Below are 71,318 nucleotides of genomic sequence, written 5' to 3'. Positions count from 1 at the left end.
CTGCAAAATTGAGGTGTGACCACGTTGCGTTTTGCGCCGTTTCCTGTTGCGGGCACTAGGCCGACCCACACAAGAGAGGTACCATTTTTCTCGTAGGACTTTGGGGAACGCGGGGTGGGTGGAAATTTGTGGATCCACGCAGATTCAAGAACTTTCCATCCCAGAAATGTGGGGAAAATGTGTTTTTTTTGTCATTTTTTTACGTTTGCAAGGGATTCTGGGTAACAGACCATGGTGGGAGGCAGTCAAGTCACCCCATCCTGGATTCCCCTGGGTGTCTAGTTTTCAAAAATGTATAGGTTTGCTAGGTTTCCCTAGGTGCCGGCAGGGCTAGGGTTCAAAAACTACAGCTAGTCACTTTGCCAAAAAGGGGTCATTTTTCACTGCAAAATGGAGGTGTGACCATGTTGCGTTTTGCACCGTTTCCTGTCGCGGGCACTAGGCCAACCCGCACAAGTGAGGTACCATTTTTCTCGTAGGACTTTGGGGAACGCGGGGTGGGTGGAAATTTGTGGATCCACGCAGATTCCAGAACTTTCCATCCCAGAAATGTGGGGAAAATGTGTTTTTTTTGTCATTTTTTTACGTTTGCAGGGGATTCTGGGTAACAGACCATGGTGGGAGGCAGTCAAGTCACCCCATCCTGGATTCCCCTGGGTGTCTAGTTTTCAAAAATGTATAGGTTTGCTAGGTTTCCCTAGGTGCCGGCAGGGCTAGGGTTCAAAAACTACAGCTAGTCACTTTGCGAAAAAGTGGTCATTTTTCACTGCAAAATGGAGGTGTGACCACGATGCCTTTTGCGCCGTTTCCTGTCGCGGGCACTAGGCCGACCCGCACAAGTGAGGTACCATTTTTCTCGTAGGACTTTGGGGAACGCGGGGTGGGTGGAAATTTGTGGATCCACGCAGATTCCAGAACTTTCCATCCCAGAAATGTGGGGAAAATGTGTTTTTTTTGTCATTTTTTTACGTTTGCAAGGGATTCTGGGTAACAGACCATGGTGGGAGGCAGTCAAGTCACCCCATCCTGGATTCCCCTGGGTGTCTAGTTTTCAAAAAGTATAGGTTTGCTAGGTTTCCCTAGGTGCCGGCAGGGCTAGGGTTAAAAAACTACAGCTAGTCACTTTGCCAAAAAAGGGTCATTTTTCACTGCAAAATTGAGGTGTGACCACGTTGCGTTTTTTGCCGTTTCCTGTCGCGGGCACTAGGCCGACCCGCACAAGTGAGGTACCATTTTTCTTGTAGGACTTTGGGGAACGCGGGTGGGTGGAAATTTGTGGATCCACGCAGATTCCAGAACTTTCCATCCCAGAAATGTGGGGAAAATGTGTTTTTTTTTGTCATTGTTTTACGTTTGCAAGGGATTCTGGGTAACTGACCATGGTGGGAGGCAGTCAAGTCACCCCATCCTGGATTCCCCTGGGTGTCTAGTTTTTAAAAATGTATAGGTTTGCTAGGTTTCCCTAGGTGCCGGCAGGGCTAGGGTTCAAAAACTACAGCTAGTCACTTTGCCAAAAAAGGGTCATTTTTCACTGCAAAATTGAGGTGTGACCACGTTGCGTTTTGCGCCGTTTCCTGTCGCGGGCACTAGGCCGACCCGCACAAGTGATGTACCATTTTTCTCGTAGGACTTTGGGGAACGCGGGGTGGGTGGAAATTTGTGGATCCACGCAGATTCCAGAACTTTCCATCCCAGAAATGTGGGGAAAATGTGTTTTTTTTGTCATTTTTTTATGTTTGCAAGGGATTCTGGGTAACAGACCATGGTGGGTGGCAGTCAAGTCACCCCATCCTGGATTCCCCTGGGTGTCTAGTGTTCAAAAATGTATAGGTTTGCTAGGTTTACCTAGGTGCCGGCAGGGCTAGGGTTCAAAAACTACAGCTAGTCACTTTGCCAAAAAGGGGTCATTTTAAACTGCAAAATTGAGGTGTGACCACGTTGCGTTTTGCGCCGTTTCCTGTCGCGGGCACTAGGCCGACCCCCACAAGTGAGGTACCCTTTTTCTCGTAGGACTTTGGGGAACGCGGGGTGGGTGGAAATTTGTGGATCCACGCAGATTCCGGAACTTTCCATCCCAGAAATGTGGGGAAAATGTGTTTTTTTTGTCATTTTTTTACATTTGCAAGGGATTCTGGGTAACAGACCATGGTGGGAGGCAGTCAAGTCACCCCATCCTGGATTCCCCTGGGTGTCTAGTTTTCAAAAATGTATAGGTTTGCTAGGTTTCCCTAGGTGCCGGCAGGGCTAGGGTTCAAAAACTACAGCTAGTCACTTTGCCAAAAAAGGGTCATTTTTCACTGCAAAATGGAGGTGTGACCACGTTGCGTTTTGCGCCGTTTCCTGTCGCGGGCACTAGGCCGACCCGCACAAGTGAGGTACCATTTTTCTCGTAGGACTTTGGGGAACGTGGGGTGGGTGGAAATTTGTGGATCCACGCAGATTCCAGAACTTTCCATCCCAGAAATGTGGGGAAAATGTGTTTTTTTTGTCATTTTTTTACGTTTGCAAGGGATTCTGGGTAACAGACCATGGTGGGTGGCAGTCAAGTCACCCATCCTGGATTCCCCTGGGTGTCTAGTTTTCAAAAATGTATAGGTTTGCTAGGTTTCCCTAGGTGCCGGCAGGGCTAGGGTTCAAAAACTACAGTTAGTCACTTTGCCAAAAAGGGGTCATTTTTCACTGCAAAATTGTGGTGTGACCACGTTGCGTTTTGCGCCGTTTCCTGTCGCGGGCACTAGGCCGACCCGCACAAGTGAGGTACCATTTTTCTCGTAGGACTTTGGGGAACGCGGGGTGGGTGGAAATTTGTGGATCCACGCAGATTCCAGAACTTTCCATCCCAGAAATGTGGGGAAAATGTGTTTTTTTTGTCATTTTTTTACGTTTGCAAGGGATTCTGGGTAACAGACCATGGTGGGAGGCAGTCAAGTCACCCGATCCTGGATTCCCCTGGGTGTCTAGTTTTCAAAAATGTATAGGTTTGCTAGGTTTCCCTAGGTGCCGGCAGGGCTAGGGTTCAAAAACTACAGCTAGTCACTTTGCCAAAAAGGGGTCATTTTTCACTGCAAAATTGAGGTGTGACCAAGTTGCGTTTTGCGCCGTTTCCTGTCGCGGGCACTAGGCCGACCCGCACAAGTGAGGTACCATTTTTCTCGTAGGACTTTGGGGAACGCGGGGTGGGTGGAAATTTGTGGATCCACGCAGATTCCAGAACTTTCCATCCCAGAAATGTGGGGAAAATGTGTTTTTTTTGTCATTTTTTTACGTTTGCAAGAGATTCTGGGTAACAGACCATGGTGGGAGGCAGTCAAGTCACCCCATCCTGGATTCCCCTGGGTGTCTAGTTTTCAAAAATGTATAGGTTTGCTAGCTTTCCCTAGGTGCCGGCAGGGCTAGGGTTCAAAAACTACAGCTAGTCACTTTGCCAAAAAGGGGTCATTTTTCACTGCAAAATAGAGGTGTGACCACGTTGCCTTTTGCGCCGTTTCCTGTCGCGGGCACTAGGCCGACCCGCACAAGTGAGGTACCATTTTTCTCGTAGGACTTTGGGGAACGCGGGGTGGGTGGAAATTTGTGGATCCACGCAGATTCCAGAACTTTCCATCCCAGAAATGTGGGGAAAATGTGGTTTTTTTGTCATTTTTTTACGTTTTCAAGGGATTCTGGGTAACAGACCATGGTGGGAGGCAGTCAAGTCACCCCATCCTGGATTCCCCTGGGTGTCTAGTTTTCAAAAATGTATAGGTTTGCTAGGTTTCCCTTGGTGCCGGCAGGGCTAGGGTTAAAAAACTACAGCTAGTCACTTTGCCAAAAAAGGGTCATTTTTCACTGCAAAATTAAGGTGTGACCACGTTGCGTTTTTTGCCGTTTCCTGTCGCGGGCACTAGGCCGACCCGCACAAGTGAGGTACCATTTTTCTTGTAGGACTTTGGGGAACGCGGGGTGGGTGGAAATTTGTGGATCCACGCAGATTCCAGAACTTTCCATCCCAGAAATGTGGGGAAAATGTGTTTTTTTTGTCATTGTTTTACGTTTGCAAGGGATTCTGGGTAACTGACCATGGTGGGAGGCAGTCAAGTCACCCCATCCTGGATTCCCCTGGGTGTCTAGTTTTCAAAAATGTATAGGTTTGCTAGGTTTCCCTAGGTGCCGGCAGGGCTAGGGTTCAAAAACTACAGCTAGTCACTTTGCCAAAAAGGGGTCATTTTTCACTGCAAAATTGTGGTGTGACCACGTTGCGTTTTGCGCCGTTTCCTGTCGCGGGCACTAGGCCGACCCACACAAGTGAGGTACCATTTTTCTCGTAGGACTTTGGGGAACGCGGGGTGGGTGGAAATTTGTGGATCCACGCAGATTCCAGAACTTTCCATCCCAGAAATGTGGGGAAAATGTGTTTTTTTTGTCATTTTTTTACGTTTGCAAGGGATTCTGGGTAACAGACCATGGTGGGAGGCAGTCAAGTCACCCCATCCTGGATTCCCCTGGGTGTCTAGTTTTCAAAAATGTATAGGTTTGCTAGGTTTCCTTAGGTGCCGGCAGGGCTAGGGTTCAAAAAGTACAGCTAGTCACTTTGCCAAAAAAGGGTCATTTTTCACTGCAAAATTGAGGTGTGACCACGTTGCGTTTTGCGCCGTTTCCTGTCGCGGGCACTAGGCCGACCCGCACAAGTGAGGTACCATTTTTCTCGTAGGACTTTGGGGAACGCGGGGTGGGTGGAAATTTGTGGATCCACGCAGATTCCAGAACTTTCCATCCCAGAAATGTGGGGAAAATGTGTTTTTTTTGTCATTTTTTGACGTTTGCAAGGGATTCTGGGTAACAGACCATGGTGGGAGGCAGTCAAGTCAACCCATCCTGGATTTCCCTGGGTGTCTAGTTTTCAAAAATGTATAGGTTTGCTAGGTTTCCCTAGGTGCCGGCAGGGCTAGGGTTCAAAAACTACAGCTAGTCACTTTGCCAAAAAGGGGTCATTTTTCACTGCAAAATGGAGGTGTGACCACGTTGCGTTTTGCGCCGTTTCCTGTCGCGGGCACTAGGCCCACCCGCACAAGTGAGGTACCATTTTTCTCATAGGACTTTGGGGAACGCGGGGTGGGTGGAAATTTGTGGATCCACGCAGATTCCAGAACTTTCCATCCCAGAAATGTGGGGAAAATGTGTTTTTTTTGTCATTTTTTTACGTTTGCAAGGGATTCTGGGTAACTGACCATGGTGGGAGGCAGTCAAGTCACCCCATCCTGGATTCCCCTGGGTGTCTAGTTTTCAAAAATGTATAGGTTTGCTAGGTTTCCCTAGGTGCCGGCAGGGCTAGGGTTCAAAAACTACAGTTAGTCACTTTGCCAAAAAGGGGTCATTTTTCACTGCAAAATTGTGGTGTGACCACGTTGCGTTTTGCGCCGTTTCCTGTCGCGGGCACTAGGCCGACCCGCACAAGTGAGGTACCATTTTTCTCGTAGGACTTTGGGGAACGCGGGGTGGGTGGAAATTTGTGGATCCACGCAGATTCCAGAACTTTCCATCCCAGAAATGTGGGGAAAATGTGTTTTTTTTGTCATTTTTTTACGTTTGCAAGGGATTCTGGGTAACCGACCATGGTGGGAGGCAGTCAAGTCACCCCATCCTGGATTCCCCTGGGTGTCTAGTTTTTAAAAATGTATAGGTTTGCTAGGTTTCCCTAGGTGCCGGCAGGGCTAGGGTTCAAAAACTACAGCTAGTCACTTTGCCTAAAAAGGGTCATTTTTCACTGCAAAATTGAGGTGTGACCACGTTGCGTTTTGCGCCGTTTCCTGTTGCGGGCACTAGGCCGACCCACACAAGAGAGGTACCATTTTTCTCGTAGGACTTTGGGGAACGCGGGGTGGGTGGAAATTTGTGGATCCACGCAGATTCAAGAACTTTCCATCCCAGAAATGTGGGGAAAATGCGTTTTTTTTGTCATTTATTTACGTTTGCAAGGGATTCTGGGTAACAGACCATGGTGGGAGGCAGTCAAGTCACCCCATCCTGGATTCCCCTGGGTGTCTAGTTTTCAAAAATGTATAGGTTTGCTAGGTTTCCCTAGGTGCCGGCAGGGCTAGGGTTCAAAAACTACAGCTAGTCACTTTGCCAAAAAGGGGTCATTTTTCACTGCAAAATGGAGGTGTGACCATGTTGCGTTTTGCGCCGCTTCCTGTCGCGGGCACTAGGCCAACCCGCACATGTGAGGTACCATTTTTCTCGTAGGACTTTGGGGAACGCGGGGTGGGTGGAAATTTGTGGATCCACGCAGATTCCAGAACTTTCCATCCCAGAAATGTGGGGAAAATGTGTTTTTTTTGTCATTGTTTTACGTTTGCAAGGGATTCTGGGTAACAGACCATGGTGGGAGGCAGTCAAGTCACCCCATCCTGGATTCCCCTGGGTGTCTAGTTTTCAAAAATGTATAGGTTTGCTAGGTTTCCCTAGGTGCCGGCAGGGCTAGGGTTCAAAAACTACAGCTAGTCACTTTGCGAAAAAGTGGTCATTTTTCACTGCAAAATGGAGGTGTGACCACGATGCCTTTTGCGCCGTTTCCTGTCGCTGGCACTAGGCCGACCCGCACAAGTGAGGTACCATTTTTCTCGTAGGACTTTGGGGAACGCGGGGTGGGTGGAAATTTGTGGATCCACGCAGATTCCAGAACTTTCCATCCCAGAAATGTGGGGAAAATGTGTTTTTTTTGTCATTTTTTTACGTTTGCAAGGGATTCTGGGTAACAGACCATGGTGGGAGGCAGTCAAGTCACCCCATCCTGGATTCCCCTGGGTGTCTAGTTTTCAAAAAGTATAGGTTTGCTAGGTTTCCCTAGGTGCTGGCAGGGCTAGGGTTAAAAAACTACAGCTAGTCACTTTGCCAAAAAAGGGTCATTTTTCACTGCAAAATTGAGGTGTGACCACGTTGCGTTTTTTGCCGTTTCCTGTCGCGGGCACTAGGCCGACCCGCACAAGTGAGGTACCATTTTTCTTGTAGGACTTTGGGGAACGCGGGGTGGGTGGAAATTTGTGGATCCACGCAGATTCCAGAACTTTCCATCCCAGAAATGTGGGGAAAATGTGTTTTTTTTTGTCATTGTTTTACGTTTGCAAGGGATTCTGGGTAACTGACCATGGTGGGAGGCAGTCAAGTCACCCCATCCTGGATTCCCCTGGGTGTCTAGTTTTTAAAAATGTATAGGTTTGCTAGGTTTCCCTAGGTGCCGGCAGGGCTAGGGTTCAAAAACTACAGCTAGTCACTTTGCCAAAAAAGGGTCATTTTTCACTGCAAAATTGAGGTGTGACCACGTTGCGTTTTGCGCCGTTTCCTGTCGCGGGCACTAGGCCGACCCGCACAAGTGAGGTACCATTTTTCTCGTAGGACTTTGGGGAACGCGGGGTGGGTGGAAATTTGTGGATCCACGCAGATTCCAGAACTTTCCATCCCAGAAATGTGGGGAAAATGTGTTTTTTTTGTCATTTTTTTACGTTTGCAAGGGATTCTGGGTAACCGACCATGGTGGGAGGCAGTCAAGTCACCCCATCCTGGATTCCCCTGGGTGTCTAGTTTTCAGAAATGCGTGGGTTTGGTAGGTTTCCCTAGGTGCCGGCAGGGCTAGGGTTCAAAAACTACAGCTAGTCACTTTGCCTAAAAAGGGTCATTTTTCACTGCAAAATTGAGGTGTGACCACGTTGCGTTTTGCGCCGTTTCCTGTTGCGGGCACTAGGCCGACCCACACAAGAGAGGTACCATTTTTCTCGTAGGACTTTGGGGAACGCGGGGTGGGTGGAAATTTGTGGATCCACGCAGATTCCAGAACTTTCCATCCCAGAAATGTGGGGAAAATGTGTTTTTTTTGTCATTTTTTTACGTTTGCAAGGGATTCTGGGTAACAGACCATGGTGGGTGGCAGTCAAGTCACCCCATCCTGGATTCCCCTGGGTGTCTAGTTTTCAAAAATGTATAGGTTTGCTAGGTTTCCCTAGGTGCCGGCAGGGCAAGGGTTCAAAAACTACAGCTAGTCACTGTGCCAAAAAGGGGTCATTTTTCACTGCAAAATTGTGGTGTGACCACGTTGCGTTTTGCGCCGTTTCCTGTCGCGGGCACTAGGCCGACCCGCACAAGTGAGGTACCATTTTTCTCGTAGGACTTTGGGGAATGCGGGGTGAGTGGAAATTTGTGGATCCACGCAGATTCCAGAACTTTCCATCCCAGAAATGTGGGGAAAATGTGTTTTTTTTGTCATTTTTTTATGTTTGCAAGGGATTCTGGGTAACAGACCATGGTGGGAGGCAGTCAAGTCACCCCATCCTGGATTCCCCTGGGTGTCTAGTGTTCAAAAATGTATAGGTTTGCTAGGTTTACCTAGGTGCCGGCAGGGCTAGGATTCAAAAACTACAGCTAGTCACTTTGCCAAAAAGGGGTCATTTTAAACTGCAAAATTGAGGTGTGACCACGTTGCGTTTTGCGCCGTTTCCTGTCGCGGGCACTAGGCCGACCCGCACAAGTGAGGTACCATTTTTCTCGTAGGACTTTGGGGAACGCGGGGTGAGTGGAAATTTGTGGATCCACGCAGATTCCAGAACTTTCCATCCCAGAAATGTGGGGAAAATGTGTTTTTTTTGTCATTTTTTTATGTTTGCAAGGGATTCTGGGTAACAGACCATGGTGGGAGGCAGTCAAGTCACCCCATCCTGGATTCCCCTGGGTGTCTAGTGTTCAAAAATGTATAGGTTCGCTAGGTTTACCTAGGTGCCGGCAGGGCTAGGGTTAAAAACTACAGCTAGTCACTTTGCCAAAAAAGGGTCATTTTTCACTGCAAAATTGAGGTGTGACCACGTTGCGTTTTGCGCCGTTTCCTGTCGCGGGCACTAGGCCGACCCGCACAAGTGAGGTACCATTTTTCTCGTAGGACTTTGGGGAACGCGGGGTGGGTGGAAATTTGTGGATCCACGCAGATTCCAGAACTTTCCATCCCAGAAATGTGGGGAAAATGTGGTTTTTTTTTGTCATTTTTTTACGTTTGCAAGGGATTCTGGGTAACAGACCATGGTGGGTGGCAGTCAAGTCACCCATCCTGGATTCCCCTGGGTGTCTAGTTTTCAAAAATGTATAGGTTTGCTAGGTTTCCCTAGGTGCCGGCAGGGCTAGGGTTAAAAAACTACAGTTAGTCACTTTGCCAAAAAGGGGTCATTTTTCACTGCAAAATTGTGGTGTGACCACGTTGCGTTTTGCGCCGTTTCCTGTCGCGGGCACTAGGCCGACCCGCACAAGTGAGGTACCATTTTTCTCGTAGGACTTTGGGGAACGCGGGGTGGGTGGAAATTTGTGGATCCACGCAGATTCCAGAACTTTCCATCCCAGAAATGTGGGGAAAATGTGTTTTTTTTGTCATTTTTTTACGTTTGCAAGGGATTCTGGGTAACCGACCATGGTGGGAGGCAGTCAAGTCACCCCATCCTGGATTCCCCTGGGTGTCTAGTTTTCAGAAATGCGTGGGTTTGGTAGGTTTCCCTAGGTGCCGGCAGGGCTAGGGTTCAAAAACTACAGCTAGTCACTTTGCCTAAAAAGGGTCATTTTTCACTGCAAAATTGAGGTGTGACCACGTTGCGTTTTGCGCCGTTTCCTGTTGCGGGCACTAGGCCGACCCACACAAGAGAGGTACCATTTTTCTCGTAGGACTTTGGGGAACGCGGGGTGGGTGGAAATTTGTGGATCCACGCAGATTCAAGAACTTTCCATCCCAGAAATGTGGGGAAAATGTGTTTTTTTTGTCATTTTTTTACGTTTGCAAGGGATTCTGGGTAACAGACCACGGTGGGAGGCAGTCAAGTCACCCCATCCTGGATTCCCCTGGGTGTCTAGTTTTCAAAAATGTATAGGTTTGCTAGGTTTCCCTAGGTGCCGGCAGGGCTAGGGTTCAAAAACTACAGCTAGTCACTTTGCCAAAAAGGGGTCATTTTTCACTGCAAAATGGAGGTGTGACCATGTTGCGTTTTGCGCCGTTTCCTGTCGCGGGCACTAGGCCAACCCGCACAAGTGAGGTACCATTTTTCTCGTAGGACTTTGGGGAACGCGGGGTGGGTGGAAATTTGTGGATCCACGCAGATTCCAGAACTTTCCATCCCAGAAATGTGGGGAAAATGTGTTTTTTTTGTCATTTTTTTACGTTTGCAGGGGATTCTGGGTAACAGACCATGGTGGGAGGCAGTCAAGTCACCCCATCCTGGATTCCCCTGGGTGTCTAGTTTTCAAAAATGTATAGGTTTGCTAGGTTTCCCTAGGTGCCGGCAGGGCAAGGGTTCAAAAACTACAGCTAGTCACTGTGCCAAAAAGGGGTCATTTTTCACTGCAAAATTGTGGTGTGACCACGTTGCGTTTTGCGCCGTTTCCTGTCGCGGGCACTAGGCCGACCCGCACAAGTGAGGTACCATTTTTCTCGTAGGACTTTGGGGAACGCGGGGTGAGTGGAAATTTGTGGATCCACGCAGATTCCAGAACTTTCCATCCCAGAAATGTGGGGAAAATGTGTTTTTTTTTGTCATTTTTTTACGTTTGCAAGGGATTCTGGGTAACAGACCATGGTGGGTGGCAGTCAAGTCACCCATCCTGGATTCCCCTGGGTGTCTAGTTTTCAAAAATGTATAGGTTTGCTAGGTTTCCCTAGGTGCCGGCAGGGCTAGGGTTCAAAAACTACAGTTAGTCACTTTGCCAAAAAGGGGTCATTTTTCACTGCAAAATTGTGGTGTGACCACGTTGCGTTTTGTGCCGTTTCCTGTCGCGGGCACTAGGCCGACCCGCACAAGTGAGGTACCATTTTTCTCGTAGGACTTTGGGGAACGCGGGGTGGGTGGAAATTTGTGGATCCACGCAGATTCCAGAACTTTCCATCCCAGAAATGTGGGGAAAATGTGTTTTTTTTGTCATTTTTTTACGTTTGCAAGGGATTCTGGGTAACCGACCATGGTGGGAGGCAGTCAAGTCACCCCATCCTGGATTCCCCTGGGTGTCTAGTTTTCAGAAATGCGTGGGTTTGGTAGGTTTCCCTAGGTGCCGGCAGGGCTAGGGTTCAAAAACTACAGCTAGTCACTTTGCCTAAAAAGGGTCATTTTTCACTGCAAAATTGAGGTGTGACCACGTTGCGTTTTGCGCCGTTTCCTGTTGCGGGCACTAGGCCGACCCACACAAGAGAGGTACCATTTTTCTCGTAGGACTTTGGGGAACGCGGGGTGGGTGGAAATTTGTGGATCCACGCAGATTCAAGAACTTTCCATCCCAGAAATGTGGGGAAAATGTGTTTTTTTTGTCATTTTTTTACGTTTGCAAGGGATTCTGGGTAACAGACCATGGTGGGAGGCAGTCAAGTCACCCCATCCTGGATTCCCCTGGGTGTCTAGTTTTCAAAAATGTATAGGTTTGCTAGGTTTCCCTAGGTGCCGGCAGGGCTAGGGTTCAAAAACTACAGCTAGTCACTTTGCCAAAAAGGGGTCATTTTTCACTGCAAAATGGAGGTGTGACCATGTTGCGTTTTGCGCCGTTTCCTGTCGCGGGCACTAGGCCAACCCGCACAAGTGAGGTACCATTTTTCTCGTAGGACTTTGGGGAACGCGGGGTGGGTGGAAATTTGTGGATCCACGCAGATTCCAGAACTTTCCATCCCAGAAATGTGGGGAAAATGTGTTTTTTTTGTCATTTTTTTACGTTTGCAGGGGATTCTGGGTAACAGACCATGGTGGGAGGCAGTCAAGTCACCCCATCCTGGATTCCCCTGGGTGTCTAGTTTTCAAAAATGTATAGGTTTGCTAGGTTTCCCTAGGTGCCGGCAGGGCTAGGGTTCAAAAACTACAGCTAGTCACTTTGCGAAAAAGTGGTCATTTTTCACTGCAAAATGGAGGTGTGACCACGATGCCTTTTGCGCCGTTTCCTGTCGCGGGCACTAGGCCGACCCGCACAAGTGAGGTACCATTTTTCTCGTAGGACTTTGGGGAACGCGGGGTGGGTGGAAATTTGTGGATCCACGCAGATTCCAGAACTTTCCATCCCAGAAATGTGGGGAAAATGTGTTTTTTTTGTCATTTTTTTACGTTTGCAAGGGATTCTGGGTAACAGACCATGGTGGGAGGCAGTCAAGTCACCCCATCCTGGATTCCCCTGGGTGTCTAGTTTTCAAAAAGTATAGGTTTGCTAGGTTTCCCTAGGTGCCGGCAGGGCTAGGGTTAAAAAACTACAGCTAGTCACTTTGCCAAAAAAGGGTCATTTTTCACTGCAAAATTGAGGTGTGACCACGTTGCGTTTTTTGCCGTTTCCTGTCGCGGGCACTAGGCCGACCCGCACAAGTGAGGTACCATTTTTCTCGTAGGACTTTGGGGAACGCGGGGTGGGTGGAAATTTGTGGATCCACGCAGATTCCAGAACTTTCCATCCCAGAAATGTGGGGAAAATGTGTTTTTTTTGTCATTTTTTTACGTTTGCAAGGGATTCTGGGTAACCGACCATGGTGGGAGGCAGTCAAGTCACCCCATCCTGGATTCCCCTGGGTGTCTAGTTTTTAAAAATGTATAGGTTTGCTAGGTTTCCCTAGGTGCCGGCAGGGCTAGGGTTCAAAAACTACAGCTAGTCACTTTGCCAAAAAAGGGTCATTTTTCACTGCAAAATTGAGGTGTGACCACGTTGCGTTTTGCGCCGTTTCCTGTCGCGGGCACTAGGCCGACCCGCACAAGTGATGTACCATTTTTCTCGTAGGACTTTGGGGAACGCGGGGTGGGTGGAAATTTGTGGATCCACGCAGATTCCAGAACTTTCCATCCCAGAAATGTGGGGAAAATGTGTTTTTTTTGTCATTTTTTTATGTTTGCAAGGGATTCTGGGTAACAGACCATGGTGGGTGGCAGTCAAGTCACCCCATCCTGGATTCCCCTGGGTGTCTAGTGTTCAAAAATGTATAGGTTTGCTAGGTTTACCTAGGTGCCGGCAGGGCTAGGGTTCAAAAACTACAGCTAGTCACTTTGCCAAAAAGGGGTCATTTTAAACTGCAAAATTGAGGTGTGACCACGTTGCGTTTTGCGCCGTTTCCTGTCGCGGGCACTAGGCCGACCCCCACAAGTGAGGTACCCTTTTTCTCGTAGGACTTTGGGGAACGCGGGGTGGGTGGAAATTTGTGGATCCACGCAGATTCCGGAACTTTCCATCCCAGAAATGTGGGGAAAATGTGTTTTTTTTGTCATTTTTTTACATTTGCAAGGGATTCTGGGTAACAGACCATGGTGGGAGGCAGTCAAGTCACCCCATCCTGGATTCCCCTGGGTGTCTAGTTTTCAAAAATGTATAGGTTTGCTAGGTTTCCCTAGGTGCCGGCAGGGCTAGGGTTCAAAAACTACAGCTAGTCACTTTGCCAAAAAAGGGTCATTTTTCACTGCAAAATGGAGGTGTGACCACGTTGCGTTTTGCGCCGTTTCCTGTCGCGGGCACTAGGCCGACCCGCACAAGTGAGGTACCATTTTTCTCGTAGGACTTTGGGGAACGTGGGGTGGGTGGAAATTTGTGGATCCACGCAGATTCCAGAACTTTCCATCCCAGAAATGTGGGGAAAATGTGTTTTTTTTGTCATTTTTTTACGTTTGCAAGGGATTCTGGGTAACAGACCATGGTGGGTGGCAGTCAAGTCACCCATCCTGGATTCCCCTGGGTGTCTAGTTTTCAAAAATGTATAGGTTTGCTAGGTTTCCCTAGGTGCCGGCAGGGCTAGGGTTCAAAAACTACAGTTAGTCACTTTGCCAAAAAGGGGTCATTTTTCACTGCAAAATTGTGGTGTGACCACGTTGCGTTTTGCGCCGTTTCCTGTCGCGGGCACTAGGCCGACCCGCACAAGTGAGGTACCATTTTTCTCGTAGGACTTTGGGGAACGCGGGGTGGGTGGAAATTTGTGGATCCACGCAGATTCCAGAACTTTCCATCCCAGAAATGTGGGGAAAATGTGTTTTTTTTGTCATTTTTTTACGTTTGCAAGGGATTCTTGGTAACAGACCATGGTGGGAGGCAGTCAAGTCACCCGATCCTGGATTCCCCTGGGTGTCTAGTTTTCAAAAATGTATAGGTTTGCTAGGTTTCCCTAGGTGCCGGCAGGGCTAGGGTTCAAAAACTACAGCTAGTCACTTTGCCAAAAAGGGGTCATTTTTCACTGCAAAATTGAGGTGTGACCAAGTTGCGTTTTGCGCCGTTTCCTGTCGCGGGCACTAGGCCGACCCGCACAAGTGAGGTACCATTTTTCTCGTAGGACTTTGGGGAACGCGGGGTGGGTGGAAATTTGTGGATCCACGCAGATTCCAGAACTTTCCATCCCAGAAATGTGGGGAAAATGTGTTTTTTTTGTCATTTTTTTACGTTTGCAAGAGATTCTGGGTAACAGACCATGGTGGGAGGCAGTCAAGTCACCCCATCCTGGATTCCCCTGGGTGTCTAGTTTTCAAAAATGTATAGGTTTGCTAGCTTTCCCTAGGTGCCGGCAGGGCTAGGGTTCAAAAACTACAGCTAGTCACTTTGCCAAAAAGGGGTCATTTTTCACTGCAAAATAGAGGTGTGACCACGTTGCCTTTTGCGCCGTTTCCTGTCGCGGGCACTAGGCCTACCCGCACAAGTGAGGTACCATTTTTCTCGTAGGACTTTGGGGAACGCGGGGTGGGTGGAAATTTGTGGATCCACGCAGATTCCAGAACTTTCCATCCCAGAAATGTGGGGAAAATGTGTTTTTTTTGTCATTTTTTTACGTTTTCAAGGGATTCTGGGTAACAGACCATGGTGGGAGGCAGTCAAGTCACCCCATCCTGGATTCCCCTGGGTGTCTAGTTTTCAAAAATGTATAGGTTTGCTAGGTTTCCCTTGGTGCCGGCAGGGCTAGGGTTAAAAAACTACAGCTAGTCACTCTGCCAAAAAAGGGTCATTTTTCACTGCAAAATTGAGGTGTGACCACGTTGCGTTTTTTGCCGTTTCCTGTCGCGGGCACTAGGCCGACCCGCACAAGTGAGGTACCATTTTTCTTGTAGGACTTTGGGGAACGCGGGGTTGGTGGAAATTTGTGGATCCACGCAGATTCCAGAACTTTCCATCCCAGAAATGTGGGGAAAATGTGTTTTTTTTGTCATTGTTTTACGTTTGCAAGGGATTCTGGGTAACTGACCATGGTGGGAGGCAGTCAAGTCACCCCATCCTGGATTCCCCTGGGTGTCTAGTTTTCAAAAATGTATAGGTTTGCTAGGTTTCCCTAGGTGCCGGCAGGGCTAGGGTTCAAAAACTACAGCTAGTCACTTTGCCAAAAAGGGGTCATTTTTCACTGCAAAATTGTGGTGTGACCACGTTGCGTTTTGCGCCGTTTCCTGTCGCGGGCACTAGGCCGACCCACACAAGTGAGGTACCATTTTTCTCGTAGGACTTTGGGGAACGCGGGGTGGGTGGAAATTTGTGGATCCACGCAGATTCCAGAACTTTCCATCCCAGAAATGTGGGGAAAATGTGTTTTTTTTGTCATTTTTTTACGTTTGCAAGGGATTCTGGGTAACAGACCATGGTGGGAGGCAGTCAAGTCACCCCATCCTGGATTCCCCTGGGTGTCTAGTTTTCAAAAATGTATAGGTTTGCTAGGTTTCCTTAGGTGCCGGCAGGGCTAGGGTTCAAAAAGTACAGCTAGTCACTTTGCCAAAAAAGGGTCATTTTTCACTGCAAAATTGAGGTGTGACCACGTTGCGTTTTGCGCCGTTTCCTGTCGCGGGCACTAGGCCGACCCGCACAAGTGAGGTACCATTTTTCTCGTAGGACTTTGGGGAACGCGGGGTGGGTGGAAATTTGTGGATCCACGCAGATTCCAGAACTTTCCATCCCAGAAATGTGGGGAAAATGTGTTTTTTTTGTCATTTTTTGACGTTTGCAAGGGATTCTGGGTAACAGACCATGGTGGGAGGCAGTCAAGTCAACCCATCCTGGATTCCCCTGGGTGTCTAGTTTTCAAAAATGTATAGGTTTGCTAGATTTCCCTAGGTGCCGGCAGGGCTAGGGTTCAAAAACTACAGCTAGTCACTTTGCCAAAAAGGGGTCATTTTTCACTGCAAAATGGAGGTGTGACCACGTTGCGTTTTGCGCCGTTTCCTGTCGCGGGCACTAGGCCCACCCGCACAAGTGAGGTACCATTTTTCTCGTAGGACTTTGGGGAACGCGGGGTGGGTGGAAATTTGTGGATCCACGCAGATTCCAGAACTTTCCATCCCAGAAATGTGGGGAAAATGTGTTTTTTTTGTCATTTTTTTACGTTTGCAAGGGATTCTGGGTAACTGACCATGGTGGGAGGCAGTCAAGTCACCCCATCCTGGATTCCCCTGGGTGTCTAGTTTTCAAAAATGTATAGGTTTGCTAGGTTTCCCTAGGTGCCGGCAGGGCTAGGGTTCAAAAACTACAGCTAGTCACTTTGCCAAAAAGGGGTCATTTTTCACTGCAAAATTGAGGTGTGACCACGTTGCGTTTTGCGCCGTTTCCTGTCGCGGACACTAGGCCGACCCGCACAAGTGAGGTACCATTTTTCTCGTAGGACTTTGGGGAACGCGGGGTGGGTAGAAATTTGTGGATCCATGCAGATTCCAGAACTTTCCATCCCAGAAATGTGGGGAAAATGTGTTTTTTTTGTCATTTTTTTACGTTTGCAAGGGATTCTGGGTAACAGACCATGGTGGGAGGCAGTCAAGTCACCCATCCTGGATTCCCCTGGGTGTCTAGTTTTCAAAAATGTATAGGTTTGCTAGGTTTCCCTAGGTGCCGGCAGGGCTAGGGTTCAAAAACTACAGTTAGTCACTTTGCCAAAAAGGGGTCATTTTTCACTGCAAAATTGTGGTGTGACCACGTTGCGTTTTGCACCGTTTCCTGTCGCGGGCACTAGGCCGACCCGCACAAGTGAGGTACCATTTTTCTCGTAGGACTTTGGGGAACGCGGGGTGGGTGGAAATTTGTGGATCCACGCAGATTCCAGAACTTTCCATCCCAGAAATGTGGGGAAAATGTGTTTTTTTTGTCATTTTTTTACGTTTGCAAGGGATTCTGGGTAACCGACCATGGTGGGAGGCAGTCAAGTCACCCCATCCTGGATTCCCCTGGGTGTCTAGTTTTTAAAAATGTATAGGTTTGCTAGGTTTCCCTAGGTGCCGGCAGGGCTAGGGTTCAAAAACTACAGCTAGTCACTTTGCCTAAAAAGGGTCATTTTTCACTGCAAAATTGAGGTGTGACCACGTTGCGTTTTGCGCCGTTTCCTGTTGCGGGCACTAGGCCGACCCACACAAGAGAGGTACCATTTTTCTCGTAGGACTTTGGGGAACGCGGGGTGGGTGGAAATTTGTGGATCCACGCAGATTCAAGAACTTTCCATCCCAGAAATGTGGGGAAAATGCGTTTTTTTTGTCATTTATTTACGTTTGCAAGGGATTCTGGGTAACAGACCATGGTGGGAGGCAGTCAAGTCACCCCATCCTGGATTCCCCTGGGTGTCTAGTTTTCAAAAATGTATAGGTTTGCTAGGTTTCCCTAGGTGCCGGCAGGGCTAGGGTTCAAAAACTACAGATAGTCACTTTGCCAAAAAGGGGTCATTTTTCACTGCAAAATGGAGGTGTGACCATGTTGCGTTTTGCGCCGTTTCCTGTCGCGGGCACTAGGCCAACCCGCACATGTGAGGTACCATTTTTCTCGTAGGACTTTGGGGAACGCGGGGTGGGTGGAAATTTGTGGATCCACGCAGATTCCAGAACTTTCCATCCCAGAAATGTGGGGAAAATGTGTTTTTTTTGTCATTGTTTTACGTTTGCAAGGGATTCTGGGTAACAGACCATGGTGGGAGGCAGTCAAGTCACCCCATCCTGGATTCCCCTGGGTGTCTAGTTTTCAAAAATGTATAGGTTTGCTAGGTTTCCCTAGGTGCCGGCAGGGCTAGGGTTCAAAAACTACAGCTAGTCACTTTGCGAAAAAGTGGTCATTTTTCACTGCAAAATGGAGGTGTGACCACGATGCCTTTTGCGCCGTTTCCTGTCGCTGGCACTAGGCCGACCCGCACAAGTGAGGTACCATTTTTCTCGTAGGACTTTGGGGAACGCGGGGTGGGTGGAAATTTGTGGATCCACGCAGATTCCAGAACTTTCCATCCCAGAAATGTGGGGAAAATGTGTTTTTTTTGTCATTTTTTTACGTTTGCAAGGGATTCTGGGTAACAGACCATGGTGGGAGGCAGTCAAGTCACCCCATCCTGGATTCCCCTGGGTGTCTAGTTTTCAAAAAGTATAGGTTTGCTAGGTTTCCCTAGGTGCTGGCAGGGCTAGGGTTAAAAAACTACAGCTAGTCACTTTGCCAAAAAAGGGTCATTTTTCACTGCAAAATTGAGGTGTGACCACGTTGCGTTTTTTGCCGTTTCCTGTCGCGGGCACTAGGCCGACCCGCACAAGTGAGGTACCATTTTTCTTGTAGGACTTTGGGGAACGCGGGGTGGGTGGAAATTTGTGGATCCACGCAGATTCCAGAACTTTCCATCCCAGAAATGTGGGGAAAATGTGTTTTTTTTTGTCATTGTTTTACGTTTGCAAGGGATTCTGGGTAACTGACCATGGTGGGAGGCAGTCAAGTCACCCCATCCTGGATTCCCCTGGGTGTCTAGTTTTTAAAAATGTATAGGTTTGCTAGGTTTCCCTAGGTGCCGGCAGGGCTAGGGTTCAAAAACTACAGCTAGTCACTTTGCCAAAAAAGGGTCATTTTTCACTGCAAAATTGAGGTGTGACCACGTTGCGTTTTGCGCCGTTTCCTGTCGCGGGCACTAGGCCGACCCGCACAAGTGAGGTACCATTTTTCTCGTAGGACTTTGGGGAACGCGGGGTGGGTGGAAATTTGTGGATCCACGCAGATTCCAGAACTTTCCATCCCAGAAATGTGGGGAAAATGTGTTTTTTTTGTCATTTTTTTACGTTTGCAAGGGATTCTGGGTAACAGACCATGGTGGGTGGCAGTCAAGTCACCCCATCCTGGATTCCCCTGGGTGTCTAGTTTTCAAAAATGTATAGGTTTGCTAGGTTTCCCTAGGTGCCGGCAGGGCAAGGGTTCAAAAACTACAGCTAGTCACTGTGCCAAAAAGGGGTCATTTTTCACTGCAAAATTGTGGTGTGACCACGTTGCGTTTTGCGCCGTTTCCTGTCGCGGGCACTAGGCCGACCCGCACAAGTGAGGTACCATTTTTCTCGTAGGACTTTGGGGAACGCGGGGTGAGTGGAAATTTGTGGATCCACGCAGATTCCAGAACTTTCCATCCCAGAAATGTGGGGAAAATGTGTTTTTTTTGTCATTTTTTTATGTTTGCAAGGGATTCTGGGTAACAGACCATGGTGGGAGGCAGTCAAGTCACCCCATCCTGGATTCCCCTGGGTGTCTAGTGTTCAAAAATGTATAGGTTTGCTAGGTTTACCTAGGTGCCGGCAGGGCTAGGATTCAAAAACTACAGCTAGTCACTTTGCCAAAAAGGGGTCATTTTAAACTGCAAAATTGAGGTGTGACCACGTTGCGTTTTGCGCCGTTTCCTGTCGCGGGCACTAGGCCGACCCGCACAAGTGAGGTACCATTTTTCTCGTAGGACTTTGGGGAACGCGGGGTGGGTGGAAATTTGTGGATCCACGCAGATTCCAGAACTTTCCATCCCAGAAATGTGGGGAAAATGTGTTTTTTTGTCATTTTTTTACGTTTGCAAGGGATTCTGGGTAACAGACCATGGTGGGAGGCAGTCAAGTCACCCCATCCTGGATTCCCCTGGGTGTCTAGTTTTTAAAAATGTATAGGTTTGCTAGGTTTCCCTAGGTGCCGGCAGGGCTAGGGTTAAAAAACTACAGCTAGTCACTTTGCCAAAAAAGGGTCATTTTTCACTGCAAAATTGAGGTGTGACCACGTTGCGTTTTGCGCCGTTTCCTGTCGCGGGCACTAGGCCGACCCGCACAAGTGAGGTACCATTTTTCTCGTAGGACTTTGGGGAACGCGGGGTGGGTGGAAATTTGTGGATCCACGCAGATTCCAGAACTTTCCATCCCAGAAATGTGGGGAAAATGTGTTTTTTTTTTGTCATTTTTTTACGTTTGCAAGGGATTCTGGGTAACAGACCATGGTGGGTGGCAGTCAAGTCACCCATCCTGGATTCCCCTGGGTGTCTAGTTTTCAAAAATGTATAGGTTTGCTAGGTTTCCCTAGGTGCCGGCAGGGCTAGGGTTCAAAAACTACAGTTAGTCACTTTGCCAAAAAGGGGTCATTTTTCACTGCAAAATTGTGGTGTGACCACGTTGCGTTTTGCGCCGTTTCCTGTCGCGGGCACTAGGCCGACCCGCACAAGTGAGGTACCATTTTTCTCGTAGGACTTTGGGGAACGCGGGGTGGGTGGAAATTTGTGGATCCACGCAGATTCCAGAACTTTCCATCCCAGAAATGTGGGGAAAATGTGTTTTTTTTGTCATTTTTTTACGTTTGCAAGGGATTCTGGGTAACCGACCATGGTGGGAGGCAGTCAAGTCACCCCATCCTGGATTCCCCTGGGTGTCTAGTTTTCAGAAATGCGTGGGTTTGGTAGGTTTCCCTAGGTGCCGGCAGGGCTAGGGTTCAAAAACTACAGCTAGTCACTTTGCCTAAAAAGGGTCATTTTTCACTGCAAAATTGAGGTGTGACCACGTTGCGTTTTGCGCCGTTTCCTGTTGCGGGCACTAGGCCGACCCACACAAGAGAGGTACCATTTTTCTCGTAGGACTTTGGGGAACGCGGGGAGGGTGGAAATTTGTGGATCCACGCAGATTCAAGAACTTTCCATCCCAGAAATGTGGGGAAAATGTGTTTTTTTTGTCATTTTTTTACGTTTGCAAGGGATTCTGGGTAACAGACCATGGTGGGAGGCAGTCAAGTCACCCCATCCTGGATTCCCCTGGGTGTCTAGTTTTCAAAAATGTATAGGTTTGCTAGGTTTCCCTAGGTGCCGGCAGGGCTAGGGTTCAAAAACTACAGCTAGTCACTTTGCCAAAAAGGGGTCATTTTTCACTGCAAAATGGAGGTGTGACCATGTTGCGTTTTGCGCCGTTTCCTGTCGCGGGCACTAGGCCAACCCGCACAAGTGAGGTACCATTTTTCTCGTAGGACTTTGGGGAACGCGGGGTGGGTGGAAATTTGTGGATCCACGCAGATTCCAGAACTTTCCATCCCAGAAATGTGGGGAAAATGTGTTTTTTTTGTCATTTTTTTACGTTTGCAGGGGATTCTGGGTAACAGACCATGGTGGGAGGCAGTCAAGTCACCCCATCCTGGATTCCCCTGGGTGTCTAGTTTTCAAAAATGTATAGGTTTGCTAGGTTTCCCTAGGTGCCGGCAGGGCTAGGGTTCAAAAACTACAGCTAGTCACTTTGCGAAAAAGTGGTCATTTTTCACTGCAAAATGGAGGTGTGACCACGATGCCTTTTGCGCCGTTTCCTGTCGCGGGCACTAGGCCGACCCGCACAAGTGAGGTACCATTTTTCTCGTAGGACTTTGGGGAACGCGGGGTGGGTGGAAATTTGTGGATCCACGCAGATTCCAGAACTTTCCATCCCAGAAATGTGGGGAAAATGTGTTTTTTTTGTCATTTTTTTACGTTTGCAAGGGATTCTGGGTAACAGACCATGGTGGGAGGCAGTCAAGTCACCCCATCCTGGATTCCCCTGGGTGTCTAGTTTTCAAAAAGTATAGGTTTGCTAGGTTTCCCTAGGTGCCGGCAGGGCTAGGGTTAAAAAACTACAGCTAGTCACTTTGCCAAAAAAGGGTCATTTTTCACTGCAAAATTGAGGTGTGACCACGTTGCGTTTTTTGCCGTTTCCTGTCGCGGGCACTAGGCCGACCCGCACAAGTGAGGTACCATTTTTCTTGTAGGACTTTGGGGAACGCGGGGTGGGTGGAAATTTGTGGATCCACGCAGATTCCAGAACTTTCCATCCCAGAAATGTGGGGAAAATGTGTTTTTTTTTGTCATTGTTTTACGTTTGCAAGGGATTCTGGGTAACTGACCATGGTGGGAGGCAGTCAAGTCACCCCATCCTGGATTCCCCTGGGTGTCTAGTTTTCAAAAATGTATAGGTTTGCTAGGTTTCCCTAGGTGCCGGCAGGGCTAGGGTTCAAAAACTACAGCTAGTCACTTTGCCAAAAAGGGGTCATTTTTCACTGCAAAATTGAGGTGTGACCAAGTTGCGTTTTGCGCCGTTTCCTGTCGCGGGCACTAGGCCGACCCGCACAAGTGAGGTACCATTTTTCTCGTAGGACTTTGGGGAACGCGGGGTGGGTGGAAATTTGTGGATCCACGCAGATTCCAGAACTTTCCATCCCAGAAATGTGGGGAAAATGTGTTTTTTTTGTCATTTTTTTACGTTTGCAAGAGATTCTGGGTAACAGACCATGGTGGGAGGCAGTCAAGTCACCCCATCCTGGATTCCCCTGGGTGTCTAGTTTTCAAAAATGTATAGGTTTGCTAGCTTTCCCTAGGTGCCGGCAGGGCTAGGGTTCAAAAACTACAGCTAGTCACTTTGCCAAAAAGGGGTCATTTTTCACTGCAAAATAGAGGTGTGACCACGTTGCCTTTTGCGCCGTTTCCTGTCGCGGGCACTAGGCCGACCCGCACAAGTGAGGTACCATTTTTCTCGTAGGACTTTGGGGAACGCGGGGTGGGTGGAAATTTGTGGATCCACGCAGATTCCAGAACTTTCCATCCCAGAAATGTGGGGAAAATGTGTTTTTTTTGTCATTTTTTTACGTTTTCAAGGGATTCTGGGTAACAGACCATGGTGGGAGGCAGTCAAGTCACCCCATCCTGGATTCCCCTGGGTGTCTAGTTTTCAAAAATGTATAGGTTTGCTAGGTTTCCCTTGGTGCCGGCAGGGCTAGGGTTAAAAAACTACAGCTAGTCACTTTGCCAAAAAAGGGTCATTTTTCACTGCAAAATTGAGGTGTGACCACGTTGCGTTTTTTGCCGTTTCCTGTCGCGGGCACTAGGCCGACCCGCACAAGTGAGGTACCATTTTTCTTGTAGGACTTTGGGGAACGCGGGGTGGGTGGAAATTTGTGGATCCACGCAGATTCCAGAACTTTCCATCCCAGAAATGTGGGGAAAATGTATTTTTTTTGTCATTGTTTTACGTTTGCAAGGGATTCTGGGTAACTGACCATGGTGGGAGGCAGTCAAGTCACCCCATCCTGGATTCCCCTGGGTGTCTAGTTTTCAAAAATGTATAGGTTTGCTAGGTTTCCCTAGGTGCCGGCAGGGCTAGGGTTCAAAAACTACAGCTAGTCACTTTGCCAAAAAGGGGTCATTTTTCACTGCAAAATTGTGGTGTGACCACGTTGCGTTTTGCGCCGTTTCCTGTCGCGGGCACTAGGCCGACCCACACAAGTGAGGTACCATTTTTCTCGTAGGACTTTGGGGAACGCGGGGTGGGTGGAAATTTGTGGATCCACGCAGATTCCAGAACTTTCCATCCCAGAAATGTGGGGAAAATGTGTTTTTTTTGTCATTTTTTTACGTTTGCAAGGGATTCTGGGTAACAGACCATGGTGGGAGGCAGTCAAGTCACCCCATCCTGGATTCCCCTGGGTGTCTAGTTTTCAAAAATGTATAGGTTTGCTAGGTTTCCTTAGGTGCCGGCAGGGCTAGGGTTCAAAAAGTACAGCTAGTCACTTTGCCAAAAAAGGGTCATTTTTCACTGCAAAATTGAGGTGTGACCACGTTGCGTTTTGCGCCGTTTCCTGTCGCGGGCACTAGGCCGACCCGCACAAGTGAGGTACCATTTTTCTCGTAGGACTTTGGGGAACGCGGGGTGGGTGGAAATTTGTGGATCCACGCAGATTCCAGAACTTTCCATCCCAGAAATGTGGGGAAAATGTGTTTTTTTTGTCATTTTTTTATGTTTGCAAGGGATTCTGGGTAACAGACCATGGTGGGAGGCAGTCAAGTCAACCCATCCTGGATTCCCCTGGGTGTCTAGTTTTCAAAAATGTATAGGTTTGCTAGGTTTTCCTAGGTGCCGGCAGGGCTAGGGTTCAAAAACTACAGCTAGTCACTTTGCCAAAAAGGGGTCATTTTTCACTGCAAAATGGAGGTGTGACCAAGTTGCGTTTTGCGCCGTTTCCTGTCGCGGGCACTAGGCCCACCCGCACAAGTGAGGTACCATTTTTCTCGTAGGACTTTGGGGAACGCGGGGTGGGTGGAAATTTGTGGATCCACGCAGATTCCAGAACTTTCCATCCCAGAAATGTGGGGAAAATGTGTTTTTTTTGTCATTTTTTTACGTTTGCAAGGGATTCTGGGTAACTGACCATGGTGGGAGGCAGTCAAGTCACCCCATCCTGGATTCCCCTGGGTGTCTAGTTTTCAAAAATGTATAGGTTTGCTAGGTTTCCCTAGGTGCCGGCAGGGCTAGGGTTCAAAAACTACAGCTAGTCACTTTGCCAAAAAGGGGTCATTTTTCACTGCAAAATTGAGGTGTGACCACGTTGCGTTTTGCGCCGTTTCCTGTCGCGGACACTAGGCCGACCCGCACAAGTGAGGTACCATTTTTCTCGTAGGACTTTGGGGAACGCGGGGTGGGTAGAAATTTGTGGATCCATGCAGATTCCAGAACTTTCCATCCCAGAAATGTGGGGAAAATGTGTTTTTTTTGTCATTTTTTTACGTTTGCAAGGGATTCTGGGTAACAGACCATGGTGGGAGGCAGTCAAGTCACCCATCCTGGATTCCCCTGGGTGTCTAGTTTTCAAAAATGTATAGGTTTGCTAGGTTTCCCTAGGTGCCGGCAGGGCTAGGGTTCAAAAACTACAGTTAGTCACTTTGCCAAAAAGGGGTCATTTTTCACTGCAAAATTGTGGTGTGACCACGTTGCGTTTTGCGCCGTTTCCTGTCGCGGGCACTAGGCCGACCCGCACAAGTGAGGTACCATTTTTCTCGTAGGACTTTGGGGAACGCGGGGTGGGTGGAAATTTGTGGATCCACGCAGATTCCAGAACTTTCCATCCCAGAAATGTGGGGAAAATGTGTTTTTTTTGTCATTTTTTTACGTTTGCAAGGGATTCTGGGTAACCGACCATGGTGGGAGGCAGTCAAGTCACCCCATCCTGGATTCCCCTGGGTGTCTAGTTTTTAAAAATGTATAGGTTTGCTAGGTTTCCCTAGGTGCCGGCAGGGCTAGGGTTCAAAAACTACAGCTAGTCACTTTGCCTAAAAAGGGTCATTTTTCACTGCAAAATTGAGGTGTGACCACGTTGCGTTTTGCGCCGTTTCCTGTTGCGGGCACTAGGCCGACCCACACAAGAGAGGTACCATTTTTCTTGTAGGACTTTGGGGAACGCGGGGTGGGTGGAAATTTGTGGATCCACGCAGATTCAAGAACTTTCCATCCCAGAAATGTGGGGAAAATGCGTTTTTTTTGTCATTTATTTACGTTTGCAAGGGATTCTGGGTAACAGACCATGGTGGGAGGCAGTCAAGTCACCCCATCCTGGATTCCCCTGGGTGTCTAGTTTTCAAAAATGTATAGGTTTGCTAGGTTTCCCTAGGTGCCGGCAGGGCTAGGGTTCAAAAACTACAGCTAGTCACTTTGCCAAAAAGGGGTCATTTTTCACTGCAAAATGGAGGTGTGACCATGTTGCGTTTTGCGCCGTTTCCTGTCGCGGGCACTAGGCCAACCCGCACATGTGAGGTACCATTTTTCTCGTAGGACTTTGGGGAACGCGGGGTGGGTGGAAATTTGTGGATCCACGCAGATTCCAGAACTTTCCATCCCAGAAATGTGGGGAAAATGTGTTTTTTTTGTCATTGTTTTACGTTTGCAAGGGATTCTGGGTAACAGACCATGGTGGGAGGCAGTCAAGTCACCCCATCCTGGATTCCCCTGGGTGTCTAGTTTTCAAAAATGTATAGGTTTGCTAGGTTTCCCTAGGTGCCGGCAGGGCTAGGGTTCAAAAACTACAGCTAGTTACTTTGCGAAAAAGTGGTCATTTTTCACTGCAAAATGGAGGTGTGACCACGATGCCTTTTGCGCCGTTTCCTGTCGCTGGCACTAGGCCGACCCGCACAAGTGAGGTACCATTTTTCTCGTAGGACTTTGGGGAACGCGGGGTGGGTGGAAATTTGTGGATCCACGCAGATTCCAGAACTTTCCATCCCAGAAATGTGGGGAAAATGTGTTTTTTTTGTCATTTTTTTACGTTTGCAAGGGATTCTGGGTAACAGACCATGGTGGGAGGCAGTCAAGTCACCCCATCCTGGATTCCCCTGGGTGTCTAGTTTTCAAAAAGTATAGGTTTGCTAGGTTTCCCTAGGTGCTGGCAGGGCTAGGGTTAAAAAACTACAGCTAGTCACTTTGCCAAAAAAGGGTCATTTTTCACTGCAAAATTGAGGTGTGACCACGTTGCGTTTTTTGCCATTTCCTGTCGCGGGCACTAGGCCGACCCGCACAAGTGAGGTACCATTTTTCTTGTAGGACTTTGGGGAACGCGGGGTGGGTGGAAATTTGTGGATCCACGCAGATTCCAGAACTTTCCATCCCAGAAATGTGGGGAAAATGTGTTTTTTTTTGTCATTGTTTTACGTTTGCAAGGGATTCTGGGTAACTGACCATGGTGGGAGGCAGTCAAGTCACCCCATCCTGGATTCCCCTGGGTGTCTAGTTTTTAAAAATGTATAGGTTTGCTAGGTTTCCCTAGGTGCCGGCAGGGCTAGGGTTCAAAAACTACAGCTAGTCACTTTGCCAAAAAAGGGTCATTTTTCACTGCAAAATTGAGGTGTGACCACGTTGCGTTTTGCGCCGTTTCCTGTCGCGGGCACTAGGCCGACCCGCACAAGTGAGGTACCATTTTTCTCGTAGGACTTTGGGGAACGCGGGGTGGGTGGAAATTTGTGGATTCACGCAGATTCCAGAACTTTCCATCCCAGAAATGTGGGGAAAATGTGTTTTTTTTGTCATTTTTTTACGTTTGCAAGGGATTCTGGGTAACAGACCATGGTGGGTGGCAGTCAAGTCACCCCATCCTGGATTCCCCTGGGTGTCTAGTTTTCAAAAATGTATAGGTTTGCTAGGTTTCCCTAGGTGCCGGCAGGGCAAGGGTTCAAAAACTACAGCTAGTCACTGTGCCAAAAAGGGGTCATTTTTCACTGCAAAATTGTGGTGTGACCACGTTGCGTTTTGCGCCGTTTCCTGTCGCGGGCACTAGGCCGACCCGCACAAGTGAGGTACCATTTTTCTCGTAGGACTTTGGGGAACGCGGGGTGGGTGGAAATTTGTGGATCCACGCAGATTCCAGAACTTTCCATCCCAGAAATGTGGGGAAAATGTGTTTTTTTTGTCATTTTTTTACGTTTGCAAGAGATTCTGGGTAACAGACCATGGTGGGAGGCAGTCAAGTCACCCCATCCTGGATTCCCCTGGGTGTCTAGTTTTCAAAAATGTATAGGTTTGCTAGCTTTCCCTAGGTGCCGGCAGGGCTAGGGTTCAAAAACTACAGCTAGTCACTTTGCCAAAAAGGGGTCATTTTTCACTGCAAAATAGAGGTGTGACCACGTTGCCTTTTGCGCCGTTTCCTGTCGCGGGCACTAGGCCGACCCGCACAAGTGAGGTACCATTTTTCTCATAGGACTTTGGGGAACGCGGGGTGGGTGGAAATTTGTGGATCCACGCAGATTCCAGAACTTTCCATCCCAGAAATGTGGGGAAAATGTGGTTTTTTTGTCATTTTTTTACGTTTTCAAGGGATTCTGGGTAACAGACCATGGTGGGAGGCAGTCAAGTCACCCCATCCTGGATTCCCCTGGGTGTCTAGTTTTCAAAAATGTATAGGTTTGCTAGGTTTCCCTTGGTGCCGGCAGGGCTAGGGTTAAAAAACTACAGCTAGTCACTTTGCCAAAAAAGGGTCATTTTTCACTGCAAAATTGAGGTGTGACCACGTTGCGTTTTTTGCCGTTTCCTGTCGCGGGCACTAGGCCGACCCGCACAAGTGAGGTACCATTTTTCTTGTAGGACTTTGGGGAACGCGGGGTGGGTGGAAATTTGTGGATCCACGCAGATTCCAGAACTTTCCATCCCAGAAATGTGGGGAAAATGTGTTTTTTTTGTCATTGTTTTACGTTTGCAAGGGATTCTGGGTAACTGACCATGGTGGGAGGCAGTCAAGTCACCCCATCCTGGATTCCCCTGGGTGTCTAGTTTTCAAAAATGTATAGGTTTGCTAGGTTTCCTGTTAGAATCCGGGGTCTCTGGTTGGCGCAGGTATGCACTTGCGACAAGCAGGGACCCTTTTCATCTAAGTCAGGGCAAAGGATCACCTCTTTAAAAATAACCCCTGCTCACCCTCTAGGTAACGTGGCGCGAGCAGTCAGGCTAAATTTCCAGAGGGCATATAGGTTAAGCGTTCAAGTTGTCCCACACAATAATCACCACCCCACCACACAAAGACACAAGGCTGTATTTATGTCCAAAATATAATTCCTTATATAAAAGGTTTTCTTTCAGGCAGGTTGCATAAATACAGTTCTCTTGGTAAAATAATCCAGTTACTCTCAAAATGCTTTACGGGCAGTCCACAGTTGTAAAAATGGCACAGTTCTCTTTAAAATAGGTTTCTTAGGTCTTCTGGGCACTTCGTAGCGCCTTTGGGGTGCCTTTGGCAAGGTTTTTACAGTGCCTTGCCGTTTCCCACGCTTCTCGCCTGAGCCGGAGTACGCTTGCCGAGTCTCACTCTTCTCGAGTGAGCACCGGTAATGCTTTTCAATGCAGTACGGTTAAAACGTAGGTACGGTTCGAACCTTGCTGTTCCCAGGGTAAGTACGGGTCGAACCAAGGCTGTTACGGCTCGAACTCAGCCAAAAGGAGCACTTTTCAAAGCGCCATTATTTCAGCTGGCAGTACGGTGCGAACCAGGCACAAGTATTTACAAGGCGGGTACGAACCAAGGCACTTCACAGGCAGTACGGTGCGAACCAGGCACAAGTATTTACAAGGCGGGTACGAACCAAGGCACTTCACAGGCAGTACGGTGCGAACCAGGCACCCGTAGTTACAGGGCAGGTACGGTTCGTACAAAGGCAAGTACGGGCCGTACTTTTCACGCGCTGGCACAATACCTTGCAGATTTCACGGGGAAGGTTCGTGGCGGCCTCGCGGTCCAGTCCAGGGGTGTCCCACGTCGCGCTGGTGTCCCCAGTGTCCAGGGGACGGCGGAGCTTCGTGGGGCGCTCGGGCAGGATGCAGGTTGCCACGAAGGGGGTCAGAAGCAGGAGGGCAGCCTCGGGGTGAGATCACAGCGCCGCGCGCTGTTAGCTTCGGCCGGAGACGCGAACCAGGGCACTTTAGTCCTTTGCAGAAGCCTCTACAACCCGGCAGGGGTCACAGGGACTCGGCGCTCAGGCGCGGAGATCTCCACCTTACTTTGCGAGCTACGGCTCGAGGGGGCAACTGTTCACGGTGCTCGGGCTGTCAGGCCTTTACGTTGTTTGCAGCCACGCCAGCAGCAGAAGTCGCGTTGCTCAGCGAGATCAGGGGATGCACAGGTTCTCCGGGGTCAGCTTGCTGAATCACTTCAAGGCACTTCTCCTCTTCTTTCAGGATGGTAGCGCCCACTGTTCCTGGGGCGCAGGTCAGGGGGCAAGTTCACACGCAAGCCCTTGGAGATTGTTTTAAAGGCACAAGTTGAATCAAAGTCCTTTTCTTCAGGCTTTCCCTCTCCTTCCAGCAGACAGGCACCCACTGCAGGCCAGTCTCTCAGGCAGAGAGACAGTATTCCTCCTTCAGCTTCTCCAGGTCCTTCTCCTTCAGGCAGAGTTTCTTCTTGGCGCAAACAGGATCTAATTTCTTAGGAGCCAGGCTCCTACTTTTATACACCAATTCTTTTGTTCTTTAGCGCCAGGGGGCCTGGGCCTGGCTCAGTCCAGTTTTTGGGAGCACTTTGTTGTGGTGACTCTGCGCTTCCCTTTCAGCAGCAGGGCAGAGACATCAGCCGCTCCACAGGGGGCGGCGCCGGCTTTGTGCTGGCAGAGCACAGGTCTATTCAAGAGTCAAGGTGTACTCCTCCCACCCATCCTGGTGTAATCTCTCTACCCACCACCTGGCAGCCAGCCTGTCTCCTGGAATTCCCCAGCCCTGCTCCTTACTGTTGCTAGGCAGAACACACACACACACAGCGCAGAGGCGGACTGAATGGCCAGATCAGTAAATACTAACTTTCTAAAAGTAGTATTTACAAACACAGGATATTAAAATAAACTTTACTAAAAGAAGTATTTTATTATTCTGAGTCCAGGCATACTAAACATGACTTTCTACCATGCTCTATGAGTCCACTGGGGTCACAGCGTGTAGTGACTCCAGCAGCCCATTCTGGCCTATGGAGAGCAGGTAGCCTTCAATAGTGAAAAACGAAAATGGCTGTAATTCACTATTAAGACATGCCACACACATCAGGGCATGTCCTACCTTATGCCTACAATGCACCCTGCCCTTGGGCCTACCAGAGGGGTGACTAATATGTAGTTAAGGGAAGGTTTAGGGACTGGCAAGTGGGTGCACTTGCGCAGTCAGCGCGACGGTACCAGACCGCACGCAGGTTCTGCAGTGGCAGATCCTAGACACATTTTACTAGGCCGCTTCTGTGGGTGGCACAACCAGTGCTGCAAGCCCACTAGCGGCATTTGTATTTACAAGCCCTGGCACTCCTGGTGCACTCTACTAGGGGCTGACAGTAAACCAAATGAACCAATCATGGACACCAATCAATGTATACATTTTACCATAGGGAGAGCATATGCACCTTAGCACTGGTCAGCAGTGGTAAGGTGCCCAGAGTCATAAATCAGCCAACACCAGGTCAGAAAAAATACAGGAGGAAGGCAAAAAGTTTAGGGATGACCCTTCAAAAAGGGCCAGGTCCAACACAACCCCCTTCCAGCCAAAACGCAGGGTAGACCAATCACCACCGTGATGGTCTTCCCTGCTTGGGGCGATAGAACAAGGACCTGGCCCGCAACTGCAGGGGCAGACTCCAGTTCTACGCCAATCTGAACCTATTGGACTCCCTCTGTCCATACTCTCAGGGCCCACCAAGCCAATCCATGGGGAACCCTTCTCCTCACCTGTGGACACCACCTGTGCAGCACCTAACCTTAACTGGCCCACAGGTGTGTCCCACCAGAGAGACAGCAAAATGCTACAGTGGCCACTGACAGTAGTCAGGGATGAGACCCAGGCCGTATGCCTCTCAGGGCTCTCAATCCTCTGTGGTGCCAGGGAGCAGGGGCCAGTAGCCCCAGGTGCTTGGCACCCTTTGTCCATTCTCCCCCTTGTCAGGTCAGGTATGACATCCTGGCACTGACCCACCAGCCCCGGGACTGTACCCAGCGGCTGGACCAAAGACTGGGGTGGCCTCTCCCACACCCGGTCCTCCTCCTTGGGGCTCTGTACCCTCCCACCTGGAGTGGCACCCCCTTCCAGAATTGCCACGGCACCTGTGGCAGGTGTCCTGCGCAATTCGCCCACCAGTTCAGGGGTTCTATCCTGCAACTGGGTGCCCAGGTCAGGGGGGACACCCTGAACCTGGCCCTTCAACCTAGGGTCTAAACCCTTCAGTTGAGCCGGGGTCAGAGGCGAGGACTCCCTCCCTCTGCACCCCCTTCCAGAGTACTGCCCACTCCCAACTGGCGTGGTACCCCCAGAAGCAACATGGGTCAGGACACTGATTACAGTAGTCCCACCCTCCAGGTCAGACAACACCTGAACCTGGCTTCCCAACCCTGGGACCAACCCATGCGGTTGAACGCTCGCCTGGCGCACCAGGACTTCCCGGGGAGCACGCATGCCCCCCCTGAGGGTGACACATAACTCATGTGTCATGTGACAGTCTGCCTGGCGCTGATCTCCCGACCCCTGTCCATCTGACAGTGCCTGAAGATCCCCCAGGACAGAAGTGGTGTCACCATGGTCACTCACGGGGAACGCAGCCCTTCTGGCTGGCCCCTGACCCACTGGTTCTTCCACTGGGGACTCTTTCCCCCTCTCACCCCTCAATCTGGACCTCTGCACCCTCCCAACTGGAGCGGTACTGCCAGACACCAGAACTGATGGAGGCCTGCTTACAGACACTCCCAGCTCACCAGACACTAGGGGATCCCCCTCAACGGGCGGCCCATCAGGACAGCCTAGGCTCCCCGCCTGGTGTTCCCTTAAAGAACCATCCAGGCTCTGAGACTGGGTTTCGGGCACCTGGGGGAACGCAGCCCCACGCTCACTCTTTCTCCACTGAGACAGGACGTGAGCCCCTACACCCCTCCCACTACCATGGGACCTAGCTGGGCTACTCTGCACCACTTCCACCACTCGGGGTTGGAAGATACCTGAGCCACTCCCCACGGGGTCACTCCCCAATGCCTCTCCAGACCCTCTGGAATCCACCAAAAGGTCTGCCTCCAATGTGAGTTCCCTGCGGTCAGAGAACTCACCCTCCCACAGGTGTTGGCCTAGCTCTGGAAAACAGGGACTTAAAATATGCTCTCCCACAATTGGATCACACAGCCCCCTAGCAGGGTTAACCAAACTAGCCTTCACCTTACCATCCAGTGCCTCAGACACATACTCCACACCACTCTCCTGAGACTGGCAAGACAGTATCTGACTGTCTCTGTCACACAACCCACACTCTTCTGGGCGGTCTTCACACTCACCTACCAGGACTTCGATTTTGGGGGAACCCCTCTCCCTGCGCCTCTCATCTAGAGTCAGTAGAGTGTCCCTCCCGCCACTAGGACCATGAACCCCTGCGCCAGTTACCCTATTCCCTTCAGGGATACTGCGCACTACTGGAGCTACCTCATGCCCTTGAACCTCCTGGTGTGTGTTAACCACCTCCTTCAAGTCAGGCGCCACATCTCTGGGTGTGCGTACTACTCTTTCAGCACTAGAGAATTCTATACTGCTGCCACCATCTGAGCTGGATTCCTCCTCCCACTCAGAAAAGCTCAATCTCTGAGCTACGCACCTTTCTTGCTGCTGGGCTGAGACACTCATGGCCTCAAGCCTCTCGAGCTCCATATCATATTTCTTCATTAGGAAGTCATGCTCCATCTGAATCTTTCTTTCTTCAAGAGCCATTTTCTTTTCTTCCAGAGCCAGCTTTCTGCTTTCTAGCTCCAATTGGATTTTTAATTCCAGCTTTGCCAATAACACTTCGTGATCCCTGGCGGCCTGTCTGTCTGCCAGCTCCTCTGGCAACAGGCCTCTGCCAAAACTGCGAACGCTTTCCGCTGGTTTCAATGGTGTAACTTCCTTAGTTGCACCCCTTGATTCAATCCAGGCTTTCAGCATCTTGTAGAGATCTGATCTGTTCTTGCATCCTGCATGTGGAACCTTGAGCTTCCTGCAGAAGTACTTGAGTTCAGTTCTCTTGTAGCTGTTCAGTTTTGACTCATCCAATTCAACCTCTCCAGCCTCAGAGGCTTCAGACGCGGTTTTCTCTATGCTGTTTGAGCCCGGCATGGCTTCAAACGCAAGGGATCTTCTTTACTTGGCAAGCGAAATTAAATCATAAAAAGTTCTGTGGCTTAAGCTACTGGACCGTCTACTGTGCAATGGTTAGTAATCACTGCGCAGACACCAAGAACGCAAATCCGTAAATCCCACCGCTGCCACCAATGTTAGAATCCGGGGTCTCTGGTTGGCGCAGGTATGCACTTGCGACAAGCAGGGACCCTTTTCATCTAAGTCAGGGCAAAGGATCACCTCTTTAAAAATAACCCCTGCTCACCCTCTAGGTAACGTGGCGCGAGCAGTCAGGCTAAATTTCCAGAGGGCATATAGGTTAAGCGTTCAAGTTGTCCCACACAATAATCACCACCCCACCACACAAAGACACAAGGCTGTATTTATGTCCAAAATATAATTCCTTATATAAAAGGTTTTCTTTCAGGCAGGTTGCATAAATACAGTTCTCTTGGTAAAATAATCCAGTTACTCTCAAAATGCTTTACGGGCAGTCCACAGTTGTAAAAATGGCACAGTTCTCTTTAAAATAGGTTTCTTAGGTCTTCTGGGCACTTCGTAGCGCCTTTGGGGTGCCTTTGGCAAGGTTTTTACAGTGCCTTGCCGTTTCCCACGCTTCTCGCGTGAGCCGGAGTACGCTTGCCGAGTCTCACTCTTCTCGAGTGAGCACCGGTAATGCTTTTCAATGCAGTACGGTTAAAACGTAGGTACGGTTCGAACCTTGCTGTTCCCAGGGTAAGTACGGGTCGAACCAAGGCTGTTACGGCTCGAACTCAGCCAAAAGGAGCACTTTTCAAAGCGCCATTATTTCAGCTGGCAGTACGGTGCGAACCAGGCACAAGTATTTACAAGGCGGGTACGAACCAAGGCACTTCACAGGCAGTACGGTGCGAACCAGGCACAAGTATTTACAAGGCGGGTACGAACCAAGGCACTTCACAGGCAGTACGGTGCGAACCAGGCACCCGTAGTTACAGGGCAGGTACGGTTCGTACAAAGGCAAGTACGGGCCGTACTTTTCACGCGCTGGCACAATACCTTGCAGATTTCACGGGGAAGGTTCGTGGCGGCCTCGCGGTCCAGTCCAGGGGTGTCCCACGTCGCGCTGGTGTCCCCAGTGTCCAGGGGACGGCGGAGCTTCGTGGGGCGCTCGGGCAGGATGCAGGTTGCCACGAAGGGGGTCAGAAGCAGGAGGGCAGCCTCGGGGTGAGATCACAGCGCCGCGCGCTGTTAGCTTCGGCCGGAGACGCGAACCAGGGCACTTTAGTCCTTTGCAGAAGCCTCTACAACCCGGCAGGGGTCACAGGGACTCGGCGCTCAGGCGCGGAGATCTCCACCTTACTTTGCGAGCTACGGCTCGAGGGGGCAACTGTTCACGGTGCTCGGGCTGTCAGGCCTTTACGTTGTTTGCAGCCACGCCAGCAGCAGAAGTCGCGTTGCTCAGCGAGATCAGGGGATGCACAGGTTCTCCGGGGTCAGCTTGCTGAATCACTTCAAGGCACTTCTCCTCTTCTTTCAGGATGGTAGCGCCCACTGTTCCTGGGGCGCAGGTCAGGGGGCAAGTTCACACGCAAGCCCTTGGAGATTGTTTTAAAGGCACAAGTTGAATCAAAGTCCTTTTCTTCAGGCTTTCCCTCTCCTTCCAGCAGACAGGCACCCACTGCAGGCCAGTCTCTCAGGCAGAGAGACAGTATTCCTCCTTCAGCTTCTCCAGGTCCTTCTCCTTCAGGCAGAGTTTCTTCTTGGCGCAAACAGGATCTAATTTCTTAGGAGCCAGGCTCCTACTTTTATACACCAATTCTTTTGTTCTTTAGCGCCAGGGGGCCTGGGCCTGGCTCAGTCCAGTTTTTGGGAGCACTTTGTTGTGGTGACTCTGCGCTTCCCTTTCAGCAGCAGGGCAGAGACATCAGCCGCTCCACAGGGGGCGGCGCCGGCTTTGTGCTGGCAGAGCACAGGTCTATTCAAGAGTCAAGGTGTACTCCTCCCACCCATCCTGGTGTAATCTCTCTACCCACCACCTGGCAGCCAGCCTGTCTCCTGGAATTCCCCAGCCCTTCTCCTTACTGTTGCTAGGCAGAACACACACACACACAGCGCAGAGGCGGACTGAATGGCCAGATCAGTAAATACTAACTTTCTAAAAGTAGTATTTACAAACACAGGATATTAAAATAAACTTTACTAAAAGAAGTATTTTATTATTCTGAGTCCAGGCATACTAAACATGACTTTCTACCATGCTCTATGAGTCCACTGGGGTCACAGCGTGTAGTGACTCCAGCAGCCCATTCTGGCCTATGGAGAGCAGGTAGCCTTCAATAGTGAAAAACGAAAATGGCTGTAATTCACTATTAAGACATGCCACACACATCAGGGCATGTCCTACCTTATGCCTACAATGCACCCTGCCCTTGGGCCTACCAGAGGGGTGACTAATATGTAGTTAAGGGAAGGTTTAGGGACTGGCAAGTGGGTGCACTTGCGCAGTCAGCGCGACGGTACCAGACCGCACGCAGGTTCTGCAGTGGCAGATCCTAGACACATTTTACTAGGCCGCTTCTGTGGGTGGCACAACCAGTGCTGCAAGCCCACTAGCGGCATTTGTATTTACAAGCCCTGGCACTCCTGGTGCACTCTACTAGGGGCTGACAGTAAACCAAATGAACCAATCATGGACACCAATCAATGTATACATTTTACCATAGGGAGAGCATATGCACCTTAGCACTGGTCAGCAGTGGTAAGGTGCCCAGAGTCATAAATCAGCCAACACCAGGTCAGAAAAAATACAGGAGGAAGGCAAAAAGTTTAGGGATGACCCTTCAAAAAGGGCCAGGTCCAACATTTCCCTAGGTGCCGGCAGGGCTAGGGTTCAAAAACTACAGCTAGTCACTTTGCCAAAAAGGGGTCATTTTTCACTGCAAAATTGTGGTGTGACCACGTTGCGTTTTGCGCCGTTTCCTGTCGCGGGCACTAGGCCGACCCACACAAGTGAGGTACCATTTTTCTCGTAGGACTTTGGGGAACGCGGGGTGGGTGGAAATTTGTGGATCCACGCAGATTCCAGAACTTTCCATCCCAGAAATGTGGGGAAAATGTGTTTTTTTTGTCATTTTTTTACGTTTGCAAGGGATTCTGGGTAACAGACCATGGTGGGAGGCAGTCAAGTCACCCCATCCTGGATTCCCCTGGGTGTCTAGTTTTCAAAAATGTATAGGTTTGCTAGGTTTCCTTAGGTGCCGGCAGGGCTAGGGTTCAAAAAGTACAGCTAGTCACTTTGCCAAAAAAGGGTCATTTTTCACTGCAACATTGAGGTGTGACCACGTTGCGTTTTGCGCCGTTTCCTGTCGCGGGCACTAGGCCGACCCGCACAAGTGAGGTACCATTTTTCTCGTAGGACTTTGGGGAACGCGGGGTGGGTGGAAATTTGTGGATCCACGCAGATTCCAGAACTTTCCATCCCAGAAATGTGGGGAAAATGTGTTTTTTTTGTCATTTTTTGACGTTTGCAAGGGATTCTGGGTAACAGACCATGGTGGGAGGCAGTCAAGTCAACCCATCCTGGATTCCCCTGGGTGTCTAGTTTTCAAAAATGTATAGGTTTGCTAGGTTTCCCTAGGTGCCGGCAGGGCTAGGGTTCAAAAACTACAGCTAGTCACTTTGCCAAAAAGGGGTCATTTTTCACTGCAAAATGGAGGTGTGACCACGTTGCGTTTTGCGCCGTTTCCTGTCGCGGGCACTAGGCCCACCCGCACAAGTGAGGTACCATTTTTCTCGTAGGACTTTGGGGAACGCGGGGTGGGTGGAAATTTGTGGATCCACGCAGATTCCAGAACTTTCCATCCCAGAAATGTGGGGAAAATGTGTTTTTTTTGTCATTTTTTTACGTTTGCAAGGGATTCTGGGTAACTGACCATGGTGGGAGGCAGTCAAGTCACCCCATCCTGGATTCCCCTGGGTGTCTAGTTTTCAAAAATGTATAGGTTTGCTAGGTTTCCCTAGGTGCCGGCAGGGCTAGGGTTCAAAAACTACAGCTAGTCACTTTGCCAAAAAGGGGTCATTTTTCACTGCAAAATTGAGGTGTGACCACGTTGCGTTTTGCGCCGTTTCCTGTCGCGGACACTAGGCCGACCCGCACAAGTGAGGTACCATTTTTCTCGTAGGACTTTGGGGAACGCGGGGTGGGTAGAAATTTGTGGATCCATGCAGATTCCAGAACTTTCCATCCCAGAAATGTGGGGAAAATGTGTTTTTTTTGTCATTTTTTTACGTTTGCAAGGGATTCTGGGTAACAGACCATGGTGGGAGGCAGTCAAGTCACCCATCCTGGATTCCCCTGGGTGTCTAGTTTTCAAAAATGTATAGGTTTGCTAGGTTTCCCTAGGTGCCGGCAGGGCTAGGGTTCAAAAACTACAGTTAGTCACTTTGCCAAAAAGGGGTCATTTTTCACTGCAAAATTGTGGTGTGACCACGTTGCGTTTTGCGCCGTTTCCTGTCGCGGGCACTAGGCCGACCCGCACAAGTGAGGTACCATTTTTCTCGTAGGACTTTGGGGAACGCGGGGTGGGTGGAAATTTGTGGATCCACGCAGATTCCAGAACTTTCCATCCCAGAAATGTGGGGAAAATGTGTTTTTTTTGTCATTTTTTTACGTTTGCAAGGGATTCTGGGTAACCGACCATGGTGGGAGGCAGTCAAGTCACCCCATCCTGGATTCCCCTGGGTGTCTAGTTTTTAAAAATGTATAGGTTTGCTAGGTTTCCCTAGGTGCCGGCAGGGCTAGGGTTCAAAAACTACAGCTAGTCACTTTGCCTAAAAAGGGTCATTTTTCACTGCAAAATTGAGGTGTGACCACGTTGCGTTTTGCGCCGTTTCCTGTCGCTGGCACTAGGCCGACCCGCACAAGTGAGGTACCATTTTTCTCGTAGGACTTTGGGGAACGCGGGGTGGGTGGAAATTTGTGGATCCACGCAGATTCCAGAACTTTCCATCCCAGAAATGTGGGGAAAATGTGTTTTTTTTGTCATTTTTTTACGTTTGCAAGGGATTCTGGGTAACAGACCATGGTGGGAGGCAGTCAAGTCACCCCATCCTGGATTCCCCTGGGTGTCTAGTTTTCAAAAAGTATAGGTTTGCTAGGTTTCCCTAGGTGCTGGCAGGGCTAGGGTTAAAAAACTACAGCTAGTCACTTTGCCAAAAAAGGGTCATTTTTCACTGCAAAATTGAGGTGTGACCACGTTGCGTTTTTTGCCGTTTCCTGTCGCGGGCACTAGGCCGACCCGCACAAGTGAGGTACCATTTTTCTTGTAGGACTTTGGGGAACGCGGGGTGGGTGGAAATTTGTGGATCCACGCAGATTCCAGAACTTTCCATCCCAGAAATGTGGGGAAAATGTGTTTTTTTTGTCATTTTTTTACGTTTGCAAGGGATTCTGGGTAACAGACCATGGTGGGAGGCAGTCAAGTCACCCCATCCTGGATTCCCCTGGGTGTCTAGTTTTCAAAAATGTATAGGTTTGCTAGGTTTCCTTAGGTGCCGGCAGGGCTAGGGTTCAAAAAGTACAGCTAGTCACTTTGCCAAAAAAGGGTCATTTTTCACTGCAAAATTGAGGTGTGACCACGTTGCGTTTTGCGCCGTTTCCTGTCGCGGGCACTAGGCCGACCCGCACAAGTGAGGTACCATTTTTCTCGTAGGACTTTGGGGAACGCGGGGTGGGTGGAAATTTGTGGATCCACGCAGATTCCAGAACTTTCCATCCCAGAAATGTGGGGAAAATGTGTTTTTTTTGTCATTTTTTGACGTTTGCAAGGGATTCTGGGTAACAGACCATGGTGGGAGGCAGTCAAGTCAACCCATCCTGGATTCCCCTGGGTGTCTAGTTTTCAAAAATGTATAGGTTTGCTAGGTTTCCCTAGGTGCCGGCAGGGCTAGGGTTCAAAAACTACAGCTAGTCACTTTGCCAAAAAGGGGTCATTTTTCACTGCAAAATGGAGGTGTGACCACGTTGCGTTTTGCGCCGTTTCCTGTCGCGGGCACTAGGCCCACCCGCACAAGTGAGGTACCATTTTTCTCGTAGGACTTTGGGGAACGCGGGGTGGGTGGAAATTTGTGGATCCACGCAGATTCCAGAACTTTCCATCCCAGAAATGTGGGGAAAATGTGTTTTTTTTGTCATTTTTTTACGTTTGCAAGGGATTCTGGGTAACTGACCATGGTGGGAGGCAGTCAAGTCACCCCATCCTGGATTCCCCTGGGTGTCTAGTTTTCAAAAATGTATAGGTTTGCTAGGTTTCCCTAGGTGCCGGCAGGGCTAGGGTTCAAAAACTACAGCTAGTCACTTTGCCAAAAAGGGGTCATTTTTCACTGCAAAATTGAGGTGTGACCACGTTGCGTTTTGCGCCGTTTCCTGTCGCGGACACTAGGCCGACCCGCACAAGTGAGGTACCATTTTTCTCGTAGGACTTTGGGGAACGCGGGGTGGGTAGAAATTTGTGGATCCATGCAGATTCCAGAACTTTCCATCCCAGAAATGTGGGGAAAATGTGTTTTTTTTGTCATTTTTTTACGTTTGCAAGGGATTCTGGGTAACAGACCATGGTGGGAGGCAGTCAAGTCACCCATCCTGGATTCCCCTGGGTGTCTAGTTTTCAAAAATGTATAGGTTTGCTAGGTTTCCCTAGGTGCCGGCAGGGCTAGGGTTCAAAAACTACAGTTAGTCACTTTGCCAAAAAGGGGTCATTTTTCACTGCAAAATTGTGGTGTGACCACGTTGCGTTTTGCGCCGTTTCCTGTCGCGGGCACTAGGCCGACCCGCACAAGTGAGGTACCATTTTTCTCGTAGGACTTTGGGGAACGCGGGGTGGGTGGAAATTTGTGGATCCACGCAGATTCCAGAACTTTCCATCCCAGAAATGTGGGGAAAATGTGTTTTTTTTGTCATTTTTTTACGTTTGCAAGGGATTCTGGGTAACCGACCATGGTGGGAGGCAGTCAAGTCACCCCATCCTGGATTCCCCTGGGTGTCTAGTTTTTAAAAATGTATAGGTTTGCTAGGTTTCCCTAGGTGCCGGCAGGGCTAGGGTTCAAAAACTACAGCTAGTCACTTTGCCTAAAAAGGGTCATTTTTCACTGCAAAATTGAGGTGTGACCACGTTGCGTTTTGCGCCGTTTCCTGTTGCGGGCACTAGGCCGACCCACACAAGAGAGGTACCATTTTTCTCGTAGGACTTTGGGGAACGCGGGGTGGGTGGAAATTTGTGGATCCACGCAGATTCAAGAACTTTCCATCCCAGAAATGTGGGGAAAATGCGTTTTTTTTGTCATTTATTTACGTTTGCAAGGGATTCTGGGTAACAGACCATGGTGGGAGGCAGTCAAGTCACCCCATCCTGGATTCCCCTGGGTGTCTAGTTTTCAAAAATGTATAGGTTTGCTAGGTTTCCCTAGGTGCCGGCAGGGCTAGGGTTCAAAAACTACAGATAGTCACTTTGCCAAAAAGGGGTCATTTTTCACTGCAAAATGGAGGTGTGACCATGTTGCGTTTTGCGCCGTTTCCTGTCGCGGGCACTAGGCCAACCCGCACATGTGAGGTACCATTTTTCTCGTAGGACTTTGGGGAACGCGGGGTGGGTGGAAATTTGTGGATCCACGCAGATTCCAGAACTTTCCATCCCAGAAATGTGGGGAAAATGTGTTTTTTTTGTCATTGTTTTACGTTTGCAAGGGATTCTGGGTAACAGACCATGGTGGGAGGCAGTCAAGTCACCCCATCCTGGATTCCCCTGGGTGTCTAGTTTTCAAAAATGTATAGGTTTGCTAGGTTTCCCTAGGTGCCGGCAGGGCTAGGGTTCAAAAACTACAGCTAGTCACTTTGCGAAAAAGTGGTCATTTTTCACTGCAAAATGGAGGTGTGACCACGATGCCTTTTGCGCCGTTTCCTGTCGCTGGCACTAGGCCGACCCGCACAAGTGAGGTACCATTTTTCTCGTAGGACTTTGGGGAACGCGGGGTGGGTGGAAATTTGTGGATCCACGCAGATTCCAGAACTTTCCATCCCAGAAATGTGGGGAAAATGTGTTTTTTTTGTCATTTTTTTACGTTTGCAAGGGATTCTGGGTAACAGACCATGGTGGGAGGCAGTCAAGTCACCCCATCCTGGATTCCCCTGGGTGTCTAGTTTTCAAAAAGTATAGGTTTGCTAGGTTTCCCTAGGTGCTGGCAGGGCTAGGGTTAAAAAACTACAGCTAGTCACTTTGCCAAAAAAGGGTCATTTTTCACTGCAAAATTGAGGTGTGACCACGTTGCGTTTTTTGCCGTTTCCTGTCGCGGGCACTAGGCCGACCCGCACAAGTGAGGTACCATTTTTCTTGTAGGACTTTGGGGAACGCGGGGTGGGTGGAAATTTGTGGATCCACGCAGATTCCAGAACTTTCCATCCCAGAAATGTGGGGAAAATGTGTTTTTTTTTGTCATTGTTTTACGTTTGCAAGGGATTCTGGGTAACTGACCATGGTGGGAGGCAGTCAAGTCACCCCATCCTGGATTCCCCTGGGTGTCTAGTTTTTAAAAATGTATAGGTTTGCTAGGTTTCCCTAGGTGCCGGCAGGGCTAGGGTTCAAAAACTACAGCTAGTCACTTTGCCAAAAAAGGGTCATTTTTCACTGCAAAATTGAGGTGTGACCACGTTGCGTTTTGCGCCGTTTCCTGTCGCGGGCACTAGGCCGACCCGCACAAGTGAGGTACCATTTTTCTCGTAGGACTTTGGGGAACGCGGGGTGGGTGGAAATTTGTGGATCCACGCAGATTCCAGAACTTTCCATCCCAGAAATGTGGGGAAAATGTGTTTTTTTTGTCATTTTTTTACGTTTGCAAGGGATTCTGGGTAACAGACCATGGTGGGTGGCAGTCAAGTCACCCCATCCTGGATTCCCCTGGGTGTCTAGTTTTCAAAAATGTATAGGTTTGCTAGGTTTCCCTAGGTGCCGGCAGGGCAAGGGTTCAAAAACTACAGCTAGTCACTGTGCCAAAAAGGGGTCATTTTTCACTGCAAAATTGTGGTGTGACCACGTTGCGTTTTGCGCCGTTTCCTGTCGCGGGCACTAGGCCGACCCGCACAAGTGAGGTACCATTTTTCTCGTAGGACTTTGGGGAACGCGGGGTGAGTGGAAATTTGTGGATCCACGCAGATTCCAGAACTTTCCATCCCAGAAATGTGGGGAAAATGTGTTTTTTTTGTCATTTTTTTATGTTTGCAAGGGATTCTGGGTAACAGACCATGGTGGGAGGCAGTCAAGTCACCCCATCCTGGATTCCCCTGGGTGTCTAGTGTTCAAAAATGTATAGGTTTGCTAGGTTTACCTAGGTGCCGGCAGGGCTAGGATTCAAAAACTACAGCTAGTCACTTTGCCAAAAAGGGGTCATTTTAAACTGCAAAATTGAGGTGTGACCACGTTGCGTTTTGCGCCGTTTCCTGTCGCGGGCACTAGGCCGACCCGCACAAGTGAGGTACAATTTTTCTCGTAGGACTTTGGGGAACGCGGGGTGGGTGGAAATTTGTGGATCCACGCAGATTCCAGAACTTTCCATCCCAGAAATGTGGGGAAAATGTGTTTTTTTGTCATTTTTTTACGTTTGCAAGGGATTCTGGGTAACAGACCATGGTGGGAGGCAGTCAAGTCACCCCATCCTGGATTCCCCTGGGTGTCTAGTTTTTAAAAATGTATAGGTTTGCTAGGTTTCCCTAGGTGCCGGCAGGGCTAGGGTTAAAAAACTACAGCTAGTCACTTTGCCAAAAAAGGGTCATTTTTCACTGCAAAATTGAGGTGTGACCACGTTGCGTTTTGCGCCGTTTCCTGTCGCGGGCACTAGGCCGACCCGCACAAGTGAGGTACCATTTTTCTCGTAGGACTTTGGGGAACGCGGGGTGGGTGGAAATTTGTGGATCCACGCAGATTCCAGAACTTTCCATCCCAGAAATGTGGGGAAAATGTGTTTTTTTTTTGTCATTTTTTTACGTTTGCAAGGGATTCTGGGTAACAGACCATGGTGGGTGGCAGTCAAGTCACCCATCCTGGATTCCCCTGGGTGTCTAGTTTTCAAAAATGTATAGGTTTGCTAGGTTTCCCTAGGTGCCGGCAGGGCTAGGGTTCAAAAACTACAGTTAGTCACTTTGCCAAAAAGGGGTCATTTTTCACTGCAAAATTGTGGTGTGACCACGTTGCGTTTTGCGCCGTTTCCTGTCGCGGGCACTAGGCCGACCCGCACAAGTGAGGTACCATTTTTCTCGTAGGACTTTGGGGAACGCGGGGTGGGTGGAAATTTGTGGATCCACGCAGATTCCAGAACTTTCCATCCCAGAAATGTGGGGAAAATGTGTTTTTTTTGTCATTTTTTTACGTTTGCAAGGGATTCTGGGTAACCGACCATGGTGGGAGGCAGTCAAGTCACCCCATCCTGGATTCCCCTGGGTGTCTAGTTTTCAGAAATGCGTGGGTTTGGTAGGTTTCCCTAGGTGCCGGCAGGGCTAGGGTTCAAAAACTACAGCTAGTCACTTTGCCTAAAAAGGGTCATTTTTCACTGCAAAATTGAGGTGTGACCACGTTGCGTTTTGCGCCGTTTCCTGTTGCGGGCACTAGGCCGACCCACACAAGAGAGGTACCATTTTTCTCGTAGGACTTTGGGGAACGCGGGGAGGGTGGAAATTTGTGGATCCACGCAGATTCAAGAACTTTCCATCCCAGAAATGTGGGGAAAATGTGTTTTTTTTGTCATTTTTTTACGTTTGCAAGGGATTCTGGGTAACAGACCATGGTGGGAGGCAGTCAAGTCACCCCATCCTGGATTCCCCTGGGTGTCTAGTTTTCAAAAATGTATAGGTTTGCTAGGTTTCCCTAGGTGCCGGCAGGGCTAGGGTTCAAAAACTACAGCTAGTCACTTTGCCAAAAAGGGGTCATTTTTCACTGCAAAATGGAGGTGTGACCATGTTGCGTTTTGCGCCGTTTCCTGTCGCGGGCACTAGGCCAACCCGCACAAGTGAGGTACCATTTTTCTCGTAGGACTTTGGGGAACGCGGGGTGGGTGGAAATTTGTGGATCCACGCAGATTCCAGAACTTTCCATCCCAGAAATGTGGGGAAAATGTGTTTTTTTTGTCATTTTTTTACGTTTGCAGGGGATTCTGGGTAACAGACCATGGTGGGAGGCAGTCAAGTCACCCCATCCTGGATTCCCCTGGGTGTCTAGTTTTCAAAAATGTATAGGTTTGCTAGGTTTCCCTAGGTGCCGGCAGGGCTAGGGTTCAAAAACTACAGCTAGTCACTTTGCGAAAAAGTGGTCATTTTTCACTGCAAAATGGAGGTGTGACCACGATGCCTTTTGCGCCGTTTCCTGTCGCGGGCACTAGGCCGACCCGCACAAGTGAGGTACCATTTTTCTCGTAGGACTTTGGGGAACGCGGGGTGGGTGGAAATTTGTGGATCTACGCAGATTCCAGAACTTTCCATCCCAGAAATGTGGGGAAAATGTGTTTTTTTTGTCATTTTTTTACGTTTGCAAGGGATTCTGGGTAACAGACCATGGTGGGAGGCAGTCAAGTCACCCCATCCTGGATTCCCCTGGGTGTCTAGTTTTCAAAAAGTATAGGTTTGCTAGGTTTCCCTAGGTGCCGGCAGGGCTAGGGTTAAAAAACTACAGCTAGTCACTTTGCCAAAAAAGGGTCATTTTTCACTGCAAAATTGAGGTGTGACCACGTTGCGTTTTTTGCCGTTTCCTGTCGCGGGCACTAGGCCGACACGCACAAGTGAGGTACCATTTTTCTTGTAGGACTTTGGGGAACGCGGGGTGGGTGGAAATTTGTGGATCCACGCAGATTCCAGAACTTTCCATCCCAGAAATGTGGGGAAAATGTGTTTTTTTTTGTCATTGTTTTACGTTTGCAAGGGATTCTGGGTAACTGACCATGGTGGGAGGCAGTCAAGTCACCCCATCCTGGATTCCCCTGGGTGCCTAGTTTTTAAAAATGTATAGGTTTGCTAGGTTTCCCTAGGTGCCGGCAGGGCTAGGGTTCAAAAACTACAGCTAGTCACTTTGCCAAAAAAGGGTCATTTTTCACTGCAAAATTGAGGTGTGACCACGTTGCGTTTTGTGCCGTTTCCTGTCGCGGGCACTAGGCCGACCCGCACAAGTGATGTACCATTTTTCTCGTAGGACTTTGGGGAACGCGGGGTGGGTGGAAATTTGTGGATCCACGCAGATTCCAGAACTTTCCATCCCAGAAATGTGGGGAAAATGTGTTTTTTTTGTCATTTTTTTATGTTTGCAAGGGATTCTGGGTAACAGACCATGGTGGGTGGCAGTCAAGTCACCCCATCCTGGATTCCCCTGGGTGTCTAGTGTTCAAAAATGTATAGGTTTGCTAGGTTTACCTAGGTGCCGGCAGGGCTAGGGTTCAAAAACTACAGCTAGTCACTTTGCCAAAAAGGGGTCATTTTAAACTGCAAAATTGAGGTGTGACCACGTTGCGTTTTGCGCCGTTTCCTGTCGCGGGCACTAGGCCGACCCCCACAAGTGAGGTACCCTTTTTCTCGTAGGACTTTGGGGAACGCGGGGTGGGTGGAAATTTGTGGATCCACGCAGATTCCGGAACTTTCCATCCCAGAAATGTGGGGAAAATGTGTTTTTTTTGTCATTTTTTTACATTTGCAAGGGATTCTGGGTAACAGACCATGGTGGGAGGCAGTCAAGTCACCCCATCCTGGATTCCCCTGGGTGTCTAGTTTTCAAAAATGTATAGGTTTGCTAGGTTTCCCTAGGTGCCGGCAGGGCTAGGGTTCAAAAACTACAGCTAGTCACTTTGCCAAAAAAGGGTCATTTTTCACTGCAAAATGGAGGTGTGACCACGTTGCGTTTTGCGCCGTTTCCTGTCGCGGGCACTAGGCCGACCCACACAAGTGAGGTACCATTTTTCTCGTAGGACTTTGGGGAACGTGGGGTGGGTGGAAATTTGTGGATCCACGCAGATTCCAGAACTTTCCATCCCAGAAATGTGGGGAAAATGTGTTTTTTTTGTCATTTTTTTACGTTTGCAAGGGATTCTGGGTAACAGACCATGGTGGGTGGCAGTCAAGTCACCCATCCTGGATTCCCCTGGGTGTCTAGTTTTCAAAAATGTGTAGGTTTGCTAGGTTTCCCTAGGTGCCGGCAGGGCTAGGGTTCAAAAACTACAGTTAGTCACTTTGCCAAAAAGGGGTCATTTTTCACTGCAAAATTGTGGTGTGACCACGTTGCGTTTTGCGCCGTTTCCTGTCGCGGGCACTAGGCCGACCCGCACAAGTGAGGTACCATTTTTCTCGTAGGACTTTGGGGAACGCGGGGTGGGTGGAAATTTGTGGATCCACGCAGATTCCAGAACTTTCCATCCCAGAAATGTGGGGAAAATGTGTTTTTTTTGTCATTTTTTTACGTTTGCAAGGGATTCTAGGTAACAGACCATGGTGGGAGGCAGTCAAGTCACCCGATCCTGGATTCCTCTGGGTGTCTAGTTTTCAAAAATGTATAGGTTTGCTAGGTTTCCCTAGGTGCCGGCAGGGCTAGGGTTCAAAAACTACAGCTAGTCACTTTGCCAAAAAGGGGTCATTTTTCACTGCAAAATTGAGGTGTGACCAAGTTGCGTTTTGCGCCGTTTCCTGTCGCGGGCACTAGGCCGACCCGCACAAGTGAGGTACCATTTTTCTCGTAGGACTTTGGGGAACGCGGGGTGGGTGGAAATTTATGGATCCACGCAGATTCCAGAACTTTCCATCCCAGAAATGTGGGGAAAATGTGTTTTTTTTGTCATTTTTTTACGTTTGCAAGAGATTCTGGGTAACAGACCATGGTGGGAGGCAGTCAAGTCACCCCATCCTGGATTCCCCTGGGTGTCTAGTTTTCAAAAATGTATAGGTTTGCTAGCTTTCCCTAGGTGCCGGCAGGGCTAGGGTTCAAAAACTACAGCTAGTCACTTTGCCAAAAAGGGGTCATTTTTCACTGCAAAATAGAGGTGTGACCACGTTGCCTTTTGCGCCGTTTCCTGTCGCGGGCACTAGGCCGACCCGCACAAGTGAGGTACCATTTTTCTCGTAGGACTTTGGGGAACGCGGGGTGGGTGGAAATTTGTGGATCCACGCAGATTCCAGAACTTTCCATCCCAGAAATGTGGGGAAAATGTGGTTTTTTTGTCATTTTTTTACGTTTTCAAGGGATTCTGGGTAACAGACCATGGTGGGAGGCAGTCAAGTCACCCCATCCTGGATTCCCCTGGGTGTCTAGTTTTCAAAAATGTATAGGTTTGCTAGGTTTCCCTTGGTGCCGGCAGGGCTAGGGTTAAAAAACTACAGCTAGTCACTTTGCCAAAAAAGGGTCATTTTTCACTGCAAAATTGAGGTGTGACCACGTTGCGTTTTTTGCCGTTTCCTGTCGCGGGCACTAGGCCGACCCGCACAAGTGAGGTACCATTTTTCTTGTAGGACTTTGGGGAACGCGGGGTGGGTGGAAATTTGTGGATCCACGCAGATTCCAGAACTTTCCATCCCAGAAATGTGGGGAAAATGTGTTTTTTTTGTCATTGTTTTACGTTTGCAAGGGATTCTGGGTAACTGACCATGGTGGGAGGCAGTCAAGTCACCCCATCCTGGATTCCCCTGGGTGTCTAGTTTTCAAAAATGTATAGGTTTGCTAGGTTTCCCTCGGTGCCGGCAGGGCTAGGGTTCAAAAACTACAGCTAGTCACTTTGCCAAAAAGGGGTCATTTTTCACTGCAAAATTGTGGTGTGACCACGTTGCGTTTTGCGCCGTTTCCTGTCGCGGGCACTAGGCCGACCCACACAAGTGAGGTACCATTTTTCTCGTAGGACTTTGGGGAACGCGGGGTGGGTGGAAATTTGTGGATCCACGCAGATTCCAGAACTTTCCATCCCAGAAATGTGGGGAAAATGTGTTTTTTTTGTCATTTTTTTACGTTTGCAAGGGATTCTGGGTAACAGACCATGGTGGGAGGCAGTCAAGTCACCCCATCCTGGATTCCCCTGGGTGTCTAGTTTTCAAAAATGTATAGGTTTGCTAGGTTTCCTTAGGTGCCGGCAGGGCTAGGGTTCAAAAAGTACAGCTAGTCACTTTGCCAAAAAAGGGTCATTTTTCACTGCAAAATTGAGGTGTGACCACGTTGCGTTTTGCGCCGTTTCCTGTCGCGGGCACTAGGCCGACCCGCACAAGTGAGGTACCATTTTTCTCGTAGGACTTTGGGGAACGCGGGGTGGGTGGAAATTTGTGGATCCACGCAGATTCCAGAACTTTCCATCCCAGAAATGTGGGGAAAATGTGTTTTTTTTGTCATTTTTTAACGTTTGCAAGGGATTCTGGGTAACAGACCATGGTGGGAGGCAGTCAAGTCAACCCATCCTGGATTCCCCTGGGTGTCTAGTTTTCAAAAATGTATAGGTTTGCTAGGTTTTCCTAGGTGCCGGCAGGGCTAGGGTTCAAAAACTACAGCTAGTCACTTTGCCAAAAAGGGGTCATTTTTCACTGCAAAATGGAGGTGTGACCACGTTGCGTTTTGCGCCGTTTCCTGTCGCGGGCACTAGGCCCACCCGCACAAGTGAGGTACCATTTTTCTCGTAGGACTTTGGGGAACGCGGGGTGGGTGGAAATTTGTGGATCCACGCAGATTCCAGAACTTTCCATCCCAGAAATGTGGGGAAAATGTGTTTTTTTTGTCATTTTTTTACGTTTGCAAGGGATTCTGGGTAACTGACCATGGTGGGAGGCAGTCAAGTCACCCCATCCTGGATTCCCCTGGGTGTCTAGTTTTCAAAAATGTATAGGTTTGCTAGGTTTCCCTAGGTGCCGGCAGGGCTAGGGTTCAAAAACTACAGCTAGTCACTTTGCCAAAAAGGGGTCATTTTTCACTGCAAAATTGAGGTGTGACCACGTTGCGTTTTGCGCCGTTTCCTGTCGCGGACACTAGGCCGACCCGCACAAGTGAGGTACCATTTTTCTCGTAGGACTTTGGGGAACGCGGGGTGGGTAGAAATTTGTGGATCCATGCAGATTCCAGAACTTTCCATCCCAGAAATGTGGGGAAAATGTGTTTTTTTTGTCATTTTTTTACGTTTGCAAGGGATTCTGGGTAACAGACCATGGTGGGAGGCAGTCAAGTCACCCATCCTGGATTCCCCTGGGTGTCTAGCTTTCAAAAATGTATAGGTTTGCTAGGTTTCCCTAGGTGCCGGCAGGGCTAGGGTTCAAAAACTACAGTTAGTCACTTTGCCAAAAAGGGGTCATTTTTCACTGCAAAATTGTGGTGTGACCACGTTGCGTTTTGCGCCGTTTCCTGTCGCGGGCACTAGGCCGACCCGCACAAGTGAGGTACCATTTTTCTCGTAGGACTTTGGGGAACGCGGGGTGGGTGGAAATTTGTGGATCCACGCAGATTCCAGAACTTTCCATCCCAGAAATGTGGGGAAAATGTGGTTTTTTTGTCATTTTTTTACGTTTGCAAGGGATTCTGGGTAACCGACCATGGTGGGAGGCAGTCAAGTCACCCCATCCTGGATTCCCCTGGGTGTCTAGTTTTTAAAAATGTATAGGTTTGCTAGGTTTCCCTAGGTGCCGGCAGGGCTAGGGTTAAAAAACTACAGCTAGTCACTTTGCCTAAAAAGGGTCATTTTTCACTGCAAAATTGAGGTGTGACCACGTTGCGTTTTGCGCCGTTTCCTGTTGCGGGCACTAGGCCGACCCACACAAGAGAGGTACCATTTTTCTCGTAGGACTTTGGGGAACGCGGGGTGGGTGGAAATTTGTGGATCCACGCAGATTCAAGAACTTTCCATCCCAGAAATGTGGGGAAAATGCGTTTTTTTTGTCATTTATTTACGTTTGCAAGGGATTCTGGGTAACAGACCATGGTGGGAGGCAGTCAAGTCACCCCATCCTGGATTCCCCTGGGTGTCTAGTTTTCAAAAATGTATAGGTTTGCTAGGTTTCCCTAGGTGCCGGCAGGGCTAGGGTTCAAAAACTACAGCTAGTCACTTTGCCAAAAAGGGGTCATTTTTCACTGCAAAATGGAGGTGTGACCATGTTGCGTTTTGCGCCGTTTCCTGTCGCGGGCACTAGGCCAACCCGCACATGTGAGGTACCATTTTTCTCGTAGGACTTTGGGGAACGCGGGGTGGGTGGAAATTTGTGGATCCACGCAGATTCCAGAACTTTCCATCCCAGAAATGTGGGGAAAATGTGTTTTTTTTGTCATTGTTTTACGTTTGCAAGGGATTCTGGGTAACAGACCATGGTGGGAGGCAGTCAAGTCACCCCATCCTGGATTCCCCTGGGTGTCTAGTTTTCAAAAATGTATAGGTTTGCTAGGTTTCCCTAGGTGCCGGCAGGGCTAGGGTTCAAAAACTACAGCTAGTCACTTTGCGAAAAAGTGGTCATTTTTCACTGCAAAATGGAGGTGTGACCACGATGCCTTTTGCGCCGTTTCCTGTCGCTGGCACTAGGCCGACCCGCACAAGTGAGGTACCATTTTTCTCGTAGGACTTTGGGGAACGCGGGGTGGGTGGAAATTTGTGGATCCACGCAGATTCCAGAACTTTCCATCCCAGAAATGTGGGGAAAATGTGTTTTTTTTGTCATTTTTTTACGTTTGCAAGGGATTCTGGGTAACAGACCATGGTGGGAGGCAGTCAAGTCACCCCATCCTGGATTCCCCTGGGTGTCTAGTTTTCAAAAAGTATAGGTTTGCTAGGTTTCCCTAGGTGCTGGCAGGGCTAGGGTTAAAAAACTACAGCTAGTCACTTTGCCAAAAAAGGGTCATTTTTCACTGCAAAATTGAGGTGTGACCACGTTGCGTTTTTTGCCATTTCCTGTCGCGGGCACTAGGCCGACCCGCACAAGTGAGGTACCATTTTTCTTGTAGGACTTTGGGGAACGCGGGGTGGGTGGAAATTTGTGGATCCACGCAGATTCCAGAACTTTCCATCCCAGAAATGTGGGGAAAATGTGTTTTTTTTTGTCATTGTTTTACGTTTGCAAGGGATTCTGGGTAACTGACCATGGTGGGAGGCAGTCAAGTCACCCCATCCTGGATTCCCCTGGGTGTCTAGTTTTTAAAAATGTATAGGTTTGCTAGGTTTCCCTAGGTGCCGGCAGGGCTAGGGTTCAAAAACTACAGCTAGTCACTTTGCCAAAAAAGGGTCATTTTTCACTGCAAAATTGAGGTGTGACCACGTTGCGTTTTGCGCCGTTTCCTGTCGCGGGCACTAGGCCGACCCGCACAAGTGAGGTACCATTTTTCTCGTAGGACTTTGGGGAACGCGGGGTGGGTGGAAATTTGTGGATCCACGCAGATTCCAGAACTTTCCATCCCAGAAATGTGGGGAAAATGTGTTTTTTTGTCATTTTTTTACGTTTGCAAGGGATTCTGGGTAACAGACCATGGTGGGAGGCAGTCAAGTCACCCCATCCTGGATTCCCCTGGGTGTCTAGTTTTTAAAAATGTATAGGTTTGCTAGGTTTCCCTAGGTGCCGGCAGGGCTAGGGTTAAAAAACTACAGCTAGTCACTTTGCCAAAAAAGGGTCATTTTTCACTGCAAAATTGAGGTGTGACCACGTTGCGTTTTGCGCCGTTTCCTGTCGCGGGCACTAGGCCGACCCGCACAAGTGAGGTACCATTTTTCTCGTAGGACTTTGGGGAACGCGGGGTGGGTGGAAATTTGTGGATCCACGCAGATTCCAGAACTTTCCATCCCAGAAATGTGGGGAAAATGTGTTTTTTTTTGTCATTTTTTTACGTTTGCAAGGGATTCTGGGTAACAGACCATGGTGGGTGGCAGTCAAGTCACCCATCCTGGATTCCCCTGGGTGTCTAGTTTTCAAAAATGTATAGGTTTGCTAGGTTTCCCTAGGTGCCGGCAGGGCTAGGGTTCAAAAACTACAGTTAGTCACTTTGCCAAAAAGGGGTCATTTTTCACTGCAAAATTGTGGTGTGACCACGTTGCGTTTTGCGCCGTTTCCTGTCGCGGGCACTAGGCCGACCCGCACAAGTGAGGTACCATTTTTCTCGTAGGACTTTGGGGAACGCGGGGTGGGTGGAAATTTGTGGATCCACGCAGATTCCAGAACTTTCCATCCCAGAAATGTGGGGAAAATGTGTTTTTTTTGTCATTTTTTTACGTTTGCAAGGGATTCTGGGTAACCGACCATGGTGGGAGGCAGTCAAGTCACCCCATCCTGGATTCCCCTGGGTGTCTAGTTTTCAGAAATGCGTGGGTTTGGTAGGTTTCCCTAGGTGCCGGCAGGGCTAGGGTTCAAAAACTACAGCTAGTCACTTTGCCTAAAAAGGGTCATTTTTCACTGCAAAATTGAGGTGTGACCACGTTGCGTTTTGCGCCGTTTCCTGTTGCGGGCACTAGGCCGACCCACACAAGAGAGGTACCATTTTTCTCGTAGGACTTTGGGGAACGCGGGGAGGGTGGAAATTTGTGGATCCACGCAGATTCAAGAACTTTCCATCCCAGAAATGTGGGGAAAATGTGTTTTTTTTGTCATTTTTTTACGTTTGCAAGGGATTCTGGGTAACAGACCATGGTGGGAGGCAGTCAAGTCACCCCATCCTGGATTCCCCTGGGTGTCTAGTTTTCAAAAATGTATAGGTTTGCTAGGTTTCCCTAGGTGCCGGCAGGGCTAGGGTTCAAAAACTACAGCTAGTCACTTTGCCAAAAAGGGGTCATTTTTCACTGCAAAATGGAGGTGTGACCATGTTGCGTTTTGCGCCGTTTCCTGTCGCGGGCACTAGGCCAACCCGCACAAGTGAGGTACCATTTTTCTCGTAGGACTTTGGGGAACGCGGGGTGGGTGGAAATTTGTGGATCCACGCAGATTCCAGAACTTTCCATCCCAGAAATGTGGGGAAAATGTGTTTTTTTTGTCATTTTTTTACGTTTGCAAGGGATTCTGGGTAACAGACCATGGTGGGAGGCAGTCAAGTCACCCCATCCTGGATTCCCCTGGGTGTCTAGTTTTCAAAAATGTATAGGTTTGCTAGGTTTCCCTAGGTGCCGGCAGGGCTAGGGTTTAAAAACTACAGCTAGTCACTTTGCCAAAAAGGGGTCATTTTTCACTGCAAAATGGAGGTGTGACCACGATGCCTTTTGCGCCGTTTCCTGTCGCGGGCACTAGGCCGACCTGCACAAGTGAGGTACCATTTTTCTCGTAGGACTTTGGGGAACGCGGGGTGGGTGGAAATTTGTGGATCCACGCAGATTCCAGAACTTTCCATCCCAGAAATGTGGGGAAAATGTGTTTTTTTTGTCATTTTTTTACGTTTGCAAGGGATTCTGGGTAACAGACCATGGTGGGAGGCAGTCAAGTCACCCCATCCTGGATTCCCCTGGGTGTCTAGTTTTCAAAAAGTATAGGTTTGCTAGGTTTCCCTAGGTGCCGGCAGGGCTAGGGTTAAAAAACTACAGCTAGTCACTTTGCCAAAAAAGGGTCATTTTTCACTGCAAAATTGAGGTGTGACCACGTTGCGTTTTTTGCCGTTTCCTGTCGCGGGCACTAGGCCGACCCGCACAAGTGAGGTACCATTTTTCTTGTAGGACTTTGGGGAACGCGGGGTGGGTGGAAATTTGTGGATCCACGCAGATTCCAGAACTTTCCATCCCAGAAATGTGGGGAAAATGTGTTTTTTTTTGTCATTGTTTTACGTTTGCAAGGGATTCTGGGTAACTGACCATGGTGGGAGGCAGTCAAGTCACCCCATCCTGGATTCCCCTGGGTGTCTAGTTTTTAAAAATGTATAGGTTTGCTAGGTTTCCCTAGGTGCCGGCAGGGCTAGGGTTCAAAAACTACAGCTAGTCACTTTGCCAAAAAAGGGTCATTTTTCAATGCAAAATTGAGGTGTGACCACGTTGCGTTTTGCGCCGTTTCCTGTCGCGGGCACTAGGCCGACCCGCACAAGTGAGGTACCATTTTTCTCGTAGGACTTTGGGAAACGCGGGGTGGGTGGAAATTTGTGGATCCACGCAGATTCCAGAACTTTCCATCCCAGAAATGTGGGGAAAATGTGTTTTTTTTGTCATTTTTTTATGTTTGCAAGGGATTCTGGGTAACAGACCATGGTGGGTGGCAGTCAAGTCACCCCATCCTGGATTCCCCTGGGTGTCTAGTGTTCAAACATGTATAGGTTTGCTAGGTTTACCTAGGTGCCGGCAGGGCTAGGGTTCAAAAACTACAGCTAGTCACTTTGCCAAAAAGGGGTCATTTTAAACTGCAAAATTGAGGTGTGACCACGTTGCGTTTTGCGCCGTTTCCTGTCGCGGGCACTAGGCCGACCCCCACAAGTGAGGTACCCTTTTTCTCGTAGGACTTTGGGGAACGCGGGGTGGGTGGAAATTTGTGGATCCACGCAGATTCCAGAACTTTCCATCCCAGAAATGTGGGGAAAATGTGTTTTTTTTGTCATTTTTTTACATTTGCAAGGGATTCTGGGTAACAGACCATGGTGGGAGGCAGTCAAGTCACCCCATCCTGGATTCCCCTGGGTGTCTAGTTTTCAAAAATGTATAGGTTTGCTAGGTTTCCCTAGGTGCCGGCAGGGCTAGGGTTCAAAAACTACAGCTAGTCACTTTGCCAAAAAAGGGTCATTTTTCACTGCAAAATGGAGGTGTGACCACGTTGCGTTTTGCGCCGTTTCCTGTCGCGGGCACTAGGCCGACCCGCACAAGTGAGGTACCATTTTTCTCGTAGGACTTTGGGGAACGTGGGGTGGGTGGAAATTTGTGGATCCACGCAGATTCCAGAACTTTCCATCCCAGAAATGTGGGGAAAATGTGTTTTTTTTGTCATTTTTTTACGTTTGCAAGGGATTCTGGGTAACAGACCATGGTGGGTGGCAGTCAAGTCACCCATCCTGGATTCCCCTGGGTGTCTAGTTTTCAAAAATGTATAGGTTTGCTAGGTTTCCCTAGGTGCCGGCAGGGCTAGGGTTCAAAAACTACAGTTAGTCACTTTGCCAAAAAGGGGTCATTTTTCACTGCAAAATTGTGGTGTGACCACGTTGCGTTTTGCGCCGTTTCCTGTCGCGGGCACTAGGCCGACCCCCACAAGTGAGGTACCATTTTTCTCGTAGGACTTTGGGGAACGCGGGGTGGGTGGAAATTTGTGGATCCACGCAGATTCAAGAACTTTCCATCCCAGAAATGTGGGGAAAATGCGTTTTTTTTGTCATTTATTTACGTTTGCAAGGGATTCTGGGTAACAGACCATGGTGGGAGGCAGTCAAGTCACCCGATCCTGGATTCCCCTGGGTGTCTAGTTTTCAAAAATGTATAGGTTTGCTAGGTTTCCCTAGGTGCCGGCAGGGCTAGGGTTCAAAAACTACAGCTAGTCACTTTGCCAAAAAGGGGTCATTTTTCACTGCAAAATTGAGGTGTGACCACGTTGCGTTTTGCGCCGTTTCCTGTCGCGGGCACTAGGCCGACCCGCACAAGTGAGGTACCATTTTTCTCGTAGGACTTTGGGGAACGCGGGGTGGGTGGAAATTTGTGGATCCACGCAGATTCCAGAACTTTCCATCCCAGAAATGTGGGGAAAATGTGTTTTTTTTGTCATTTTTTTACGTTTGCAAGAGATTCTGGGTAACAGACCATGGTGGGAGGCAGTCAAGTCACCCCATCCTGGATTCCCCATGGGTGTCTAGTTTTCAAAAATGTATAGGTTTGCTAGCTTTCCCTAGGTGCCGGCAGGGCTAGGGTTCAAAAACTACAGCTAGTCACTTTGCCAAAAAGGGGTCATTTTTCACTGCAAAATGGAGGTGTGACCACGTTGCCTTTTGCGCCGTTTCCTGTCGCGGGCACTAGGCCGACCCGCACAAGTGAGGTACCATTTTTCTCGTAGGACTTTGGGGAACGCGGGGTGGGTGGAAATTTGTGGATCCACGCAGATTCCAGAACTTTCCATCCCAGAAATGTGGGGAAAATGTGTTTTTTTTGTCATTTTTTTACGTTTGCAAGGGATTCTGGGTAACAGACCATGGTGGGTGGCAGACAAGTCACCCCATCCTGGATTCCCCTGGGTGTCTAGTTTTCAAAAATGTATAGGTTTGCTAGGTTTCCCTAGGTGCCGGCAGGGCTAGGGTTCAAAAACTACAGCTAGTCACTTTGCCAAAAAGGGGTCATTTTTCACTGCAAAATTGTGGTGTGACCACGTTGCGTTTTGCGCCGTTTCCTGTCGCGGGCACTAGGCCGACCCACACAAGTGAGGTACCATTTTTCTCGTAGGACTTTGGGGAACGCGGGGTGGGTGGAAATTTGTGGATCCACGCAGATTCCAGAACTTTCCATCCCAGAAATGTGGGGAAAATGTGTTTTTTTTGTCATTTTTTTACGTTTGCAAGGGATTCTGGGTAACAGACCATGGTGGGAGGCAGTCAAGTCACCCCATCCTGGATTCCCCTGGGTGTCTAGTTTTCAAAAATGTATAGGTTTGCTAGGTTTCCTTAGGTGCCGGCAGGGCTAGGGTTCAAAAAGTACAGCTAGTCACTTTGCCAAAAAAGGGTCATTTTTCACTGCAAAATTGAGGTGTGACCACGTTGCGTTTTGCGCCGTTTCCTGTCGCGGGCACTAGGCCGACCCGCACAAGTGAGGTACCATTTTTCTCGTAGGACTTTGGGGAACGCGGGGTGGGTGGAAATTTGTGGATCCACGCAGATTCCAGAACTTTCCATCCCAGAAATGTGGGGAAAATGTGTTTTTTTTGTCATTTTTTGACGTTTGCAAGGGATTCTGGGTAACAGACCATGGTGGGAGGCAGTCAAGTCACCCCATCCTGGATTCCCCTGGGTGTCTAGTTTTCAAAAATGTATAGGTTTGCTAGGTTTCCCTAGGTGCCGGCAGGGCTAGGGTTCAAAAACTACAGCTAGTCACTTTGCCAAAAAGGGGTCATTTTTCACTGCAAAATGGAGGTGTGACCACGTTGCGTTTTGCGCCGTTTCCTGTCACGGACACTAGGCCGACCCGCACAAGTGAGGTACCATTTTTCTCGTAGGACTTTGGGGAACGCGGGGTGGGTGGAAATTTGTGGATCCATGCAGATTCCAGAACTTTCCATCCCAGAAATGTGGGGAAAATGTGTTTTTTTTGTCATTTTTTTATGTTTGCAAGGGATTCTGGGTAACAGACCATGGTGGGAGGCAGTCAAGTCACCCCATCCTGGATTCCCCTGGGTGTCTAGTTTTCAAAAATGTATAGGTTTGCTAGGTTTCCCTAGGTGCCGGCAGGGCTAGGGTTCAAAAACTACAGCTAGTCACTTTGCCAAAAAGGGGTCATTTTTCACTGCAAAATTGAGGTGTGACCACGTTGCGTTTTGCGCCGTTTCCTGTCGCGGGCACTAGGCCGACCCGCACAAGTGAGGTACCATTTTTCTCGTAGGACTTTGGGGAACGCGGGGTGGGTGGAAATTTGTGGATCCACGCAGATTCCAGAACTTTCCATCCCAGAAATGTGGGGAAAATGTGTTTTTTTTGTCATTTTTTTACGTTTGCAAGGGATTCTGGGTAACAGACCAAGGTGGGAGTCAGTCAAGTCACCCCATCCTGGATTCCCCAGGGTGTCTAGTTTTCAAAAATGTATAGGTTTGCTAGGTTTCCCTAGGTGCCGGCAGGGCTAGGGTTCGAAAACTACAGCTAGTCACTTTGCCAAAAAGGGGTCAATTTTCACTGCAAAATGGATGTGTGGCCACGTTGCGTTTTGCGCCTTTTCCTGTCGCGGGCACTAGGCCGACCCGCACAAGTGAGGTACCATTTTTCTCGTAGGACTTTGGGGAACGCGGGGTGGGTGGAAATTTGTGGATCCACGCAGATTCCAGAACTTTCCATCCCAGAAATGTGGGGAAAATGTGTTTTTTTTGTCATTTTTTTACGTTTGCAAGGGATTCTGGGTCACAGACCATGGTGGGAGGCAGTCAAGTCACCCCATCCTGGATTCCCCTGCGTGTCTAGTTTTCAAAAATGTATAGGTTTGCTAGGTTTCCCTAGGTGCCGGCAGGGCTAGGGTTAAAAAACTACAGCTAGACTCTTCGCAAAAAAAGTGTAAATTTTCTGTGTGAAAATGTGGTGTGTTCAGCTTAGGTTTTGAGCCACTTCCTGTCGTGGGCACTATGCCTACCCACACAAGTGAGGTACCATTTTTATCGGGAGACTTAGGGTAGTTCAGATTTGTAAAGCAACTGTTATTACCTATTGATTTTGGATGCATTTCTCCCTTCCAAATGAAAGACATTGTGTAAAAAAATAGTCATTTTGAAAAATGACCAATAATTGTCATGCAAGTATGAGTGTTCCCAATTTCGAAAATGTGCAAATATGCACTGTTTCTAAACTCTGTAATTTGTTCCCATTTCAGAAATACATAGGTGTCTTTCATACCAATTTTTCCATGTATACATTTTCCAACAATAATTGCTATATACCCGGAACAAAAAAAAAAAATTACAAAATGCTGCTCAGTTTTTTAGTCTGGGTTCGTTGGGCTCTTGGTGAACCTACAAGTCCTATATATCCCCACAACCAGTAATATCCAGCAGATGCAACGGTATATTGCTTTCAAAGAGCTGTCATAATTAGAAGAAGTTACAGGTGAAAACGTTGACACAAAAGGCTGTTTTTTTCAACTAAATTTCAATTTATCCTACATTTAACTGTTTGTTTCTATAAAAAAACCTTGATGGATCTACACAAATGACCCCTTGCTGAATTCAGAATGTTATCTTCTTTTCGAAAAGGTATAGCTTTCCAGGATCCACTATTGCTTTTGTACCCATTTCTGCCACTAACTGGAAGGAGGTCAAAAGCACAAAAAATAGCAAAAATAGGCTATGTCCCAGAAAAATGCCAAAACTGTGTAAAAAATGTTGGGTTTCTGACAAAAGTCAAGTATCCCCGAAAAGCTGGGAAAATGGTGATTTCAACCCCACAAACCCTTTTTTGATAACATTTGCAGGGAAAAACCCAGATGCTTTCATTTGCAGCCCGTTTTTCCAATTTTTCCCAAAAAACCCCCAAAATTTTGCTGTATTTTGGCTCTTTTCTGTGACCCCTCCAGGGGAATCCACAAACCCTGAGTACCTTTAGAATCCCCATGATGTTGGAAGAAAAGGACGCAAATTTGGCGTGGCTACCTAATGCGGTCAAAAAGTTACAGGGGCCTAAGCGTGCACTACCCCAAATAGCCAAAAAAAGGCCTGGCACAGGAGGGGGAAAAGGCCTGGCAGCGAAGGGGTTAAATGGATTGGACAGAGAGGATTAAAGTGGCACCAATTGATGCCTTTGGTTAAAACCTTTTTGCATCTCCAACCCCCTGACCTCATGATTGTGCACTGTGGTGGCAATGACCTAGGCACATTGACTGAGGTAGGTCTGGAAATGCAATTGATGGACACCTTTGCACAATTAATGTTGCTTTTTCCTCAAACTGTATACTCTAACATATGCCAAAGACAGAAATGGAAGTGGTCAAATAAATTCTGTCCACAGATTGAGAAAGCTAGAAAAAATGTAAATAAAGCTGTTTCTGCTTACCTTAGAGACAATAGGATGGATAACAACAATCTAGGTTTTGATATGGAGGGCATCTATAGGAGTGATGGAGTGCACTTTATAGATCAGGGTAACAGACTATTTCTCAACAACCTAAAGCTCTGTATCCGCACCTACATGTAGCTGCAACAAACTCATAATAACCACAAGGGCTCTTTTTAGAGCCACCTTATAACCCAAAAGTGAATCTTACCTATTAAATACATACATATTATTTTTTATAAAATTTTGCTTGGAGTCGCGAACCCATCGTTTTTACACTGGGGGGTTGCCCAGGATGCGATGGAGTCGCGACTCCAAACGCGCGAAAGAAAAAAAATGGCCCTATTCTAAATTGTTTAATTCTGCCTGAGGCCCCATCCCCTGAGGCATGCCCTTGGGGACTGTGGGGGGAGCCCCAATGCCCCCACAGTCCCTGCCAGCTCCCCGCCTCCTGCGGGAGCCGGCATTGCTTTTGGACAAGGGGAGCTGCTTATATGCAGCTCCCCTTCCCCAAAAGCAATACTGCATTGCTTCTTGGAAGCGAGAGCAGGTTTCCTGCTCTCGCTTCCAAGAACCAAACCAGTGTTTGCAATGACAGGGCGGGAGCCACACGGCTCGCATCCTGTCACTGCAAACAGCAATGTCCCGGGGGTGGGCACCCGGGACATTGCAGGAGCTGGCCCTGGGATGTGGAAGTCCCCAGGGACATCAAGGGCTCCAGGAGCGGGGGCCACACACCTCCCGGGGAGGTGGTGGTCCCTGGGGATTGGGGGGCCCGTGAGGCCCCCCTCATTATTTAAAGAAGCCCCAGGAGGTGGTGGTCCCTGGGGTTTGGGGGGCCCAACAAGACCCCCCTTACAATTAGAAATGCCCCGGGGAGGTGGCGGTCCCCGGTGCTGTGGGGACCCCCGCAGGCCACCGCAAATTAATTACTGATTGCCCACAGGACCTGGCCCACCTGGGGGCTTATTTTATCTGCTGGATTCGCTCAGCCAGCGCGACTTCAGACGTTTAAAAGAAAAATGCTTTTTTGGGACTTGGGGGTCGATCTGGGATCCCCTGACCAGGCCTAGGGGGTCAGGGTCTTTCTACCCTGCCTCTAGTCCCTTGTATGGTATCCGTCACTAGGTTGCCAATCCTGACTCTAGCTGTGGGTGCATTATATAGTACCCCTATCAGCTGTAGGAAGACACTTCCCAACCCATCCTCGTCAGGACTTGCCGCATGAAGGGCCATTCAACAGAGTTGAAGGCTTTCTCCATGTCGAGGAAAACAGATATTGTGTGTACCTCCGGTCGAGTGTGCTGTGTCGCACCAAACACCGTTCTCAGATTGTAAGTTAAGTTTCTACTTGGAACGAAACCCACTTGCTCCAGCGTGACCAGCAGCGGGGCCGGAGGGACTAGTCGATTCGCAAAAATGTCCATAACATTTTTTGTGTCCACATTAATCAACAATAAAGGGCGATAGGATGCGCACTCGTCCGAAGTCTTGCCCGGCTTAAGTATAGCAACAAAAATGGCCTCTCTCATCAAGGGAGGCATAGCACCTGTCACGCACATTTCGTCAAAGAGTGTAGCTAAATGCGGCACTAGTAAATCCTTGAATGCCTTGTAAAAAGTTACTGCGAGGCCGTCCACCCATGGTGCACTATCTGATTTCATGCCCGACAATGCTGTGATGATTTCATCTACTTCCAGAGGTTGCATAAGATATTCACGATGTTTGTCCGTTAGCCAGGGAAGCTTTATATTTGTTAAGTAGTCTAAGATTTCCGCCTCAGTGCCACTACTAAGAGAGGAGTATAGTTTGGAATAATATTGCTGAAATCTGCTTGCTATGGCAGTTTCTTCTGTCAGTGTGTCTCCCTCAGGTGTTTTAACCTGAGCGACTATTGTTTTGTTCCGTCACTTTTTGAGAAGTTGAGCCAAGATTGCATCCGGCCATTCACCCTCACCATACGTGCGAGCTGTGGCATATTTAATAAGGTGATTTATTTCAGCGTAAGATGCGTCATGATATTCTTCTAATTGTGTTTTGAACTCCTGCATGATATTATCAGCAGCCCTTGTCAGGAGTTGTTCTTCTAGTTTCATGAGTGAACACTCCAGGTCTGCAAGTTGTTTGCATAGCGCTCCAAGTACCCCAGAATGCTTGGTCATAGTGATACCACGGATATATACTTTGAACGCGTCCCAGACCACTTGCAAGCTGTCTAACGACCCTATGTTATTGACAAAGAACGTTTCAATCGATTCCGCCAGTTCTTCCTGAAAGACTGTGTCTAGTAGAGAGTAGGGTGGGAATCTTCACGTAAAGAGAGGAATAATTTTCTTTGGGATACTAGTAGTATTGGGGAATGATCCGAAAGCGTGCGAGGGAGTACCTCATAGGCCCGGGTCCGCTCCTGTAATTGTCTGGCTGCTAGCCAGTAGTCTATTCTGGTATGTAAGTCATGATACGCTGAGTAATGAATATACCCCCCTTGTACGGATATCTCTAGCGCCACACATCATACAAGTCAAACTGTACCATTGCATCCTCTACTGTACGTGCTACCGCCGTGATATGCCTCTCTGGGCCTCCTGATCTGTCCTTCATGGATTCATTGCTAAATTGAGGTCCCCTCCCCAATTCTGATGCCCTCACCACATGTTTGTACCTTGTCTGACAATGCTGTGTAATAGTTTGCATTGGCAAAATTCGGGCTGTATATGTTGACTATAAGTAGTTCCATTCCTTTCCCCCTACATCTGGAGATCACATAATGCTCTTCCTGGTCTGTGTCTAATGGTTCAAGTTTAAGAGTCGTCTTAGGATTCACCCATGTTAGCACTCCTCGCACATGTGTGGTGAAACCTGTTGCGTGTATATTTCCCTGCAGTCCCCTGCTGCGCAGCATAGGGCTATTGAGGGAGAGGTGTGTCTCCTGCAGTAGTGCAACATCAATTTCATGTCTTGCCTAGTAGGCCAGGACCTTTCTGAGTTTCCTGTGGTCATTGACACCTCGCACATTTCAAGTGAGTGCGCGAACCGTGCTACACGCTGCTCTAGTACTGGACCCACCGTGGTCTGTCATGGGGGTGTGTGGTTTCTGCATAGTGGTACCTGCTGCATATACATATAGTCTGTTGGATTACCATGAATAAGAATAGATACTGTGTGAAAATTGCCATACATCCTTAGTCTCCGTCCCCTTACTCCCCCCTCCCATGCCAGGCGTGCGCCAACTGTGCCAAACGATTCCCCATTCAACAGCCCAAAACATAAAAACACCGAACAGAAGCCCCCCTTCAGTACTACTCCCCAGGTGTGTGGCACACTCGCGGGCGAATGTTGCCCGTCCAACAGGGTAGGAGGACCTAACCGGACTGGATTTCCCCCCGCCCGCCATCAATCAAATTTAGTGCGTCTGCTATAGAATGCCCCCGCCTCCCCACATCGCTTTGTCTTTTTGTACACAAAATAACGCATCGTAACTCTCACTAAGTGCTGACCACTCTGCATATAACGTTGTTGCTTAACTGTCTCTGTGGCCCCCTCTAAGTGTCCGTTGTACATTCAATTAAGCCTGCGCTATGGATGTCCTATGGCACCCCTTACTTGTCCCCCCCAGACACCCCCAGAAGTGGCACTCTTATCTGTAAAACATGCTGTCCAGTGCTCAGTCCTAGTCGTCCAGTGCACCGCCAGTCGCCCCCTCCAATGAGCTCCGCTCCAGGCTGCAACACTTTTCTTTGGGCCACTCCTTCAGGGCTTTCTGTAGGGCTTTAGGATCTGTGAAGATTTGTGACTGGCCCTGCCGATTGATACAGAGTATTGCCGGATACAGCATGGCGTAGTCCAAATTTTTATCCCGTAGTTGGCACTTCAGTGGCGCAAACTGTCTGCGCACCTCCTGTACACGCATCGTGAAGTCTGGAAATAAAGAGATACTGGAACCCTCATACTGCAAAGTCTGTTTCTCCCTGGCCACCCTCAGTGCCGAGTCCCTATCTCGGTAGTTCAGCAGTTTCGCTATTATAGGCCTCGAGGGAGCACATGGAGTGGGGCGAGGGCCCAGGGAGCGGTGTCCTCTCTTGACCACGAATATGGAAGAGAACGATTCATTTCCCAATAGTGTTACCAGCAGGTTCTCAACAGATTTTTCCATGTTGCCGGTCTGGGTCGACTCCGGAAGGCCTATGATTCTTTGAGGTCCTCAGCCTTGTCCTGCAGAACTTGTAGCACCTTTCCCATCTGTTTTTGTTCAGTGTCCATTGTCGTCTGTGCTTCCTCCACCTCTGTGACCCTGCACTCCGTCATATCCAACCCACTCCAAGTTATTCCCACTGCGTCCACCTGCTGCCACAAGCTAGTGAACTTACTAGAACATGCCAGGAGCGCAGCAGCCTACCGGATGGGCCCCACCGCAGGACAACTCTCGTCAGCTACCACGACCAGGGCACCGACCAAGCGACACAACTTCTTAGTCCTCACAGGTAAATAAACTAGCCCAGGAGTGCCAGAGGTAGATCTAGAACATGGGGGGAGACTCCCGGTGTGCAACCGCAGCCAGCGCCACCTTCTTTTACTCTGACCAGGAGATTCCGCCGCCCCAGATAGTGTGCTGTGTACGCTCTGTCAGCGGGACATGCAGTTGTAGAGGCCCTCAGCCAGCCTCTCCTGGTGCGAACAACAGGCACCTCTCCCTCGACCAGCCACACCGTGTGCCTGCTTGTTCAGTCCCAATCTCACATTGCTTTTGGCGTGCTGGTGCTGCTGTCCCCAGGTCTCCACACCAAGCACCACTACAGTCGCCAATCAACTCTGGGTGCCAATCCACAGCGACGCGCCACCTGTGCCAGCGGGCGCGGGGGTATATGCAGTGCTCCCCAATCCCCCAATGTCAATTTCGCCGCCAAACAACCGTTTCCCAAGGCTGCCGCAATTGCCACAATGTTCAGCGGATGGTCCGCATTGTCTGCAGGCTTCAAAATGGCCGGCCTCACCAGCCGCTCTACCACCAAGGTCGCGGGCCCACGTCTGCACTCACCGCATTCGGGGGTATCTCTTCAGTCCTTACGACCCCGCCACGGGTCTCCTCAGGGCACCGTATCAGGTTGGATTGGCCTCCGCGTTCTCATACAGGGAGAGAGCCCCCGCCGAGCACAGCGCCAGGCCCCACACCCCTGCCGGCCCGCCTGTCAGGCCTCCCGGGTGTCTCACACTCTCTCTTCGCTGCAGGTCGCAGCACCTCGCAGGCACATCACTTTCCAGGCAGCGATACGTCCCGCAGCCACTACCAGCTCCGTCGGCCCACTCTGTGTTCGTCTCCCCATCGGTGGCGCCCGGAAGGGGAGCAGTTGCTGAATCTCGGGTCGCCGCTCACCTCCCACGCTAGTCCAGGGATCGCGGCCCAAGGGCAGAGGCACAGTAGGCAGCGTCAATCAGCACGAACACAAGTGAGGCTTGGGGCTCAAATTGGCTCACAAGGCTCCTGTTACACTCCGGAGCAGGCCACACCTCAATTCAGGTCAAATAGGCGCGCAGATGCAGGATATTTGCAGGATTGTGTGATGGCAATATGGAGCTTACTGATCAAGCAGCCATCTTTGTTGCGAGCAAGCTCCGCCCCCAAAATTTTCTCCATTCTTACAAGCTTTGCATTTTGAACTCTTCTTAAAAACTTCTCTGGGTGTGAGATATTTTCTATTAGTTTTGTAGGAAGAGAAATCACTTTTAACTAGGTAGCCCCTTAAAGGTTTAGATTTCCTATAGGTAACTTGTGGTCGTTTAATGTTATGTTATGTTATGTTATGTTATGTTATGTTATGTTAAAAGCACTTTTATAGCGCACAGCTGCCCCAGCTAAGGGGCGTCCCGGCGCTTGGAGAAAAGGTCCCAACACAACAAGGCTAAAAAAGGGCAGACAAGCGCAGAACAGAATACTAACCTGAGGGAGGAAACAGATGCGTCTTGATGCCCTCCTAAACATCAGAAGCTCATCCATTTCACGCATGTGGGGTGGAAGAGAATTCCACAACTTTGCGGCCAAAACCCGAAAGGACCGGCCTCCGGCCCTACATAGCCTGAACCGAGGAACCACCACCAGGTTTTGACCTAGAGATCTAAGAGGACGGGAAGGCACATAGGGCACCAAAAAAGTGGAGAGGATCTGAGGGGAGGCCTTCCGGAGGATCTTAAACGAGAGGCACAAAGTCTTAAAATGGATCCTCTGTACCATAGGCAGCCAGTGCAAAGCACGGATGGTACTTTCCGCAGAACAGAACCTCGGTAATCCTACCAGGGCTCTCGCTGCGGCATTCAGGACACGGTGCATCCGTGCAATTTCAGCCTGATTAGCTCCCAACAAGAGCGAGCTGGCATAGTCAAGCCGCGATATTATGGATGCCTGAATAACCAGCTGTCTGGTAGGGGCATCAAAGAATCTCAGGATGGGTCACAACCCTCGCAGAATGCCAAAGCAGGTGGCTGCCACTTTTTTTGTGTGGACACTGAAGCTCAAAACAGAGTCTATCCATACCCCCAAGTTCTTTACCTCTGACACTGGCACAGGAGTCACACCCAATTCCGGGGGCCACCACCTATCGCCCCAAAGGTCCGTCCGCTTACCCACAATCAGGACCTCAGTTTTTTGAGCATTTAATTGGAGGCAATTGGCATTCATCCAACTAGCCACTGCTGAGAGCCCATCCCGGAATCTGGGGGCCTCAAGGTCGGAGTCACCACTCAGGGCGACCGCCAGCTGCGTGTCATCCGCATAGGAGACCATAGTCAGGCCCCAGTGCTTGACGACATCCGCTAGCGGTCTCACATATAGATTAAACAAAGTGGGACTTAATGACGAGCCCTGAGGCACACCCATCTCCAGCGAGTAGAACTTGGACTCAAAAGGCGGCATGGCAACCTTAAAGGTCCGACCAGTTAGAAAAGAGCGGAACCACTCGAGAGCAATGCCCATAACACCCGCCTCCCTAAGCCGTTGAAGTAGAATCCCATGCGACACCGTGTCAAATGCTGCACTGAGATCCAGTAATATCAGTTCCGTAGTCTGACCAGAGTCGAGCATAGTGCGCAGATGTTCTGTCATAAAGAGCAAGGCGGTCTCGGTGCTGTGACCAGCCCGGAAGCCATTCTGGGAAGAATCGAGAATATTTGCCTTTACAAAATGTTCGGTCAGCACCTTGTTCACGTGGGACTCAACAACTTTAGAGGCCCAAGGGAGGAGAGAGATCGGGCGGTAGCTCTCGAGTTTCGAGGGGTCCATTGTGGGCTTTTTCAGAATAGGTGTTACGACAGCCTGTTTCCATTTAAGAGGGACAACAGCAGTGGCAAGAGAGAGATTTAAAAGATGACAAAGTGGAGGGAGGCAGATAGTAGCGGAATCTCTAAACTGAGCTGGCCTCATAGGATCTGTAGGCGAACCCGATTTAGTCTTCCGGGCTAGTTCTAGAAATCTTTCCATCGAGAGACTAGGGAATACCACCAAAGGCCCACCTGTAGTTGGAATGGGGCTGATGTGCTCAACGGTTGGCTCAGTATTGGAAAAGGCACGGTAGATGGCTTGAACCTTTCGAAGAAAGAAAGAGGCCAGATCTTCACAGTGGGCCACAGAACAGATTTCAGCCACAAGAACTCTTTTAGCCAGCAGGTCCTTTAGGACCTTGAAAATTAGCTTAGATGGGTTGAGACTTGTTCTGAATTCTTGTGAATAGTAGGCCGCCCGGGCTCTGCACACAGCTCTATGATATTTTTTAACTTTAGAGAGATACCTAGATTTTTTCTCGGCCTCATAAGATTTTCGCCAATCCCTTTCTGCCTGTTTACAGGCTTTTTTTAACAGCCTCAGGGAACTATCGTACCATGGGCTGTATTCTCTGGGACGGCATTTCGACCAAGCCGCGGGGATCAATACGTCCAAGGCCCGGGAGACCCAATCACAAAAGAGGTCATACCCAGAATCGACATTGGGATAAGGGCCTAGCGGGTTCAATTCCAGCAAATGGTGAAAGTCCTCCAACTTGAGTTTATTCCAGTGGCGTTTGTACACCACTTTATCCAGGGGCTTAAAAGGGTGTTCAGCAAATGCAAGAGAAATTTTAACCAAAAAGTGATCAGACCAGACAACCGGGCTGGGCGTAGCCACTATAGCCCCTACCAAGTTAGTAAACAGCGGTTCAAGTATGTGCCCCCCACATGCGTGGGGGAAGTAACCAGCTGATTAAGCTGAAAAGCCTCCAGGTCCGCCAAAGTGCTGCTAATGGCCGAGATTTGAGGGCAATCGAAATGAAGATTAAGGTCTCCCAGGATGCTAAAATTAGCGCACCCCAGTGCCAGCGAGCTGACACATTCCGGGAGGGCCTTTCGAAAGGCAGTATCGCATCCAGGAGGACGATAGATGAGAAGACCAGAAAGAGCAAAATGATGGTTAATAGAGATCTTAAAGAATGCACTTTCGCAACCTACCAAATTGACTACCCTCCAATTGCAAGGGTAGCAAGACTTGACAACCATGGCAATGCCACCACCCCTAGAAGCCCGATTATGAGTAAAAATGGAATAATCTGGGGGGAGAGCCAAGTTCACCACTGCCGTATCAGCTTCCTGAAGCCAGGTCTCCGTCATAAAAAACACATCAGGTGTCTCTTCACGTAGGAGATCAAAAACTTCTAAATAATGCTTAGACAGGGACCTAATATTAAGATTCCAGATAATAATATTTCGGGGGGCAGAAGGACTACTACACGAAGGCTTGCACGGAGGAGGCTCCGTCAGAGCAGAGATTAAGGTAGGAGCATTGAGCGACCAATTGCCACAGGCGCACGTATACCGACCACAGAGGGGGCTGACAGGCTCAAACGCACAACGTGGGACCGCCTGTCCGAAAAACACCAACTCTTCCCTCGAATATCCCCTGAATATTTTACCCAAAACTGGGTCCTGCTTCACAAGATGCCAGTGTTTATTTAACTTTAACATTTCTATAACTTTACTGTGTTAAGAATTGTATGTGGTTATTAACCTATGTGGCCCATTCTTTGTGGATATTTTTTTCCTCTCTGTATTGGAGGGTTCATAGAGGGCAGCTTCCCTATTAAGCTTTTTTAGATGCTACTTCCAAGATTGCGCTAGGAGATCCTCTCTGTATAAAATTATTTCTCATTTCTCCCTCTATCCTATCATATTCCCCCACAGGGCTACAAGCTCTTTTGGTTCGATTAAATTCACCAAAAGCTATACTTTTAATCAGTGGGGCAGGATGTGAACTATGTGCATGTAAAATAGTATTGCCTGCTGTTGGTTTTCTGAATTTGGTTGTCTCTAATTTCTCATTTCCAACCCAGATCAGGATGTCTAAGAACTCTATTGACGCGGTTCTTCTTTATCCTAAAATGTCAAATTTAGGGTATTCGCATTGAGGTCCTATATAAGCAGTTTAGCCTCTGTCTCTGTGCACTGCCACAGCACAGAGACATCATCTATAAACCCAAGCAACATTATGGCATTTGCGGCCCAATTTTCGATGGTCGGGCCTCCGAGCACCTACTCCTCCCAACACCCCATATGCAAATTAGCAAACCTGGTGGCAAAGCAGGAGCCCATGGACGTTCATTGGTCCTGTTGAAATAATTCATTGTCAAACATAAAAATGTTTTTTGTCAGGCACCCCTGCATCATTTCAATGAGCATTTGATTATGTAGTATAAAGCTTATTGGTCTCATCCTCAAAAAATGCTGAGTTGCCCATAGACCATCCTGGTACCTAATACTGGTATACAATGTGGTGACATCCAATGTCATCAAAAGTATATCAATTTTCCATTTCACATCATATATAGGTCTTAAAAAGTCAGCAGAATCTTTTATGTAGGATGACAGAGTGGTCACAATAGGGTTTAAAAAATAATCTATATTCCTAGATACATTTTCAAAGATACTATTTTGAGCAGCAATAATAGGTCTACCAGGGGGTGTCTGAAGATCTCTGTGCACTTTGGGCATCATGTAGAACACAGGAATCATGGGGTGATCTTGTTTTAAGAAGCTATATTCATCCCAGCTGATCAGTTCTTTCTCTCTCCAATATTTCAATTTCTCTACAAACTGCTCTATGACATGGACATATTCCTCTATCATAATACGTTTGTAACATTGCAAATTATTTATTTGTTGGAGGGCTTCCATTTTATATAGTTCTTTATCCCATAAAACTATGTTCCCTCCTTTATCTGAAGGTTTTACTACAACGTCTTTACAGTTATTAATCAGTTTGATGGTAGTAAGCAAGGTTTTATCTCTCCAAGGAATGCTCTTTTTATTATTCCTTGATGGAGTGTGATATAGTGACCGTAGATCTTTTATCACATTCTCAGAAACAATGTCTAAATTGTCCTTTGTTGTTGGTGGGTTATATTTGGACTTCAATATTAAGGGTGTCATCCCCTCAGTTTTGATACTAAGGTTACTCAACTCGATGTTTGATGTACACATATTTTCTTGTGTGGAGTTACTTCCTTCCTCTAAGGAACGTAGGTCTTCCAGTATGTCCAGGTCTGATACTGTAAGGTTGGTGTTTCCATTTTCCCTGATGATGTCTATATTTGCTAGTTGTATACTGTTACCCTCTTTCATCAAATATATTTTAGTCAACTTCAATTTTCTTACATATTTGTAGAAATCTATTCTGCTTTGTGGATAATTATATTCATAGGCAGGGCAATAGGACAGTCCCAAGCTTAAACAGGGATTCTCTTCCTCTGAAAGATCTATTTGACTTAGGTTAACTACTGTTCTATTTTCTTCTAATCTCGGGATGTTTGCTTGGAGTTCGAACAAGTTGATCTTGTTATTGATTCTCCTTGTATCTTTTTTGTCCCTGGCCACCCCTCCTATGTTGCCTCTTCCTCGGGGTCTTCATCTCCCCATCGCTGATTTTTGGTCCGTTCTCTGGTCCAGCTATAAACAAAATAAAACAGTTTATCCATTACTGAAGGGCTCATCATTACTCCATCTTGTCTATTTATTTCATCCATTTTCACTTCAGAGCCTGTGTCTGATCTCATTTCAATTTGGGAGGTCTCCTGCTGCTGTTTATCCACATCCTGTTTTTGTTGGGTTTTCTGTATTTTTTGTCCTCTAATGGCATCAAACCTCTTGG

The sequence above is a fragment of the Triturus cristatus genome, chromosome 5_2 (genome assembly GCF_964204655.1).
Source record: "Triturus cristatus chromosome 5_2, aTriCri1.1, whole genome shotgun sequence".
Taxonomy (NCBI): Eukaryota; Metazoa; Chordata; class Amphibia; order Caudata; family Salamandridae; genus Triturus; species Triturus cristatus.
Note: the sequence above shows the minus strand (reverse complement) of the source record.